This window comes from Herpailurus yagouaroundi, unplaced genomic scaffold, assembly GCF_014898765.1.
Source record: "Herpailurus yagouaroundi ecotype Mexico unplaced genomic scaffold, PumYag 188, whole genome shotgun sequence".
NCBI classification, from domain to species: domain Eukaryota; kingdom Metazoa; phylum Chordata; class Mammalia; order Carnivora; family Felidae; genus Herpailurus; species Herpailurus yagouaroundi.
In genome coordinates this window covers 14,118,285-14,181,208 of record NW_024412419.1, presented here as the reverse complement: position 1 = coordinate 14,181,208, position 62,924 = coordinate 14,118,285, and the positions used below count along the sequence as shown (strand labels likewise).

At 41.5% G+C, this 62,924-nt stretch overlaps 1 long non-coding RNA gene and 1 other non-coding gene across 2 annotated transcripts; both read left to right on the top strand.

Annotated features, from left to right (window-relative positions):
• Positions 1–24,252: 24,252 nt before the first annotated feature.
• Positions 24,253–38,155, top strand: LOC121044147 (uncharacterized). Its single transcript, XR_005797165.1, has 3 exons — positions 24,253–24,351; positions 31,717–32,986; positions 38,001–38,155. It is a non-coding gene; the product is annotated as an uncharacterized LOC121044147 (long non-coding RNA).
• A 12,373-nt stretch (positions 38,156–50,528) lies between these two features.
• LOC121044623 (U6 spliceosomal RNA) lies at positions 50,529–50,634 on the top strand. Its single transcript, XR_005797389.1, has one exon. It is a non-coding gene; the product is annotated as a U6 spliceosomal RNA (small nuclear RNA).
• The last annotated feature ends 12,290 nt before the right edge of the window (positions 50,635–62,924 follow it).

The following is a 62,924-nucleotide window of genomic DNA, read 5'->3' as shown; positions in this document are numbered from 1 at the left end:
GAGAGAAAGACAGAGTGCAAGTGGGGGAGGAACAGAAAGAGAGGGAGACACGGAATCTGAATGAAGCAGGCTCCAGGCTCCCAGCTGTCCGCACAGAGTTCCACGCGGGGGTTGAACTCGTGAGCTATGAGATCATGACCTGAGCCAAAGAGGGTCCCTTAACTAACTGAGCCACCCAGGTGCCCCGAATTGAAATTTAAATAGTGTCTAAATTTGTCTGCATGGAGGGGCGCCTGGGTGGCTCAGTTGATTAAGCTTCCGGCTCTTGATTTCGGCTCAGGTCATGATATCACTGTTTGTGAGATCTAGCCTTGTGTCAGACTCTGCTCTGACAGCACAGGGCCTGCTTGGAATTCTCTCTCTCCCTTTCTCTCTTCCCCTCCCCCACTTGCACTCTCTCTCTCTCTCTCTCTCTCTCTCTCTCTCTCTCTCTCTCTCCCTCTCTCTCTCTCTCTCTTTCTCCCTCTCAAAATAAATAAATAAATATGAAAAAAAAGTTGTCCTCCTGGACAGAGTAGGGGAGGACATTCCAGGAAGAGAAAACACTGTGAATGTTTGGGTTGGAGGAAAGATAGGCCTATACATAGGGATTGGAAATAGCCTTGCATATTTAGGGAAATGTTGAGTTATTAAGTTACCAAGACTGTGGGTCTTGCTATCTACCGCCTTGCTATCTAGTTACCCATCCCAGGTGTACTTTTTTCCTTTGGGTTAAGACAATCTCCAGAAATCCATAGAGTTGAGAATTGTTGGGTTTCTTAATGTTGCTAACCATAGCAACAAAGGGAAGTGAAAAAACTCAGATGGTCACATCAGATCAAGACCCCTTCCTAAACCTATGGTGGAGAAAATCCAGTGACCGAGGAGTTCTAGCATGTTCACAGAGACCTAATTTTCTTTACTTCTTCAGAAGTTCATGATGTATGTCCTTCCTATCCTAAGGTTTACCTGGCACGGAGAGTCAAGAAAAACTAAATGCCAGGAGCCCAGGACAAGCAAGGAAGTGACACCCTCAGAAAACGGTATTTACTTGTTAACTTTTCAATGAGCAATTATTTCATTTCAGACTTTCAGTGGAGTAATATTTTTTAGACTGCTGTCCTTCAGGATTGAAAATGATAACAGTGCTGACTTACATGTTATGACAGATTCAAAGACAGAAGAAAAAGAACAGATGAATTCACAAAAGGCACCCTGAGAAGTATATGAGATCCAATAACTAGCCCAGGGAATCCTTCATTCTTACATCAATGACTTGCCCCAACTCTACTTATTCCACACTGTACTTTAAATCGGGTATGGCTTTTCAATCTTCAGGTTTCAAAACTTGAATTTCAAATTAAAATGTCTGATATAAAATATTGACCAAAAGACAAATGAGCATATAAGTATCTGAGAAGAGTAGTTAGTCAAAGGAAGAAACCTTGTTTTTCCCACTCCTTACAAGGTTTGATGAACATACACAAAGAAATTATACGATAGAAAGAGTTCTGGGAAAATATGGGGTAGTGCCCATGGTGTGGAGATCAAAAGCAAAAGAAAGGTAGAAAAAAATAAATTTTTGCAGCCCATTGACAAGTACGTGAAACAGGCAGAGTGACCTTCCTCCAGGAACTTGGCTGCCTCAATGTTACTACTTTGCTAGAGACTAAAGGCAGCCTTAGCTTGACATTAGCCCCGTGTCCAGGATCCTGTAAGTCTTCTTTAACATAAGAAAATCCCTTTGAAAATTCCTTTATCTCTACCTGCCCCCCACCCTCCCCCACAAGATACATGTTAGCAATCCTCTAAACATATAGCCCAGTGATATACATCTAAAGAGTCTCATGACTAAGGGTTTACTAGATAATAAAAAGTGGCATTACCCTAACAACAGCTAACCCCTCAAGGTCCTAAAAACCTTGCTTCCAAATTCCTTAGAGACTTACACACTCTCTAACCCCCTCCCAAGTTAAAAGTATATAATCAGTCACTCCTCACAACCTCAGTGCAGCTCTTTCTGCCCACAGGTCCCATCCCCGTGCTTTAATAAGACTACCTTTTCTGCATTGAAAACATCTCAAGAATTGTTTTTTGACAATCCACTCCCAGCCCACATCATATCAGCAAGAGTATCGTTTCTCTTCTCTCTGAGAACACAGTCCTCTGCTTCCCGTTTTCCAGTATCTATAAACAATTGTTTTATAGATTTTGTCCATGATTTTATAGATTTTATAGATTTTGGGCCATGAAGTGAAAATAGCAAGAGAAATCCTACAATCACCCGAAAGTTCTGTCCAGAAGCATATTTTGGACCATAATGCAGAGAGGAGACTCAAAGCTGAACAAGATCTTTCTAAATTGAGACAGAGATTAGATTAGAGTCCAGGGAAGATGAGACAGCTGGAAAAAGCAAGAAAAAGTTCTAGAGACTAGTGTGCTATGGAAAAAAAACTCCAGAAGTATGCATGCAGTGTCCTTGAGTCTTTGCTGAACACTGAGCTGTGCTTACATAAGACCGGGCTGCACACAGCCAAGGAAAGTGTGACTGGGGAGCCATAAGGTAAACAATTTCTAAAGGATATACAAAGTGAGAAGACAGTGACTCTTCAAACAGCCAGAGAGGACAGTCCCCAGAAGACCACCTGGGCATTCAGAAGAGACCTCAGGGGTCACACCTTAGTAGAAGAATTAGGAGTCTATTCAGGGTGAAAATGCCATTCAAAAATGCAGGCAAAATAAAGACTTTCACACAAACCAAAAGTGAGATAATTTGTCTCCAGGAAATCTGCACTCCAAAAAAAATATTAACAGAAACTTCAATTAGAGAGAAAATGATACCTTATAGAATGGGTCTGTTAAAAGGAATTAAAAGTGCCAGAAATGGTAAATATGTATGTAAATATAAATGAAAATTTTTAATTTCGTAAGAGATAATTAATTTTAAAATAATAAAAATTCATTATGAAATTTCTAACAAATGTAGAAGTAAAATGCATGAAAATGAAAAGCACAAGGGATGGGAGAGAAAAAAATGAATGCATGACATTTTAAAGTTCTTACATTTAGGGCCACCTGGCTGGCTCAGTAGGTTGAGCGTCCAACTTCAGCTCAGGTCATGATCTCACGGTTCATGGGTTAGAGCCCTATGTCAGGCTCTGAGCTGTCAGCACAGAGCCTGCTTCAGATTCTGTATCTCCCTCTCTCTCTGCCCCTCCCCTGCTCATGCTCTGTCTCTCTAAATAAATAAATAAATAAATAAATAAAAGTTCCTACATTTTGAGTGAAGTGATACAATATTACTTCGGGGGGACTGTTAGAAATTAAACATGTATATTTATATTTATATGATAATATTTGTTACTTTGAGGTAGGCAAAGAGATCTTAGATAAAATATAAAAAGCAAATTTAAAATATCTGTTCTTCAAAAGATTTCTTTTTAAAAATGGAAAGGTATGGGGCGCCTGGGTGGCTCAGTCGGTTGAGCGTCCGACTTCGGCTCAGGTCACGATCTCACAGTCCGTGAGTTCGAGCCCCGCGTCAGGCTCTGGGCTGATGGCTCAGAGCCTGGAGCTTGCTTCCGATTCTGTGTCTCCCTCTCTCTCTGACCCTCCCCCGTTCATGCTCTGTCTCTGTCTCAAAAATAAATAAACGTTAAAAAAAAATTAAAAAAAAAATAAAAATAAAAATAAATATGGAAAGGTAGTCCATTAACTGGTTGAAAACTATCTATCTATGCGTACATATAGTCCTGGCACACATTTATTTATTTATGTATTTATTTATGTATTTATTTATGTATGTATGTATTTATTTATTTATTTATTTATTTATTTATTTATGTTTATTTATAATTGAGAGACAGAGACAGAGCATGAGCAGGGTAGGCACAGAGAGAGGAGGAGATACAGAATCCAAAGCAGGCTCCAGGCTCCAAGCTGTCAGCACAGAACCCGACGCAGGGCTCAAACCCACAAACTGTGAGATCATGACCTCAGCTGAAGTCAGACGCTTAACCAACTGAGCCACCCAGGCGCCCCCCTATCACACATTTAAAACTCATTCATATAATCATATCTATAACAACATCTACAACATCTATAAATTTTGAACTTATGTTCAAAATTTATAAAAGCAATTATGATTTAATTTTAAGACAAACACCCAAATGACAAAATAGACAAAATATTTGCATTGATACTTCACAAAAGGTATGCAGATGAATATATACCAAAAATATGATTAACGTTAGTCATCAAAGGAATATAAACTACAATGAAATGCCTCAACACCCCATTTGAATGCTGACATTAAGAAGACTAACTATACCAGTATTAGTAAAGATGTGGAGAAATCAGAACTTTTATATACTGCTGGTGGTACTATAAAATGCAACAACCACATTGGAAAACAATTTGACAGTTTCTAATAAATTTAAACATAACATTTATCTGACACCCAGTAAGTCCATCCCCAGGTGTTTACCCAAAACAGATGAAAACCTGTATCTACTCAAGGTCTTTTATGTAAATGCCCATCAAAAGATGATGGATGAAGAAAAGACTGGACATCCATACAATGGAGTAATACTCAGCAATAAAAAGAATAACCGATGTCTCTCTACATGCAACAGCATGGACTCTCAAAAACATGCTGAGTGAAATAGCACTGCTAGGAATTTATCCAAGGGACACAGGAGTACTGATGCATAGGGGCACTTGTACCCCAATGTTCATAGCAGCACTCTCAACAATAGCCAAATTATGGAAAGAGCCTAAATGTCCATCAACTGATGAATGGATAAAGAAATTGTGGTTTATATACACTATGGAATACTACGTGGCAATGAGAAAAAATGAAATATGGTCTTTTGTAGCAACGTGGATGGAACTGGAGAGTGTGATGCTAAGTGAAATAAGCCATACAGAGAAAGACAGATACCATATGGTTTCACTCTTATGTGGATCCTGAGAAACTTAACAGGAACCCATGGGGGAGGGGAAGGAAAAAAAAAAAAAAAGAGGTTAGAGTGGGAGAGAGCCAAAGCATAAGAGACTGTTGAGAACTGAGAGCAAACTGAGGGTTGATGGGGGGTGGGAGGGAGGAGAGGGTGGGTGATGGGTATTGAGGAGGGCACCTTTTGGGATGAGCACTGGGTGGTGTATGGAAACCAATTTGACAATAAATTTCATATATAAATAAAAAAAAAGAAAAAAAACATGCTGAGTGAAAGCAAGCAGACATAAAAAAGTGTATACTTTGTTATTCCATTTATATAAAACTCTAATAAGACAAACCTAATATAAAATTGGCAGAATGCCAATTGGTGTTTGCCTTGAGTCAGGTTTTGGGGGGCATCAAAATTGTCTAGAACTTTCTAACATGATAGAAATGTTCTATTTCTTCATTGGGGCAGTAGTTACATGGGTCTCTACATTCCTCAAAACTCATAGGAATGTACACATAAAATGGGTGCATTGTATATATTGAGATATACAGTTGACCCTTGAACAACACAGATTTGAACAGTGTGTCCACTTACACACAGATTTTTTTTATAAATACAGCACAGTACCGTAAATATTTTTTCTCTTCCTTGTGATTTCCTTAATAACATTTTCTTCTTTTCTCTAGCTTCTTTTCTCTAACTTTATTGTGAGAATACAGTATATAACATCTATAACATGTGTTAATCAATTGTTTATTTTATCAGGAAGGCTTCTTTTCAACAGCAAGCTAGTAGTAGTTAAGTTTTGGGGAGAGCCAAAACTTATATGTTGGATTTTTGACTGTGTGCATTGTTCAAAGATCAGCTGTAATTTACAACTTAATAAAGTAGATTTTTTTTTTATAGCACTGGCTTCCTTTCCTATCTTCTGCTTCAATGTTAAGGAATTATGTTCTGAATTTAGAATTTGACTTTACTGCCCCTTCCAGATCACAGGTTAACTTCTCTTTTTATAAAAATATCTGAATGTTAAAAAATTATTCCAGCCATTTATCATTTAAATAGGAAGAGATTTATCCTACCAGAAATATTGTAATAAGAATGCTGTGCACGTCAAACAAAGTGGCACAATGGGTAAACCATTAGAGTCTCTGCAAAATTGTCACAGGGCACACATCGATGTCAAAAAGGTGAGGTGAGGGGAACTCTGAAGCTGGGGGTCTGCTGTTGAATGACCCACCAACCTTACATTTCTGATCCCAGCTACTCCAACCAGTGTATTCATTAAGAACATTTTTTTTTTTCCTCAGAAACTAGAAGGCTAACAGGAAAACCATGCCCTGGGTATTTGTGTATTGATCAGTCCAAGTTGATCAATGGCATCGTTGGCTGCTCTGATGGCATTTCAGTTGCTATCCACTAAGAAAGGAAGGTAGAGCTCAATGTTGACTGAACTTCAGGTATCAGAGAAAATCTAGAGTTGGCTTTTGGGGTTGCAACCTTCATGGTCATTCCAATAATAGGCACTAGGGAGATACCAAGGAACTAATAGTATATATATTGCCATAAGAAAGTGAAGAGAAAAGGAGAAAGGAACAATTTTTTTTTTTTTTTTTTTTTTTTTTTTACATCCGTGGCTGAGACATCTCACTATCTGTGTTGACTGAGAAAGCATCATTTGTCTAGTTCCAATAGCTTACTCTCACCAGGACAGACCATAAGGTGTTATCCACAGAATGAAACAGACTTGGAGACTTCCACAAACATGTGTCAAAGATGCCGGAAGGCATTAGAGGAAACAACATATAATTTCCTTTCAGATTCCTCCAAAGAAGACTTGCCAAGGAAGGATAAAAGAGCTAGCTTCAAATTCTTGAGAGACTGTAAAAAATGTATATTGGTGAGGTGGAACTTAGGACCAATGGATAGCAGTTGTACTGAGACATATCTTGTCTCAATGTGAAGTTTCTAACCCAGAAGCTGCCAGGCAACGAGGTAGATATCCAGTCATCATATCTGCTCACGATCGAGTGGAATGACCTCCTTTCAGGAGCGGTCTTTTAGGGTTACAAGTCATTCCCAAACATGATTCGATAATTCTTGCCTTCAATCCTGAAGATTACATAATTTCCTTAAAATCCTTTGAGCAGGATGGGGATAATAAACATAAAATATTGCTCATGCTTAAATGAGTACAATTCCCATTTTCTCTTCCGTCTCCCATATAAATTTATTTGACATCTTTTACTACATGGACTTAACAACATTTCATTTAGCAAATAAGAACCTTCCTTCCCCATTATTCTCTGACTAATGATATGCATAAGCCAGAACCTAACAAACTTAGTTTCCTTTTGAAATGCGCCTGGGCTCAGTTTCAAGACAGCCCTTGAAATGCAGCCATGACACATCTTGATTCAGCGAATGCCTGTGTCTTGGAGGAAGGTGAGAACAATGGATTCTGTTCCTCAAGAGATGGGCGGTGATTTTTTTTTTTTTCTAACAACTGAAAGACCGAAATTCTTTTCATTCTGATCTAGGAAGTTCTTTGAATTCTTCAATTCCTCACAAATGGCTCTAATCTCATTACTTCTAGGAACATTTGGGAGAAAGGCAATTACAGGAGACACCATTTTTTTGTGAGGAATAATGAGACATTGTCAGTAAAGTGGGTTGTGCTCTCAGGAAGAATAGCACCAGAGGGGGGGAAAAAAACACAAGATCAACAGTCTTCTTGTCTTCAGAATGGTCCCTCTCCCAAATAAAAGGAACACAATTTCACATGACCGAGTTTAAACCATGTTTTTAAATGTTGCTCCAAATTCCAAATATAAAGACACGTGTTTATGGATCTGAGCTTAGAGGCTGGAAACTGATGGACAAATTTGGTCAATGCCAGCACTTGTCTTGCTCTCTGAATTCTGACAATCATAGAGATCTGACCCTAGACGTGTCTTACTGTGTCTTACTGTGAGGACCTGTCTCCTTACTCCTGTTAGGTGCTATTTAAGGATGGTCACTGCCCTTGGCCCCAGCCAGGGTTCTTCAGCTCACAGTTCACACCATCCTACTTTCCCTTACATTCGAAGAAAAGGGAAAAATAATGGCTCTTGTCTCATTCGTTTGGTGCAAACAAAGAAACAAAGAAACAAAAATAAGATAAAATAAGATGAAGAAGCCTATATTGCCCTAGGAAATGTGTTCTCTTCCCTGATAACTGTTGCCCCAAAGCAGTATCCTAATAACCCTAGACTCTCCTTAATTCCAGAAAACACATTTGTACCTTCAAATTTTAGTTTAGGCAATCTAATATGTAAGAGTTGGATTCAAACTTAAGAATATTCATATTTGATAGCTTAACACTGTACCTTTATATCCATTTATTTAATTTTCAAAACAATTCTATACGTGGGTTTTGTAATATGGCCGATGAGGAGAGAAGACTTGATAAGAACTCACAGCTATTAAAAAGCATCAGAGAAACAGTCCTGAGTGCCTTCCTAGTTCATGGGGGCGCCCCCCCCCATAGCCCTGTGTAACAACGCAGGTAAGAAGACTCTCTCCTATGTGTTCATTTTGCTCAATCGAATCAGTACATGCTTTCCTATGGGAAGGTTTCCAGCATTTCTCTACACTTGGAGATTTTTACAAGGGTAAAAAACTCAACAAGTAATGAATTATAAGACTCATTTCACACCAAAAATGATTCCTGACATCATCTAGAGTTCCTGTTGCATTTTTCAGTGTGTCCTGAGGGGTCACGGGCATATAAGTCAGCGGCTATTTGTTTTGTATGGAAGTTTGGTAGCAGCCAAGAAAATTGAGTCCAAGTGAAAACCCTTCTATTTATTATTCATAAGTTCAAATGGCATCTTTTATGGTTGGCAGGACATGAAATTCATTCTGGTCTCTTTTTTAAAATTCTGCATTTTATTTTCATCTCCCAAAAGATGTCAATAAGTTTGAAGGTAGCAGATGGACAACAGCTTAGCTAATGACCACCTGATCTGAGAATGAAAACCTTCCTCTCATCCTGAGGAATTATTCCACTTGAAATGGAAGTGGATTTAACTATTACAGACCCTCAGAACTAGGCTAGAGATCCCACACTTCCCCAGTCTTCCAGCATAGAAGGGATCACAGCCTGCAAGCTGCAGCTATCTTAAGGTCATTTGGGAGGAAGGGTGAGTCTTGCACGGGTGACAGTTTCATATTGGTGTACCTGACAGATGACGTGCCCATTAATGTCATTAACACTAAGAAGCAGACTCCTTCAGACATGGCACTCTTACCGGATTCCCATGTACCACCGACTTCCTTCATCCTTTTCTAAAGACTTTCAAAATGTTCGTATTTCTGAAAACCGTGAAAACAAGGAATGCTTAGAAATAGAACTTTCCTGAGTACACTGGTATTGTGATGGCCTGTCAAGATCCTTGACCCTGGACCCTTGGAAGTTGAAACTAGTCGGCTTTCACTTCAGCCTGACCTGGATTCTGGGATCGATGCTGGAGGCAAGCAGGGAGGGGTGGGTAGCATACAATGCAGTGGTGTTTGCTAGGGAGCTCAATGGAAACAGCTCATTTGCCCAGCTTTTTAGGCCAAGTTCTTCATTCTTCTTCAAATCAATACATGGCTTGACCTTCCTGTGCCTCCAGGATTAACATCCTATCCTGAATTCCAGTTCTTTCCAAAGCCCTTTACTGCCTTTTCTACCAGTTCTTTCTCTCCAGGCATAATGTTTTCTGTCCCTGAACAATACATTTTTATGACTACATCTCCTGTATCAGTTACCATCCAGGACAACTTCTACAAAATTCCTAATTAGTGGGTTTTTTTTTTTTTTACTTTGTTCAGCATTCTGCCTATCTTTTTCTCACCACGCTCATCACCTAATTTTCAACAAAACTTCAAATACATGTCCCTACATGCCTGAATCTACAAAAATGAAAATAACCTCTGAGAAATGGCTCTTCTCTTCCAGAGTTCCTCAAATGTCAGCAAAGATTCAAATGAAAATTCTGGGCTGAATTTTTGGTGAGATATTTAAAGGGTGTGCTCTGGAATGTAATCTAGACTCTCCATTGGGACAGGGTGGTCCTTCATCCTGACACGGGGCATGGTTAGGAAATGAGTGGGTGTGGTCCTGCCTTTTCCAGGTAAGTCACTTTTGCCATAAAACAGTCCCTCTGTCCAGTACTTGTGTAGAATAGGAATGCAACATACCTTTTTCATCCTTGACCCCTGCAATCAACTGTAGCAATTAATTTCACAAATTATATCAGGGTCTCTGACCCCTTGCCAAGAAGTAGCTACTTGTACCCTTTTTATTCTTAGAGTTTAGTGCTCCAGAAATACTAAACAAAATGCACACACACACACAAAAGTTCTCTTAAGTGTAACAGGGATATAGATCACCTTAATGGAAATGTATCTTTAACCTTGAATATTTAATCTCTGAACTGTGCAATCAACCTGAAACTCTCCACTGTGAAATGCATTGGCCTCGGAGCTTATTCGATTTCAGTTTAGGACATAAACTGGGAGCACACACCCTTCAGAGAGTTCCTCTTCCCCTTTTGGACATGGCCAGTCACCCTGGATCCCTTTCCTTTCTGAGAGGGTGGGTTTTTGTCTGATTTTATGTTATTTTATTGACTGAGAAAATATCCAAGCAGGAGGAGTTCTCGGATCTCTTTAAACAAGAACCCTCATTTCACAGATGAGGACACCAAGATAAGGAAAAGGTAATAGATCAAAAGCCACTCAGCTAGGACAGGGACCACTCAACTCCTAACTCAGTAAGGGATTACATAATTCATTAAGTTACAAAGTTTCTACACTGTGCCAAGCACTGGGTTCTGTGAATATAAAAAACACAGTCCCTGCACTCCAGAAGCCCATATACCCAGCACCTCCCTGTGGCTCAGGCACAGATAGCCACCATTTTAGACATGGTCTTCACTCAGACTATACTTTATAAGAAGCTTCTGGAGGCTTTTATTTGTGTCAGCCTCTGAGGACAATTTAACTGGACTCAAAGGGGAATGCCTTTTTACCAAGCTAATGGGTTGAGACCCTGAGGAAGAGAATGAGATAATCCACCTGAACGCCAGCATCTACTTTGTCTCCTAGCGACTCTGCAGTCAGTGGGGAGGATTTGCAATGGAGCATCTGCCAAACTCAGATAGGGAGACCCTTGCTGCTGGAAGCCGAGCTATCCCAGCCTGAGTGGCAGGGCCCGGGCTGTGGACGGATTGGTGACTGCAGGGCGGCCGGCCGACAGTGAAGCTTCTTGTACTCCCGCTTTTAGGTAATTTGGCCTTGTTAAAGTACCTGGGGTATTGTCTGTTGGGGAATTGCCCTCGGCAGGCCCCCTGGGAAAAGAACCATTAGGAAAAAAAAAAATAAGGTTCCGCTAGAAATTGTGCGGCCTTACGTTTAGCCCTTGCCATCCCCCATGGAGACTCCTCTACTTACAGGAAGGATAGCCTCATCCCTTTGCCAGCAAAGAGGGCCTGTAAGGAGAGACATATGGATTTGAAAGCCCCACTCCGGCAACTAAGGAGTGTATCTCTGGGCACAGGTGACTTCAACCCCTAGGCCCACCTGGCCCCCCGGAGGCATTCCAGATGATGACTGAACCTAGTCGGTTCATTGGTTCCTAGGTGCATTGTCTCTCTGAGAATGTATGAGGCATGGGTTTCTAAGGCTTTTTCGGCCCCTTTCTGGCACCTTGGACCGAGGCAAACACATTGTTCTTCTGGCCTCATGTGGTTAGGAGGTCATGTCCCTGTAACTGTTCCACTTGAGGTGTTGAGAAATGGAGGGCCTTTCACGAGAACAGCAAGGCAAATGCTTTGTAGATTATAGATAAACGCAGATGCATAATGGAATAATGTAAGAAATTAATCTATAATCAAAGGGTATGCGGGAAAGTTAGGGGGAAATCGCCATGTTATTTCTTAAAGGTTGATTACACATAGGAACATTTTCAAAGTTAGGTAATGTTAGAAAAACATAGGTGACGTATGCTACAAGGAAATCACTAGCAAATATAATGCCACGTTTGCTGCAATAAATTGGCCAGTTCAACACACTGCTGTTGTCTGTGCCCATTTTTATTTTAGTTTTAGTTTTTTATTGTAGTTTTTTATTTTTTAGTTCTTTATTTTAGTTTTGTTTTACTTTCACCGACGCCGCCGTTCTTCCTTTGGGAACCCCTGGTTGCTGGAGCTCGTCTCCGGCACCTTGTCTTTGCTCCCCTGGCACCATGTGCTTGGCTGGGTGTGTGTACATGTCTCCTAGTTAGACTTGAACTTCCTGAGGACAGTGATTATGAAGTCCACCCACAGTGCTTAACATGGTGCCAGGCACATAGTAGCTTTATACCAAGTGATTTTCAATTTCACTAATAATATTCACATATTTATTTATTTTTTTTTTAATTTTTTTTTTCAACGTTTATTTATTTTTGCGACAGAGAGAGACAGAGGATGAACGGGGGACGGGCAGAGAGAGAGGGAGACACAGAATCGGAAACAGGCTCCAGGCTCTGAGCCGTCAGCCCAGAGCCCGACGCGGGGCTCGAACTCACGAACCGCGAGATCGTGACCTGGCTGAAGTCGGACGCTTAACCGACTGCGCCACCCAGGCGCCCCAATATTCACATATTTAAATGAGCTTGGGAGGGGGCTGCTATGGAGACAAGTACTAACGAAAGGAATTTGGGAGACTGGTTTGTCCAGCGCCCCTGCAGCCCTCCTTGAAAGCGTTTTCTGACCTCTCACCTTTCAATCCCTAAAGTCACTGTACGCAGAGCAGTCAGTCACACTTGGGCAGGGAGGGCAAGGCATTCCTCACCTGGGCTCCTGCTGGTCCTTCTTTGTGCAGCTTCCTCACCCCCCTGGGCCTGTGGAATCTGAAGTTGGATATGGTCACGGTGACCGATGCAGATGGAATGATATAGAAACAGAAGAGTTAACACCCTCTGTCAGCTTTCACTTTAAGTTCACGGGAAAAGAAAACAGAGAAGTTTTCAAGCATAAAAGAATTTTCTATTCCAACTCCTTAAAAAAGAAAAATGCCTCACAAATAGAATCTTCCTTTGGACATCAAATTGCTCAGCTGACAGCATTTTTAACCAAGAAATCAAAAGAAGAAAGATGAGTGGAATGTACAAAAAGCACCCAGACAAGGGGAATGAAGTACATTTACCGTGTAGGTGAAGCATCAGAGGAGACTCATATGTCTGCCTTGGAAATTCCCAGTCTTGTCATTGGATTCATCTGAGTCCATGGATATGATGACCTGAGTGGCATAAGGCTTCCTTGGGACATGTGCTGTGACCAGGAGGATTCCAGCTGTGCAGACTGATCCATCTCCGCTGGAACCCACGAAGTTCAGGGATAGATGACAGAAGACAGAAGGAGATAGTGACCAAAAAGGGGCCTTGGACAGCAGTCCCCACCACCCTGATGCCTGTGATACTATGGACAGTCATACAAGCCTTGGGTTCTAGGTGATAACCAAGTCAAATCGCCATTTAGAGTCTTAGCCTGTGTCATACTTGGCTTTCTACGTCTCTGCTCGTAGTGAGAAAATTCTGAGCAGAGCCTTTATTTACTACAAAACTTTGGCATTTTAGGCTGCAGGCCTCTCCTGCCAGGAAGGATAAGAAAAAGAAGCAAAGGGGGAAGGAAGGAAGATTCTGTGACTTCTTGAGCCGGCATTATTGCCCAACCTGGGAGCTCAAAATAAGGAGAATGTGTTTTGTCTCTGCTTACTTTTTGTCTCCAAGTCTCTTTGTAAGGTGTCCAAAAGCTCTTATCTGAAAGTCCTGCCATTCTACTAGGGTGAATGCAGCTCTTGGCACATAGTAGATTCTTAATATACAGTGATTGATAGGACGTGACTTGATTGGGTTTACTAATCATAATGCAAATTGGGACAGAGTTTTTCTTCAGGTCCTACTGAGCAAGATCACCTCCTCTGGGTTCCCTGATTATGTAGATATCATCATGCCAAGTTTCTCAACAGAGTTAGAAAAATCAACACACAGTGCCCGGTATGGATTAAATGTCATATGCAGCAATTCTAGGAAGAAGATGATGCATCCTATAAAACTAGAGTGACCCTTGCCAGCAACCCATGGCTGGCTTGAGCATGCTCACAAAAAAGAGCAAAGCAAAACACTGGAGACCAGAAGTGAGTAAATGCATGCCTGCCTTGAAGAGCTCACCGTCTGGTGTGGAAAGGGAGGAATAAACCAGACATACAAGAAACAACTCCCATAGAATCCAGTAAGAACCACAATGGAGGAGAGCTTAGGTATGGTGGGATGTCAGAGGGCTGGCCAAATAATTCTGTGTGTGGTGGTGAGATGGGGTGGTAGGAAGGAAAGAGGTAGTGTTTGTGTTCGAACCTGAAATATGTTGTTGAAGTATGAGAGGAAATAGAAGTATCAGTCAGACTCCCAACAGGAAGCAGATGGCACTCTCAAAATGAAATAACTTCAGGAGATTTTATTGTGTGGGGACTATTTCCCAAAGTATGGGTAAGAGAAACCAGAGTAATCCAGGTGAGAGCACAGTAACCCAGAGCCGGTGGAAGCTGCACTATTACCGACCCTTAGCTGGAAAGAATGCATAATTACCAAACCTCAGAAAGTGACAGTAATCATTGTTGGACATCTGGAGAAGAATAGTGACCACTTGTCGGGGAACACAGCCAGCCTGTGGCAACCTTGTAGGATGGGAGCTGAAATGCATAGCCTGACCTCACTCTCCTCCTTTTAATCTCCTGCAGGTGGTGTGGGCTTTGGCCAAAAGCATCTGGAAGCCAAAGGGCAAGGGGACCTACTGATGTAGTCCAGGCTCAATGGAGGAAGGTAGAGAGTGGGTCTGGAGGGGGTCAACTAAAGATGTCTGCTAGGATCAAAAGTGAAGTCACAGTATGAGCAATGATGTGACTAGGAATGGGAAGGTCTACTGGGGAAGAATGAGAAGCTGAGCCTATAACCCACAGAGATGTCAGTGGGAGATGAGACATCTCTCCCTTCCACTCCTGAGGCATGAAAGTTCTCTACTCCAGTCCTGAAAAGGCAATATTTCATCAGCAGCCCCAGGCTCTAAGACCCTTGTCATTGCTGCTCAGTTCCCACTGTGAGTCCCACCACCGCTGAGGCACTCCCTCCCCTCACACCCCCATCCCGTCATGCTCTCCTGTCACTGCCTCTTCTCACACTCTGAGGCCTGCACTGGAAATCAGTGAAGAGAACCAGGTGGGCTGGAAGGGTTAGTGTCCATTTCAGAAACCTGCTCCCCACACAGCCTGAGTTGAGAGCTTCATCAGGAATGACCCAGACCTGGAAACGTCATTAGTAATAGTGATTATGTCACCAGAATTTGCTGTGTTCCATCTTTTTGCTGTAGACTCCACTCCATGCTGGAGCCACTAGGTCTGAACTCTAACTCAATCATGGCTCAAAATCCTGACATCAAAATGTGGGATTTATTCTGTGCTTGAGTTCCCTCTCTGATAACTTGCCTCTGGACCAGTCTCTTGCTAGCTCTGGAGATTGTCTTGCTTGGGACTCTACCTAACGACACCTCAAATAAGACCCAGGAGAGATGCCTTCAGCAGAAAGAATGCACATAAAATCAAAGAATACTGTAGGTTTTATAACAGGTCTGGTCCAGGTTTAGGCTCAAAACTATTATTTTTCAGCTTAAGTAGTAGTTCCTTGAAGAAATGTTTTCCAACTCACCAGCCAAAATTCATTATCCTTTTTATACTCTATAATAGGGCAGGGTTCCTCTTGCTCAAAGCTCTTAGAGTGAGTGCTATGTGCAGTCATAGAGACTATATACGGCACAGCTTCACAGAAGACCATGCATACGGACTAGGATATAAATGGTTTGCCCTGGAGTTGTACAGTGCAATCCTGCACAGCCATAGAAGTGGGTCCCTCTCGATACAAGAGTGCTGATGCATAGGGACACTTGTACCCCGATGTTGATAGCAGCACTTTCAACGATAGCCAAATTATGGAAAGAGCCTAAATGTCCATCAACTGATGAGTGGATAAAGAAGACGTGGTTTATATATACAATGGAATACTACTTGGCAATGAGAAAGAATGAAAGCTGGCCATTTGCAGCAACGTGGATGGAACCGGAGGCTATTATGCTGAGTGAAATAAGTCAGGCAGAGAAAGACAGATAGCATGTGTTTTCACTCTTATGTGGATCCTGAGAAACTTTACAGAAGACCCTGGGGGAGGGGACAGGGGAAAAAAAAATTAGAGAGAGGGAGGGAGGCAAACCATAAGAGACTCTTAAATACTGAGAACAAACTGAGGGTTGAGGGGGGTGGGGAAGAGGGGAAAGTGGGTGATGGACATTGAGGAAGGCACCTGTTGGGATGAGCACTGGGTGTTGTACAGAAACCAATTTGACAATAAATTGTACTTAATATAAAAATAAATAAATAAATAAATAAATCCCCCCCCCCCCCCAAAAAAGGAAATGGTTTATGGGAGAAAGACAGAAGACAAAGGAATCAGAACTGTTACCTGTGTGTATCCTCACATGATTTTTATAATTAGTTGCACTGGCAAGTGCCCTCCCGCATCCTGCTCCTGTGCAGTAGTAAGGTCTTTCTCCTATGTGTGTCCTAACACGCACTTTTCTGATATTTGACGTTGTAAAAGACCGACCGCAGCCTTCAAAGGGACATTTAAAGGGCCTTTCTCCTGAAAATACAAAACAGAATAAATTAAATGATGCAAAAAAAAGTGGGTCCCTCTCACTCTTTAATATCTATTCATTAATATGATTATCCAACTAGTGTCTGTCTCCCTCACTAGTCTGTAAACTCTATGAGGATAGTGGTTCCCAGTATGCAGGAGACCGTGTCTGGCATATAATAGTCACTCAAGTATTAATGAATATTTAACAAATCTTCTGAAACTACAATTTTATTTTTTTTAATTAATTTTTTTTTAATGTTGATTTATTCTTGAGAGAGTGAGAGAGAGACGGAGCACGAGCGGGGGAGGGACAGAGAGAGAGAGGGAGACACAGAATCTGAAGCAGGCTCCAGGCTCCAAGTTGTCAGCACAAAGCCCGACACAGGGCTCGAACCCACAGGCTGTGAGATCATGACCTGAGCCGAAGTCAGACGCTTAACTGACTGAGCCACCCAGGCGCCCCTGAAACTACAATTTTAAAGAGTAGAAGCTGAGATCCAGCGAGTTTAAGTGGAATGCTTTATTAACTCTTAGGAAAGAGTTAATAAGTGATGGAGTCAGAATTTAAGTCAAAAACATGTGTTTTTCACGGTTCAATGTGGTCTTTAAAACACAGTAAAATGGTATGTTTTGAAAGCTGGCTGGAAGACAAATAGAGATCAGTAAAGATAAGGTCAAAGGACACTGATGCCCTCACTACCTTTACCTGGTGCCAGCTTAACAGGAGCCTCCTGGATAGTTTGTAGGAAATCTGCCAGAGCCTCCTGTGCAGCCTCGCTGCCCGGTCCAGAGAGGTGGAGCAGGCAAGTACTGAAAGGGTAACTCTTGAGTCCCTAGAGGCCAGTGATTTATAATCCGATGGCAGCCTCTTGCCTGCTTCCCTCATCATTTTCCCACCATGACCTGCCAAGGGCACCACCAGTCTCTGCACCTCTGTCCCCACAGGCAAACAGGTAGCTGCCGTTCTGAGAGCCTCTGTGAGCACCCTGGGGTGCCCTGCCTCTGCCTTTCCACCTTCGTCTGCAGCAAGGAGGGAGTGGAAGTGTTCCTTCTTCCTTCTGATGTCAGAACTCCCAGGAAGCCCCGTTAGCGTTCACGGCCTGCCGATGCACTTTTTGCAAACCCGTTTTTCCCCATGTCACTCAATAAGGAGAGGAAAATCTGTGGCCACCATAAAGTTGATATACACAGTGTCAAAGTGTTTTCATTTGTTTTGGGGTTTTTAATGATGAAGAAAAAAGAAACAATTGTACACTGAGAATTTACGGTAACGTTTTTTTCAACCTCTACGGTAAACAGTTTGCTTTTCTAAGTAGCCAGCTACTTTTTACTTTTTCTAAGTAGCCAGTAAACATTTTGCTCACTAACGTGCTCTTAGTCTGGTGGGGTTTTATATATTATATATATTATATATACATGTTATATATATTATATATATATATAAATAAATAAATAATACATAAAAAATATATAATATATATATATAATATAAAATATATTTAAGGTGGGGGATAGAACAAATTTTATTTTAAAGCATGTTAGCTTGACCAGCAACTTTTATGTATTCAGACTAGGGTTTCTCACAGTATCATTATGGACATTTGTTCAAGATAATTCTTTATTGTTGGGGTCTGTCCTGTGGAAACTGTTACTCAAATTAAATCTTAAAATTGCTCCCTGTTACCCATTAATAGAGGATTAGGTATATAAAATTCAGGTTTTTAGTAAAAAGCAGTGAATAGTATCAATTTTATTTGGTTCAACCTAACAAGATTCAAGACTGAAAACCTTGATATTGGGGTCATATAATGAGTCTTTGTTGTAAGGGCCTGTCCTGTGACTTGTAGAATGCTTAACGACATATATATATATATATATATATGAACAGAAATGTAGCCTCACGATCTCCTTCAGGAGCATGCAGGCACAGGTCAGTTGCAAGAAAGACAACAAGCACCTGAACATGAAGGTCATCTGGGAGGCCTCCCCTGCCCTGCCTGCCTTTGTTATTGCTCTTCTGTAGTAAGCTCTGAACCTTGAAGCAGTAAGTCTCCAAGCATGTAGAAATGTATGAGGACACAGTGCTGGTTTGCACCCATTGGTCCCCATGCAGATACATTCCTAAGAAGCCTATTGCAAAATTCATTTTTCCTTATAATAAGAAAGATGGTTGAATTTCTCTGATTTTTATACATTCCTTTATTGAAATATTCTAAGTATTCATTAGTACAGAATTCCTTAGACATTTGTCCCCACGTGCAAAGAGCAGGTCATTTTCAGCCTACATAGGCCCAGCAGTGTCTATACATTTAGGAACACTGCCATCACGTACTTGGTACATGCAGCTCTTGCAAGAAGGTCCTTATTTAATGTTCTGACATCTTTTATTCTGATAGAAGTTTATAGAGATGGAGTCATTCTGGCTACAATCTAATTACTGGCAGAAAGTAGCGGGAGGAAAGTCAATGAACCAGACACAAGAGACTTCCATTCCAGTGTTGGCACTGGTAGTTTACAAATCATTATCATCTTGGGGAAGCTAAAACCTGCATCAGCTTCAGCAGCAGCAGTTTTTGCTTCTGTCAACGATGACACAAGTAACACGCTCATGTCTAACTATAGATATTGTTAAGTAGTCATGAAAAAAAATAGAGGATCTAAGGGATCTATGAAATGTTGTACAAATCATCATCATTATTCTCTGCAAATCTCCAGCAGAGTTGATATCAGGTGGAAAATAGCCCATGGTGAGCTGTTATGCATTCTTCTATGTGTCTGGTTTTGATGTGTCACAACAACTCTTAAATTACCTCAAGAACCAGGTAGCACACTGATGAGCATAAATGGACAGGGGAGGAAGTGGCATGAGATGGATTTGAAGACATAATTAGGTGTCACATTATGTGAGGCATTGCAGATGTGGTAAAGGTCTGGATTTCATCTTCAAAGCAATGGGAAGCCATTGGAGGGTTCTGGGTAGAGAGAGCGACCTCTGCTCTGATGTGTATATGTTAAGAGACCACTGGGAATGTTCTGTGAAGAACACATGGTGGCAGCAGAAAGACCACTTGGAAGCCTTTTCCATGAGTGCAAGCAAGAGATAAAGACGACTTAAAGGAAGGATTTGGAATATGCTTTGGAGGTCAGTCAACAAGAATTGGCTAGTAGATCACATGTGAGGCATGATAAAGGAAAAAGAAAGAATGACTGTCAGGTGGTACCTGAGCAGCTAGATGAATACAAATGTCACTTATTTAGAAGGGGGGATACTAGAGGAAGGAATTGGTTTGGGATGGAAAGCAAGAATCGTGCCTTGGCTATGTTGATTCTGAAATGCCTAGTAGACATCCAACCGGCCCAAGCTACATAGCAGTGACACCCCTGATGATCATTAAGAGTGACTGCTCAAACAAAAACATTTGTGCTTCACCTCTGGGATCTGCATCAACTAAATAGAAATCAAATTAGCTAGTATTAATTACAGTTTATAAAATCTGCCAGAATTGTATTAATGAGGATTTTTTTTAGGTTCGGTGTCAGAAACCCAATGGCAACTGATTCTGTTCAATAGAAAAATCTGTTGGCTCTTGAAATGGAAAAAGTCCAAAAGAGGACTCACACATTACTGAGTCTGGGTTAGCTCAGATGATATCCCACAAATCTTTCCTCAGTTCAGCTTTCACTATTGTAGCTTCAACCTCAGGCAGAATCCCACATTTTGGGCTGTACAAAGATTTCCCAGGGTCAATTCTAATCTTACTTCCTACTAGTCTAGCAATCCAGAAGGAAAAGGGCATCTTTTGCCATAGCAGCACGAAGGCATTTGCCAGTTCTGAGCTCCTAACCATCCCTAGAGCCAAAGATGAATTCAGCTCCTCACAAACCACATAAACTGAGGTGGGAGTTGTCCAAAGGGAAATAGAGGTGCTTTCATTACAAGAGAAGATCGCCATTGGATAAAGTCAAGTAACATGTGATGTATTAGTTCAGGCTGCCATAACAAAATGCCATAAACTGGATAGCTTAAGCAACAGAAGTTTATTTTCTCATAGTTCTGGAAGCTGGAAGTCCAAGATCAAGGTGCCAGCAGGGTTAGGTTCTGGTAAGGTTTTTCTTCCTGGCTTGCAACTGCCTTCTTGCTGTGTCTTCTCATGATGGACAGAGAGACAGCAATCTCTCTGGTGTCTCCTTTTATAAGGGCACTAATCCCATCAGAAGGCCCCACTCTCATGACCTTACCTAATCCTAATTACCTCCCAAAAGCACCATCTTCAAACACCATCATATTGGCAGGTAGGGCTTCAATATATGAATTTGGGAGGGGGTTGGTTAGAGCACAATTCAGTTCATAGCAGGTGGACATTAAAAAGCTTACAGAAGTAACTTGAAGTTTTAACAGCAAGAAAAAGAAAACATAGTGCTACACAGAACTTTGCTAACATCACATAAAATTTGTGACTTATTTCACAACATATATGGCATAACAGGAGAGAATATTTTTCCTGCTCAAGAAAAGTGATTGCCGTTGTCACACACTAAGATTAACTCCAGGTGAATTAAATGATCACATACAAAATAATGGTAGAAAAACCACCAGACAAGAATTGTCTATTTGTCAGATCTTTATTTTTTTTAATTTTTTAAATATTTATTTGTTTTTGAAAGAAAGAGAGAGAGAGAGAGAGAGAGAGAGAGAGAGAGAGAGAGAGAGAACAAGTGGGGGAGGGGCAGAGAGAGAGAAGAGGACAGAGGATCCTAAGCAGGCTCTGTGTTGACAGCAGAGAACCTGACGTGGGGCTCAAACCCACGAACCTTGAGATCATGACCTGAGCTGAAGTTCAATGCTTAATTGACTGAGCCACTCAGGTGCCCCTCTCAGATCTTTAAATGGACAGTTTTCTACATTTTGAAGCAATAAAGAAAACAGAAAGAAAAATATTGGTCAATTTGTTTAAAGAAAGTATAACTTTGTTACAATCAAACAAAACTCCAAACAGCTGACTATGAATATATCTGCACTGAGATTTCTTCTCTAAATCCACTCATTGACCTAACGCTTACTGAGTGCTTACCAAGTCAAGTTTGCCAAACTAAACTGGGTTCCTCTCCTCTTTTCCTCCCTGGGTAAGAACATACTTTGATTATTTTGATGTCCATAAAAACCTAATCTTTGAACAACTCTGCCCACAAATTTTGTAACCTAGGTGAAATGGACCAATTCTTTACAAAACAGAACCTGCCCAAATTCCCACATGAACTAGATTATCTGAAAAGGCCTGTATCTATTAATGAAACTGAATGTACCATTCTGGTGAATGATGTTGATAACAGGAAAGGCTAATGCATGTGTGGGGGCAGGAGATATAAGGAAGTCTCTATACCTTTCTCTCAGTTTTGTTGTAAATCTAATACTGCTATTAAACAGGTAAAGACAGGGGCGCCTGGGTGGCGCAGTCGGTTAAGCGTCACGATCTCGCGGTCCGTGAGTTTGAGCCCCGCGTCAGGCTCTGGGCTGATGGCTCAGAGTCTGGAGCCTGTTTCCGATTCTGTGTCTCCCTCTCTCTCTGCCCCTCCCCCGTTCATGCTCTGTCTCTCTCTGTCCCAAAAGTAAATAAAAACGTTGGAAGAAAAAAAAAAATTTAAACAGGTAAAGACAAAAAACATCCAATCTTAACACATGCAGAGAGTGAGATGTGTTAAAGGGTCTGACCCAACCTTTGTTGCTTTTTAACTTCAGAGGAGTCCAGGCATTAAATACAGTGCTTTAGCCCCCTGCCCAAAAGTGGCTGTCTGCACCCCTCAAAATAGTCTCGGGGTCCCAGAACTGTGTAACACCAGGTCACCCAGGAATGGTGTCAGATGGCGAAAGGATTGCCCATAGACTTCAGCTACACCCTGCAGCACAACTAAGGTCACCCCCTCCCAGGAGGTGAAAGTTCTGACCCCATTTATTTTTTCACTCAAGACCAAAACAAAGACTGTGTGATGCAACTCAACTATGTACAGTATTACAGTCTGTTTCAAACATTGGTGGAGAGAGGTTTCCCCACTCTTATCTAGAAATCTATAGAACTTGAAAGGTCTCTTCTCTCACTGCAGGGCAAGTATCATGTAATCTCATCTGCTTCTTATGACAGAGAAAAATCTTTGCTTGAAGGTGTTAGGGGTCTTAATCCCATTTTGGAGCACTTCTTTAGGAAGTTTTCTTTTCTCACAATATTTTTGAGTGAAAAACCTTTGCTTGAAGGCGTTATAGGGTCTTAGCCCCATGTTAGAGATCTTCTTTAGGAAATTTTCTCTTCCCACAATATTTTTGAGTGTCTACTATATATCTCCACTCACTTCCTATTTTTCTCAAGAAATTAGTAACCCTGTACAAGTGTCAGACATGCAGCATACAGTAGAATATAGTGCGATAAATTAATAGGATATATATGAATGACAGACAGGTCTAGGGTTAATCAAGGTCTTGCTAGATGAATAGCAGATAAGTGTGACCAGTGAAATGTTAGTACTAAATTCTATGAAGATAAATCACTCTGCCTAGACTGACTCATCTAGGTCATCTAGCTCAAAATGTGTAGATCCTGATAGACAAACCAGAAAAATATGTGAATATAGAATTCATCCCTGAGGAAGAACAAATGGTACATAAACACAGGCAATGTTCAACTTCCAGAAAATTTGAATTTAAAGTGAGATTGACACCAAAAACCATAAATAGGAAACCCAATGTTCGTGAAACTGTGTTACAATCCTTTAAGAACCCCTTTAAAAAGAATTTGACTTAATAAGAAGAGACAGGTGCGAATTCATGAGCTGAGTCTAGTTACAGAGATAGTATGTTAGTTTTCTAGAGCTGCCATAGCAAAATACCACAGACTTTGTGGCTTAAACAACAGACATTGGTTTTCTCACAGTGTTAGAGGTTGGAAGGTGAAGACCAAAGTCTAGTAGACAGGTTTGGTTTCTGCTGAGACCTCCCTTCTTGGTTTACAGATGGCCACCCTCCTGCTGTCTCTTCACATGGTCATCCCTCTGTGCTGTGCATCCCTGTTATCCCTTCCTCTTCCCATAAGGACACCATTCATGTTGGATTAGAACCTAACCTAATGGCCTCATTTAAACTTAATTACCTCTTTGAAGAGCCTGGCTCCAAATACTGTTACCTTCTGAAGTACTGAGGGTTAGAGCTTCAACATATGAATGTGGGAGGACACCTAATGGATGAGATACTCTGTCCTCAAAATTCCAACTACTGAGAATTTAACCTAAGAGAATGGTTTTAAATATGTGCACTAGTATGTCCAATGGAAAATTGTTTTTAATAATTATAAAAATAATTGAAATAACTGGTAAATAAATTATAGCTGGTCAACTTTATAGCTATTTTATACTCATTAAGGTTATATAAATAAAGACTATATCAAAAATATGTTAAGTGAAAACTCTTCTATAATTTGGCCACAGGGTAATCCTAGGAGGTAATAATATTACCAAGGGTAATAATAGGAGATTCTTTTAGCTGCCACTAGAGGGAGTACTAACCTAGAGTTGGGTGTAAAGAGGCATCTGGAGCCCGCTGACCGGTGGCTTAGGGCTCAAAAACCAGAGAAAAACCAGAGAAAAAGAGAACAAGAGGTGGCGATGGTATCTACAGACATGACGGAGGTAAGTCCACAAGCGAATCAGAGTACTCAGGGAATAACTTAATAATTACCAAGGATATCTGTCTCCTGGGAAGTAAATGCTTCTTGCTACCCCTTTTCTCCACCTCCACTGAGGCAGAATATAGTTGCAGATCTAAACTCTGCTTTCCGATCTACGACAACAAAGTTGATTATTTTGGGCCCTGACTTGTAATTTCAGTTGGTTAAGAAGTTTCTGAAGAAGAAAGAGATGCTATCGATTAGTCCTTCTCAAAAACTACCAACACTGAGCATTTGTCCCGAGGCCTGACAGAAATTAATGCCAATTAACCGTTTATTGACTGAATCAAGGTGCATGAATTACAAGTGGGGAAATAGCCATCACAAGGGTATGAAAGTTTTTATAGAAGCCCAATCTTACCAGGAAATAATGTTTTAGTGCCACTCTCTGTGTTAACAAAAATTGCAAGTAACTGATATAAAGCCATTTTTTATTCAGATTTCATAAAATTTATTCATTTCAAATGATTGTCCAGAAAATCTACTGGCTTAACTGTTTATCTGATGTCTCCATTATTTCAGATTAGAAATCTGCTGGGGACAGGATCCAGTTGATGGGGAAAAAAATGTACAGCTGGGAGAGTTTCTGAGAAATTCAGCTTGGCAGAGGGAGAATGCTGGTAATAAATAAATAAGAGAGCTGCAGTGGAGGACCATTTAGAGGAGGAAGGAGAAAGTTCTAACCATCTCACTGTGTATTCCTGAAAGTGAACAAAACACACTTGTATTTAGTGAGGATACTGGTATGGCATTGAGTCAAGAATGGGTCAAATCATATTCTCTATGAGTTAATAATAAGAATGAGAAGACATTAGGGGCGCCTGGGTGGCTCAGTCAGTTAAGCATCCAACTCCTGGTTTGGGCTCAGGTCATGATCTCACAGGTTCATGAATTCGAGCCCCATATCAGGCCCTGTACTGATAGCACAGAACCTGCTTGGGATTCTCTGTCTACCTCTCTCTCTCTCTCTCTCTGCCCCTCCCCTGCTCCGCTGTTTCTGTCAAAAATAAATAAATAAACTTAAAAAAAAAGAAGAATGAGAAGATGTTAAAAAAATTAGAAAATATTTTTATCATAGTTCAGATTAAAAAAGGTTTTAGTGTTTAGCATGCTAAGTGTCAGCTTTCTGGAATACTCCGTTGCAAGCATACCTTTATCTGTTTATTGCTCCCCTAAGAGAAGGAGTCATCAGAACAAATGCAACTCCAACATTTATGAGCTGAGAGTTGGATATTTTGTTTAACTTTAATAGTCTTATGTATCACCAAGTGGAATTCACTTTTCAATGTTAGCTTCCTCCAACACAATTCATTTTAAGAGAACAGAAAGGACGTTGTCTTTACAATGATTGCTATTGTTTTCATTAAAGTTTTAATTTAAGTTGGCACAATTGGCATATGGAATTCAATTCTCTTTCCAGAAGCCTAGGGGTTCCTGAACTAATGAGAAAAATCAGAGGTATCTAATATGGACAGAATCAGATAGCTGTTAGGAAGAAGATTTTATATAAAATGGAAGGTGGGAAACATAATATCAGTACATAAAATGTAGTGCTATGTATATTTACTGCCCACCTGTTCTTCAAACACTGCTCTAGCCATCTTAAGAGAAGTAACTCCAAATATCAATGGATGTTGTTAAAAAGCAAATGTGATTCTCCACGGACTAATAAGTTTGAGAAACACTGTGTTAAAGCAAGTGAGGGTGTCTTTATTACCAGGCTTTGCAGCACAGTCAATGAGTTAATAGGGACTGGAAAGCCCTTGGCGGGGGATATGGTATATAGGCCACGTTTCCCGAACTCATTAGGTCATGGAACATTTTTCCACCGAGGAGCATATTTTGGGACCAGTGTTTGGCAGACGACACATTGGAAAACCAGAAAGCCAGGCTGTCAAGGATACTAAGGCAGTGAAGTCACAGGCTTCCTGGTCTGAGGCTCAGGGTCAGCAATGAGGTTGAGACAAAGACCCAGTAATCACACTGAGAAGCAGAAACTGTGCGTGTTCTTTCTGAGCTTTCAGCAATGTTTATTGAACAGAAATTTATTTTTATTTATTTTTATTTTCTTAATGTTTATTTATTTTTGAGAGAGAGAGAGAGACAGACAGACAGAGCATGAGTAGGGGAAGGGCAAAGAGAGAGACAGAATCCTAAGCCGGCTCCAGGCTCTGAGCTGTCAGCACAGATCCCTTCAGAGGGCTCGAACCCAACAACCACAAGATCATGACCTGAGCCAAAGTCGGAGGAAGCTTAACAGAGCCACCCAGGCACCCTGAACATTAATTTAAATGAACTAACTTGATATTTTCTCAACTATGGATTATACGTTTTATTTTTAAAGATCTCATTCTCTCTCTGTGCCAAGCATTTTACAAATATGATATTTAATCTCATAGAAACTCCACCAGGAGGGAATTATTTTTCTTATTATTCCTGAAACCGATGTCTAGAGAGAGAATCTCCTGATAGTCTCGGTATCCCCTCCATGGAAAACTTGGGATCTGATCCCACATCTTCCTGACTCTAGAGCTCTATCCATCCCCACCTGCCAAACAGTGGTATTTTTTTTTTTCTAAAATACACTTACACAATTAAAACACTTAAGTATAGGAAAATACAGAAATACCAGGCCATAGGATGGAGCCATTCAGGTATGACAAAGAGAAGATTTCTTTGCACTGAGGTTTAATATTTAACTGTAAAACAAAATAAAAAAATTCTAAGGTCTGTTTTCCTAGAAAATGCCAAAATAAGGAAAAAATAAAATCCATAATATTGATACACTTGCAATCAGCCCATAGAAAGAAAGAGAAGAGTAGAATACAGATACTGATGAGAGTCTAGATACATATCCATTAACCTTTCCAAACTTTGGTCAATGTCTTCTAGCATTTTTTTTACTTCTTTGGTATATTTGTTCTTCTTAAATACCAGCATCATATTTGAGTTCAGAATACATCTATATTTATTTTTCAGCTTATTCTCAAATAAAATAATTTATGAGATAAACTCACGTGTAGATTTCAAGTGTGTATTATGCCCATTTGCCATTACAAGGTCGAATTTCAATCACTTTATTCATCAGGAGATTGAAAATCTAAATTTTAAGTGCTCACAAGCATTCAAAATCTATGCTTCAGTTTCTCTGTAGCTGCCAACCCCTGGTTTGGTTGAATAGATGAGGTGAAAGATGGAAGGGCAAATTAAGGATTTGGGCAAGGAGAGATTCAGTTTTTGTTGAATGGAAATTATTCTGTTTAAAATTTTTTTAAATATTTATTTATTTTTGAGAGAGAGAGAAAGAGAGAACAAGCAGGGGAGGGGCAGAGAGAGAGGAGACACAGAATCTGAAGCAGGCTCCAGGCTCTGAGCTGTCAGCACAGAGCTGGACATGGGGCTTGAACTCATGAACCACAAGGTCACGACCTGAGCCAAAGTCAGGGGCTTAAACAACTGAGCCACCCAGGCACCCTTGGATGGAAATTATAAATGTCCTTTAAAAGCTAGATTTTCAATATGTTTATATATGCTACAGGGGTATTATTTAAGATCTGCACCTGGAATCTAAAAACCTCTGACAATAATAATGATAAAATGAGACCACAATTTTGAGCTCAGTGCTTAACACACACACACACACACACACACACACACACACACACACACATTCATCTTAAATATGTCATATTTTGAATTTTCTACCATGGCCTGGAATGTTTTATGGTTTTCAAGTAGGCTAAGTGCTAATACCTAAAGCCAAAGAAAATCCTAAGATCTTGCAAGATTTATTCTAAAACCAATCAATCTGCAATCAATGCCTTTGCAGTTCAACCCTTGTAATACAAGCAAGGCAGGTTGTTGTTGGAAGACAGAAGAGATGAAAGGAAATGAATTTAGTCCGAAAATTTGCTAAGATAATAAACGACCATATTTTCCAGAAACTTAGCTGACAATTAGCATTCTATCCTTGATCCAGGAGAGAAAAGTGCATTGCAGCTGTTTTATACACATCTGTATCTGTGTTCAGTAAAATGTTAGGTGCTTTAAATCTGCTTATGCAATGTTGGCAAGCAGAGACTTTTTCCTTTATTCTAACTGTGAATACTAATAGAGAATTGGTGCAAACTCTAGCTTAGGCGGTATAGATCCTCACATTTTCCACTGCTGTCTAAATCTCCTTTACATTCAGCTCCACTTGGAGAATGTTTCCAATCCCAGTTTCAACCAATGGGTGGCATTATGTGGCTTGCAGTTGTGCAGAGGGAAAAAGCCATTTAGAAAAAGGCAAACACTTTTTTCCTACTCAGTTGATTTTGCTGATAAGTAAATACTCAAAACATTGCATAGACCAAGATTCACCTTCTACTCTACTTCTCCCCAGAAGCTGTCTCTTCCTTCTTCTTCTGTCCTTCCCCTGAATTCTTGGGCCTCTTTTTTTTCCTGAGACTCATTTATTACCTCATGTTTTCTTCTCAAAATATTGCATGAGTTTTATCTGTGCCTTCCTGTCTTGCTGGATTCTCAAAGTGTCACAGCCTTGTTCTTAATACAAATGCTCACACCTCTCAGCACAGTCCTGGATGCATGGGGGCCTTTGATGGCCACTCTTTGGTTTGATTGCTTATTCCCGGTTCCCTACCAGCACAGATTAGTCCCCACCCCCTGCCACCATCCTCCACACACATGCCAGAGGCAAGCTAACCTCCAAAAGCTATTTCTCCTTTGTTTTTTGTGTAGGACCCAAATCAGACTTTGGGATCATGAGTGATATGTCACTTGTATGTGTTGCTTAGCCCACAGGGTATGTTTCAAATGCTTATAGTGCGCGCACACGCACACACTGTCACACACATCACTTGGCATCTGCTATTCTCAGTGTCTAAGAACGTATCCACCCTGCCTTGGTAACTAGAACCTGGTTTTCACATCAGAGGAAAATCTCTGAAAAACACTAAACCAGGATTGTATTTTTTTTCTCCTAAAAACCATTTCCATATTTGAAAATGAAGAGAAATTCCTTAAAATAACCAATATAAAGGGCCAAAATCCCCTTTCTTGGCAGTATTCTGATGATCAAATGTTGGTCCATCAGTGACTACCCAGGAAAGGAGAAGAAAGGAGAAAAAGAAGGTAAATCATGGAGAGTCTGAAAGCCCACAAGTTGGAAATCATCTCTCCTGGTGCATTCGGTACTCTGCCATAATATTTACACAGTGCTTGTTACATGCTGGGCATTGTTTCAAGTGGGTCACAAGCATTAACTCATTTAGACCTCACATATGCTTATGAGGATAATGATAGTACAACTGAGGAACTGTAGGCCAGAAAATGGAAGCCATTTGCCCAATGTCACAGAGCTCATACCTGGCAGAGGTGAGGGTGAACCCAGGCTGACAGACTCCAGAGCCTGGCCCTCAACCACTGAGCTATAAGTGAGGGAGAGAAATCCATCTGGAGGGGAGAAAGCTGGTCAGTAACATCCACCAGATTCTAATCCTATCACAACTGTGCCATGAGTAGAGACAACAGATGGTAAAATTGTATATTTTAAAAGCTTTTATTGACCAAGACAAAGACCCTTCCTAGGATGTCCATGGAAATTAAACAGGCCTTGCTTCATTTGTGGAACCAGAAATCCTGACCTACAGGCACTAATGCTCCTGGCCAGTCCAGGTCACAGGGCTTTCCACTGATTGGCCATCAAATGAGCCAAGGAAATGGAAATCAGAAGATCTGCCCCTTTTTACAGACTTCCTGTTGTCCACCCACCCTCAGGGGCTTGTGTAGCCTTAGTAGGGATGTGCCCATCCAACCCTAGGCTCCTACCCACTTTCCTTCATTCCATGCATGTGCCCAATTGCTGATCAGCCACTCCCCCTCCCGGGTACAATTGACAGTGCTGGGTTTCTTCTCTTGACACATGGCATCAGAATCCACCTAACAAAACACTCAGTCACCATTGAAACTTCTCTTAACTGTCTTTCTGCCCACACCCAAAGTATCACTAAACAGTGCCAATTTAACTTCCTAACTAGCTCTTCAATTCTTACCCTTCTCTCCATCTCCATGACCACTGTTCTGGCCCAGGTTCTGGTATCTGTGTGAGTCACAACTCTCCAGAAAAACAGAACCCATAGATGTGTACATATATAGAGAGACATTTATTTTAAGGAATTGGCTCATGCTATCGTGGATACAGCCGAGTTCAATATCTGCAGGTGGACCAGCAAGTTGAAGAACCAGAGAGGCAGCAATGTCCTGGTTGAAGTTCAAAGGCCACCTGCTGGCAGAATTTCTTCTTGCTCAGGAGAGGACAGTCATCTGTTATTTAGGCCTGATTGGAAGAGGGCCACCCACACGACGGAGGGCAATCTACTTAGTCAAAATCTACCGATTTAAATGTTAATCTCATCCAAAAATGCCCTCACAGAAACATCCAGAATAAAGTTTGGACACATATCTGGATGACATGGTCCAGCCAAATTGACATGAAATTAACTATCATACCATCTTTTACCCAAATTACAGCCCCTTTATCAGCTCCTGCCTCGGTCCAACCCCTCTGAGCCATCCTCCATAAGGCATCAGGTGACTTTTCTAAAATGCAAATCTCACTATATAACAGTGGGCCAGAAATACCTTAAGTGGCCCTTCAAGACCTAGAGTGGGGAAAACATCTAAATTCATTAACATAGCCTATCGGGCCTTTAAATAAGTAAGCAACATGATGACATTTTTACAGTTTGCAAAAACATCTTCACATCTATTTGCTCATTTAACCCTCCCAAGAAAATCACACTTAGCAAGCCCTAGAGGCTACGGTGCTAACTGCCTACGATGTTCTCATGCTCCAAATGCACTGAGCTGCTTGCCGTTTGCCATGTTTGCCCTGCTCTCTAATCTTCTCATTTGCATATGCTATGGTATTTTATCTAGAATGACTTTTTCCATATTCTCCATCTTGCAAAAACAAAACAAAAAACAATTGTTTCCCCCCCCCTTCTTCATTTTCCTTTTGTCTTTTGTTTCTATCAGCACCTAGCAAAGCCCAGCCCCTATTCGTTCCCTGCAAGGCACTCTCCAGCCGTGTATTCAGGGGCCAGAAAACTACATGCTGAGAACCAAGTCCAGCCCATTGACTGTTTTTGTAAATCAAATTTAATTGGAACACAGATTCAGTCTTTCATTTTCTATTGTCTATGGCTGCTTTCAAACTGCACCAACAGAGTTGAATAGTCACAACAGAAGTATGACCCTGAAAGCCCTAAATATTTAATATCTGGCCCTTCATAGTATAAGTTTCATGATCTCTGCTCTGCTTCAGGTATCAGGTCAACCACACGTCCACAGGAACTCCAGGACTCGTGCCTGTGGGGTCCTAGAAGAATACCATGTTCCAGCCCTTGTTCCGGGAGAGCAGCCCGACAAGAAGACTGTTCTGCTGGTTGATGCTATATTTCTTTTATGACGATTTGCTGCCGGAATGGTACTGGCACAGTGATTTGGGGTGACTCTCATTCACATCAGACAGAGGATAAGTTCAGGGCTCTGGCTACCAATGTTATACCCCTTGTCTTGAGTCACGTGTATAGCCTGTGCACTGCCTCTTGTGGATCTGTGTTTCTACTATGGTACTTTCTGTAGTCTAAAGCACCCAAGAGAAGTGGGGTGGTAGCAAAAAACTCTTACCGTATTTTCCAACCACTACATTCCCTAACTCTGGTACTGAGTGGAGTACGACCCCTTCCACAGGCTCCACATCATGTGCCAAGCAATGGAGGTACCCATTTCCTCTGAGGGCTTTCCAGACTATTGGTCCACAATGTCAACTGGTACTTCAGTCAATATCCTTTCTTGCCTCCGATCAACGCGGTAACATCGTGCTCTCCCAGACTGGTCCTGGTTGGTTTCCCTAGTACAGCAGGGTGAAGGAAGGTCATTCTTTGAGTGAACAGAACTGCTCTTCTTGCTGTGCCCACAGTCCCCTACCTATCTTTACTGATTACCATGTGTGGAGGGCAAAGGTATGGTTAACAATGAAAGAGATCACGTTCAAGAAATGCAGTGATTATGGACTAAAGAATTCAAGAGAAGACATGGTTGGAAGATGTGCCATCCGACATTTATGTTACAAAATCCTAAACAGCACATTTCACATGACCAAAACGCAGATTATCAATTACATTTTTCTGTATGCTCCGGGGAAGACTTTCACTGATGGTCATCATCAACAAAGCACGGTAACAACCTTTGAAAGAGTCTCTGGGAGTCAGTGTTTGGGAACAGCATAATGGATGGGTGATGCAGTGTCATGAGTAATGTTGGAACCAGACTTAAACGAATGGTGTTAGGGAACTGCAGAGATAAGAAGTTCTATGTTGCTTCAATCCCAGCAGATTCTGAAGAGCAATGGCATTGTGAATAGCAAGTACATTGCTATCTTTTTCTCATCAGTAGAAGATACAAAGTTAGCCTAGAATGGTGTGCTAGACAAGGAAGAACATAAAGAGTTGATTCTGGACCAGAACAGAACTAGGTGGTGCCTGGAAACTATGAAAAATCTTCACATGTCCTGGTTGGATAATAACAAATATGTAAGTACCTTTTCTATACTCCTCATTCTAAATCTTCATCAATAAATCACAGTGTCTAACATGAACCCATGCTTAGTACACTTTTAATCAAATTGCTTATATAGACAAGGGTCTTGCAAAAAATACTTGCATGTTCTCATTCTGCAATGATCTCTCTGACTGCAGAGATATCATACTCTGATTAATCATGGGAAGGTCAAATGCCCCAAAACTGAGCCAGGCGGTGGCGTCAGCTGCATGCAAAACATGGGAATGAGAGCCAGGGAGGGATCGGTTCCCAAAGGAAAATCAAAATCAAACTGCTCTTCCCAGAACTGGGGAAACAGACACAGCACGGGCTAAAACAAACAGATGTTCATCTACCTCTTGCATGGTAAGTTAGTGTCATCACTATCCTCTATGAGATGCCTAAAGAATGGAAAAGCTGGGTCATTTGTCCGAAGTTCCATGCAAGTCAGGGACATAGCCAAGAGATGAGCCCACATTAAATCTGACAAGCTAACTCTTCATCTAACTTGGATCGTTTGCATTGGGTAAGAACTGATCAAATCCAGGACCTTATATCTGGCAAAGACTTTACGTCAGAAGACTTGGAATAATTCTGACTCCTTATTTCTATTAGCTGGGTGATGTTGAACAGCTTAGTTAAGCCCTCTGAATCTTGTTTCTTCAGGTCCAAAATTTGGGATAGTAATAACTTCCTTGCAGCATTGACATTAGCATTAAATGACAGTGTACAGAGATGACTAAGCTTTAGTAATTACATAGTATAGTATAATTACTACTCTAGTAATTATAGCAGATATAAAGGACCTTGCATTTTATTTACTTTTTAAATTTTTATGTGCCATGCACTATTCTAAATGTATCATAAATATAAACTCAATTAAAAATTAGTGGATTCTCTTTTATTAAATAAGTAAACGAAGGCCCAGAGAATTTCAGTGACTTGCCCAAGGTCACAAGCTAGCGAATGGGGTGCCAGGATTCAAACCCAGGCAGTCAGGCTCCAGAGTCTATTCTCACATCACTACTCTCTACTGTCTCTCAGGAAAAGGCAGCTATTATTATTATTAAGTAGCAGCACTTTATTGCCATTACTATTATAGATGATAAGACTGAAATCTAGAGACACCAAAATAGAAATAAAGCTAAAAATAAATCCTGGGTCTAATGTTTCCCAGTCCACTGCTCTTTCCAATATGCTGCCCCATTTCCTACTCAGAGGAGAATTACATTAAGGAGAAGTAGTAGGATTATGTATCTGCTGACAAAGGAGATCTTTCATACAATTCATCAGGTATCATTATCAGGGAGAAAAATAATTTTTTTTCCATGAAAGATTCTAATGGTGGGTAAATCAGTAAGAGAAGGCGAGTGGAGCTTTTCTTGGTTTCTAGATGGACGCAGGAAACAGATACAGATCCAACCTGCCCCAGGTTTGGGAGTCACTGTGCCAATTTGTAAACACAATAACAGTTTTAGGATTCTATTCAGAAAGCACATTAGTGGCCCCAGCAGGTGCTAGAGGCTGCAGAGGGCTGGAGAATGCACAGCGGAGAAGACACAATCTTGGAAGTTAACGTTGGCCTTCAGATCTCTCAGGAATTGCAGTTTTAACAGTTCGACAGCCTCCTCTGTTGAGCTGTTAAACAGAGCTAAAACAGAGTCACAGACTGCAGGCGAAACCCCGAGGGCCAGGCCACAGTTTCCACGTTCTTGTAGAATTTCCTTTCCACTTTACTTTAAAGAAACCTCACCTCCCCTGAAGCTCATTTAGACCAAAGCATAAATCAAGCATCTGTAAAGGGCCAGATTGTAAATATTTAGAGCTTTATGAGATATGCAGCCTCAGTCCCAACTGCTCAACTCATATTGTAGCAAAAGCTATGAAAGAAAATACATCAAGAAATGGGAGCAGCTGTGTTCCAATAAACTTTATTTATAAAAACAAAAAGTGGACTGGATTTGGCCTGGGGGCTGTATGCAGTCTACTGACGACTGGCATTAATCCTTCTTCCACGTAGGCTCCACCCACTCGCTTCTACACCTGCCTCTTTATCACCAGGGTTTCCCCACTGAGCATCAGTCTGAGTTGCCACTAAGTGCTAAGCACCGAGCTTCCTCCCTTTCCCAGCCCCTGCTGTCTTCTGAGGGAACTTCATTCAAGCAGATGAACTGTCCAACAGCTTGGCCTCCCTGCCTTGACCTGTTTAGATTTAAGTATCTTCCTTCACTTCCAGGTCACTTTAGAGAACCACATCCACACCTGTCAGTGGCCAGGTGCTTCACCTCTGATTTTTAACTGTCCGTCTCTGATCCCAAACCCTCGGCCTTCCTAACAACCTTGCACCTCCTTTCATCTCCGCTATGTCATCAGTCCCTAGGCCATGCTGACAGAGTAGCCCCTGGCCGCATGTGACTACTGAGCCCTTAAATCTCCAGCTGGTACAAATTAACATGGGCTGTAAGTGTGTGTGTGTGGGGGGTGGGGGGGGCTCAACTCAGTCAGCTGAGCTCCCAACTCTGGATTTTCACTCAGGTCATTTTTTCACTGTTGTGGGTTTGAATCCCACATCGGGCTCCATGCTGATTGTGTGAAGCCTGCTTGAGATTATCTCTCTCTCTCTCTGTGCCTCCCCCACTCACTCTCTCTCAAAATAAATACATAAACTTAAAGAAACATGGGCTTTAGGTGTAAATTCATGCTAGATTTCTAAAACTTGGTATAAAAAAAGAATGTAGGATACCTGAATAATAATTTTTACATAATTACATGTTGAAATTTTAATATTTTTGAGACATTGGTTAAATATATTTTTAAATAAAAAGTCACAAGTGAAAATACATACAGGGAATCATATAAAATGTCAGTAGCAGTTGCCCTGTTGTTAGAATTATGAGTGATGTTTTCATTCACAGCCTTTTTCCAAACTTTTGACAATGAGCAAGCATCATGTTGATAATAAACTAGAGTGAATTAAAGAGAAATAGCTGAAATCAGATACAACCCTACATCTTGCCTGATCCTGCAGAATATGCTAAAATTAACCACATGTGGAATTCATCTCCAAGAAAGTACAACTTCTGAACTATTTAGAACTGATGATCGGTAGAAATAATGTGATCCCCCAGGATTTCATGTTATTTTGTAACTTAATATTATTATGCTGAGCATAATAACAGCACAGATGTATAAAAATACAGATTTCGGGCGCCTGGGTGGCTCAGTCGGTTAAGCATCCACCTTCTGCTCTGGTCATGATCTCACAGTTTGTTGGTTTGAGCCCAGCGTGGGGCTCTGTGCTGACAGCTCAGAGCCTGGAGCCTGCTTCACATTCTGTCTTCCACTCTCTCTGCCCTTACCCCACTAGTGTTCTGTCTCTCAAAAATGAATAAGAACATTAAAAAATTTTTTTAGAAAATTACGGATTTCAAGATGAAGAAAAACTTGTTTTATTTCTAATACATAAGAAAGGAGTTAAGGAAAGGAGTAGAAAGAGAAGCTCCAACACTTGCCGTGGCTATACGTCTCAGCTGAAACCCGGTCAGCCCTGCACCTCTGCTCTTGGATAGCCACCAACATTCTGTCCTCTTAGCCACTGCCGGAGCTGGGGCATGGGTGGGCAGTCAGGGCGGTGCCAGCAGAGAGTGCTGCTTATGTGCAACCCCAACAGGGAGTGACAAGGCCCCACAGTTCTCTGCTCACCAGAAGGCCTGAAGTCAGTTCCTGCAAGGGAATCCTGAGACAGCATGATTAGGATTCAAGTGCTCTGGGTCCATATCTTTTTTAAATCACTGAGGATTAGAAGTTCAGGAGGTGTGGTCCCCAGATGAGAAGCATCAGCATTACAGGGATCTTGCAGGAAATGCAGATCCTTGGGCCCCACCCCAGACCTGCAAAAAAATTCCTCCTGTTGGTGGGGGGGGGGGGGTGCGTGGGAGCCATCAATCTATGTTTGAACAAGCCACTTGGGGACTCAGACGCACATGCAAGTCTAAGAACCTCTCACCTAACTGGGCAGCTTTGGACAATTATCTAATCCCTCTGAACTTCAGTTTTCCTCCCTGGCCAACTGAAGATAATAAAACCTAACCTCAAAGCCTTGTGAGGATTAATGAAAGGCTGAGTATCGAGCACAAAGGAGCACTCCATGAATTGTACCATCATTTTCCCCCTCGGATTCTTAAAAACTCAACATCCTCTGTGCACACTTTCCATTTTTCTTCTCCCTTAATACATTTAATTCTTTGCTTAATGGAAACAATAAAGGGACATCTCTGCTAGATTGAATAAAATAATATATTAGATGCAGATTAGCAGGTCATTATGGTAACATTGTTTCTTGTTACAAAAAAAAAAAAAGTCATATGGGCAAGTGGAAAAAATCCTAGAGTCAGACCTGGGGCACGTGCTCCAGCTCTAACTCTGTGCACGTCCCCTTCTGTACGAAGCCATGTGGAATGACAGAGGAGGCAAAAAACATTGTAATTAAGGTAACTCAGGGTTCGTATCCTACCTCTGCTATCACACAGATCTGCAGGGTATATTTCGAGCCCCCAGAACACTCATGCACATACAGGGCTGTGCAGAATTCCCAGGGTGCCACCTCCCTCCTTCCCTTTGCCCTATTAGCCTCATCTTTGTAACCAGGCAAGGAGATCAATGGGATCTTCCACCATGAAAATCAAGGAACAGGGAGAAATTGTCCCCTAGACTCCTATATCATTGGGTCATGCTTTTAATCTTAAACCCCTCTCCTCTCATGTCTGCTTGGGATGTCAACCAACTCTGCAAATGGCAGGTTCTCCTAAACTCCCTCTGCCATCCAAACCCAGACAAAGAGGATGTCGCTGCTTCTAGCAATCAGAAGGCAATGGCGCCCGTGCTCAGATTAACTAACCGGTGAAACACACGGCCAGAGAGCCCTGAATGACAGCTTGCTGTTCTATGGATACTCTGTAACTGGTCCACGTGCCACACACTGAACATTAATGACTCTCCTTATGACAGGAGACAGGCATGCTCCATGAGACCACAGACATGCAAGGCCACCATATTCCAGGACTCCATCTTCACCGCTGTTAAGAGTGCTCTTCTGATGCGTTCATTTCCTTGGTTGCTGTAACAGATGACCACCAACTTGGCAGTTCGAAACAGTCCGATGTTCAGGCCTGTGAGGCCAAAATCAAAGTGTCTGCAGGGCTGTGCTGTCTCTGGAGACTCCCAGGGAAAGTATGTCTCTACTTTTTCCAGCTTCTGGAGTCACCTGCAGCTCCTACTTCCTTCTTCAAAGCCAGCACTGTGACACCTGGCTTCAGTCCTCACATTGCCTTTTGCTTCTGTGGACAAATTCTCTCGGCTCCCCTTGAGGACACAATGGTAACATCAAGTGACTACCCAGACAGTCCAGGACCACCTTCCCGACTCAACATCTTTAACTTAGTCACATCCACGGAGTTCCTTTTGCTGTAAAAGTAACATTCATAATTACAGGGATTAGGATTTGGTTATTTATTTGGGGAGGGGCATTAGTCAGTCTACCACATTCAGTGTCAAGTGTCTTTGTTATTAAGATGATAAATCTCCCTTCCATTAGGTGGGGAGTAGTAGATATTGTTACTTTTGATTCCATCACCAGATATTGTTACTCTAATTCCATTAGCCCATAGAAAGAAAAATGGACCCTCCAGGCTTCATGCACATCTGGGCAGGGCTGAGAAAGGCAGGTGCTATCAAGACCCTCGGCGCCGCCAGGCAAGTCAGACACTTCCCATCTGTGATCTCAGGCTTTGAAGAATGAGGAAGCCTTGCTGAGAAAACTAAATGAGACAACATATAATAAGAGCCTATCACGGAGCTTGTGGGGTAATAAACACCCTGTCCCTCGTTATCCACTCTGGCGTGATTCCCGTCTGTATAAAAAAGGAGTTGCTCAAGGATTTTGCTCAGATCCTGCAAAATCCAGCTTTCTATCACAGTCGCTCCTGAGCACACTGAGATGCCTCCTCCATATTCCCTCACTCCAGGCAGGACTGCGTCCTGTGCTCAGGGCCCCTTTGCCAGCCTGGCTTCTGCTGTATCCCAGATGCTCCCAGCATGGTCCTGCCATGGCGCCTTTCTTTCCCAGAACAGAGGAAGACATCCAAGTTCACTTGCTCCTGTTCTCTTTTCCTTTCCTCTCCTCCCTGCTTAAACCTACTTCCAGAAATATTTGCGGGAGGGACATAAAAGATCCTCACTCCCATCTTTACGAGATAAACAAATGCTAAGCGAGAAACCAACCCCCTGACCGAATAGGTTGGCTGGCTGGAGACGTGTTAGTTTTTGCTTTGTTATTCTTTTGTTTCCCTTTTCTCTTCACACTACCAGGGCTCTTCATAATTTCAGAAGCTGATAAGCACACACTTCAACAGAGACTATTATGAGAAACAAATAGTTTCTACTGGTAAGTTGTATAAACTCTGTATCTGCTCCTCGCTTTCCACCTTCCAGACTGGCACTCTCATCTGTCCTCACAACACCTTGAAAGAAACTCAACTACCTGCCTAGTGTTTTGTGGGTGCCAGAAACAGAATGAGGGCTTTACATGTATTTCCGACAATCCTCGATCCTGTCACTAAAGGGACAGGGGCCCTGTGTTCCAAATGAGGACACTAGGCTCAAAACTGTTAAAAGACTTGTTCAAGTTCCTATGGCCCAGTAAATGCAAAGACTGGGCTTCTCTGGCTGACAGCACACCAGACTGAGACTCAGAAGACCGGGTTGCCGTCACCAATATCACTCGGTCCAGGTGTGGTAGTTAGAAAGCCACACTCTCTTCCTCTTCCAGGACCTGAGTTTCCAGCTCTGACTTTCGTCAGGATGATCTCCATTTTCCAAAATCAGAGCTCCGTGGTTATGAGTCTGTCATGGTACAAACATGCAAACAGAATGGGACAGCAAAAACAAAACAGAACAGAACAGAGCCACTTCACGAAGGCCTAGAAAGCCTTTGCTCTACACATCCCGCCCACCTAGGGGATCAAGGAGAAAAATGATTGGGAAGTGTCTTCCTCCCACGTCCAGAAGCTCTAGAAGTATTTTGGGCAGTGGGAAAATGAAAAGAAGGAAGGTAGAAGGTTGGAATATTGAGAAGGGAGGGAACAAGATGGCCAGGAAATGGAGAGAGAAGAGCTCACCAGGTCGGGGAGAGCCTGCAGGCCTGGCCAGTGCTGCATTTGTCTCGGAGCCAAAACCAGAGAGAGATGTGCGCTCAGGTGTCCTCATGCCAACAGACAGACACACGCACGCACGTGCACTGGCACAGGGACACATTAATGCTACACACACACATTTCACTTTTACAAATAAGTGGGTCGCTTCTGAGAGATGCTTACAAATGCTAGTACACAGCACTTCTAAACAGCCTGAGGGATCGGAGTGCTCTCTTCTGTCCCTGCCTGCAGCTGTGGTGAGTCGGACTGTGGCAGGAGACGGCCCCAGAGATGCTTGAGCCACCCCAGCTGCCCAGGCCACATATGCTTCGCACCCTCCTCACTCACACAAGCAGTCTACCTGCCTTTGCTGGCTCACAGGAAGTGGGATAGGGCAACGTACTCACCACCCTAGGAATGAGAATAGCTGAGTTGACCAGACTAGGGCTAAATTCATTTTCAAATACTGTATTAGTTAGCTACAGTGGTGTAAACAATGACCCCACACTGAGTGGCTTGAACAACAGAAATGTGTTCTGTCATAGTTCTGGGGCTAGAAGTTCCAGATCAAGGTGGCAGCTGGGCGGTGCTCCCTGGGAAGCATGTGGGGAGGATCTGATCCAGGCCCCGCCCCCAGCTTCTGGTGGCTCCTTGGCTCTTGGTAATGTGCAGTGTTGCTGCACATTAGAATTATGGGGGCATCTTTTAAAAAATTCTGCCCCTGCCCCAGAACAATTAATCAGCCTTTCTAGGGATGGAGCGTGGGCATTTGAAACCCCCCCTGGACAAAGCTGACATGCAGCCATTTTGAGAAGTGCCAATCTGCAATATTCCCTAGAGCTGGTTGAGGGGACATGGTGGGTGTCCAAGGCATCCCCCTGTCAAAACACACAAGCTGACTCTTTCTCCTTGCGGGAATCTGTATCACAGAATTGTTCACAAATGCTCACAGTAGGCAAGAAGCTGGCTGTAATTCTGAGGACAACCGCTACAGTTTCAATTTCCATAATAATCAAGAACAAGCATCATTTCTCCAGGAAGTTGTCCCTGACTCTCACGGGCTGAGTTGACTCTTCTTCCTCTTCACTTGGGTTTCCTCCTAACATAGCACTTATTGTGTTCCTGTGATTGTCTGTCCTCCCTGTGAGGCCGTGTGCTTCCTAAGGATGAGGTCTGTGTCTTGATCATCATGCTAATACACATGCTGGTAACAGGGTTTGTGAACATTTTTGCATGAATGGATGAATAAATGAAGAAGTGAGTGGATGAATCAATGTAATGATTCATAACAGAAAATTCAAACCAAGATGTTAGTAATGGCTTATTACTAGAGTAATTTGGAAGAAAGACATATTTACCATTTTGCCAAGAATATGCTTTATTTGATTTTATTATCTTGATCGCAAGAGTCCTCATTTGAGACCAAATTTAAGAATATACTGAGTACTGCTCACTTCTAATAAGGTTACACTTTCTAGCAAATGTACTTTCAAACACAAATGAGGGGAGCCTGGGTGGCTCAGGTGGTTGATCATTTGACTCTTGATTTCGGCTCAGGTCATGATCGCAGGATCGTAGGATTAAGCCCCACATCAGGCTCCATGCTGAGTGTGGAGGGAGCCTGCTTGAGATACTCTTTCTCTCGCCCTCTGCCCCCCCAACTTGCTCTTGTGCTCTCTCTCTGTCTCTCAAAAACAAACAAACAAACAAACAAACAAACAAACCCATGCCCAAGGCTTCAGACTCTTTTTCCACAGAACCAGTAGCTTTCCCTTCTGGAGTAAGAATGAGAGCTCAGACATTTATGGCAAATCATGAAGGACACGGGATATACCCAAAACAGAATTTGTTGTCAGGGAATACTGTTAACTAAATTATTCCAATTTAACTTTTATATGTATGGAAACAAGGCTTTGCACAAAGACAGGATGATAAGCAAGATAATGTTCTAGAATCCAAACACATGCTTCTAAAAAATAAGAGGAGGTCCTTAGACAAATCTATATCTGCTTTTTCTTCCTATAAGCAGGCACCACTAACACAGGGCAGGTATTATGCTCATTTTTCAGGAAACTGAAATGCAAAGATGCTTAAAAATGCAGAGATATATCCCTGCACTAATTTATTCAGACAATGCATTTTCACCAAATACTTGCTATGCTTTGGGGAGGAAAGAGATGTTAAAATAAAGCCCTTACCTCAGAGGAAATTTCATTCTAATATGGAGAAAGAAGAATGCTATATAGTTGTAATATCATACAGGATGTTGCTCCTGCAGCAAAATGCTCTAAGTATAATGTGAGAGTAAATTAAAATGGAGAAATTGGTCATTGGGAAAGTGATATTGACCGGATGTTCAAAAAACATTAGGCTTTGCTAGGTAGAGATGTGAAGGAAGAAAATGAAGGTATGAGTAGGGTTTAGGTGAGAATGACCATAATCAGGGTAAGAAGCTTGGTATTAACTTTAAGGGCAGCTGTGAGGGGCCTCTGGGTGATTTAGTCAGTTAAGCATCTGACTCTTGATTTCAGCTTAGGTCATGATTTCACAGTTCATGGGATTGAGCCCTGCGTGGGGCTCTGTGCTGACAGCACAGAGACTGCTTGGGAACCTCTCTCCCTCCCTCCCTCCTCCTCTGCCCCTCTCCCGCTCTCTCTCTCTCTCTCTTTCTCTCAAACTAAATAAGTAAACATTAAAAAAATACATAAAAGCAACAGGGAGCCATAGAATTTTTTGAGAAAATTTTTGTAATTGAAGCAACACTGTAAGAGAATTAATCTCTGAACAAAGTTTAGGGTAAATGAGCAGAGAACACTGGAAGCATGGAAACCAGAATCAGAGACACATTCAACTATACAGTTGATGGGGAGATGGAAAGAAAACAGTATCAGAGGCATGTGATGAAGGACTGATGGAAAGTTCCAGGCCAAATTGGCACCTGAGCACAAGCATTTGTCTCTCCACCTTCTAGCTATCCCTGCCCCCACAAAAAAAAACCATGAATAATCCTGTGAGAACAAACAGATATGAAGAGACAACAAATCTGCCAATAAAATGGTGAAAACCAAATTTCTAGAAGAATCTCCATTCTCCATTTGCAGTTATCACCACTTGAAATCTCTAGTCATTAGAAGAAATCTAACAACATGAAGAAAATAAGATTGAGATAAATGGGGAAAATTACTGATTCCATAAAATAAAGATAATTTAAGATATTAAGAAGGAAAAACTGCTTTTAATAGTATTTGTGGAAAAATTCAGGAAGGTATTACAAGATGGTATAAAATTTAAACAGACAACAAAAGAGAACTCTCGGAAATTAAACTTAAAGTCAAGGTAATCTCCCAGAAAATAAAGAAAAAAAAAAAAAAAAACTTAAAAATTGAGAAAAATTAAGAGAGATAAATCTCTGTTTAGGAGGTTATAATCAGGCAGGGTTTAATCAGGCAAGCGGAGTTACCATGAGCAACAGGATAAGAGATTTGTTGTGGGTAGTAAATCTCACACAGTTTTATGAGGAGCTGGGGAAGACAGGGTCCAGGAGGTGAAGGGGGTCACCCACAAATCATCTTGAGAACCTAACCAGGCTCAGCTTCCCAATGGGACTGCAAAGAGAAAGTTCCCGGGCTACAGAGGTGGGGCGGCGTTGTCTATGGCCAACTTCCGTTTGTTCTGTGGGTCTGCTGCTAAGGATCTGGTGGAGGGCTTGGGGCTTCTATTTGTCTACATGGTCAACAGTCAGAAGTAAGAACTGGAGCAGAGAACAGGTACAATATGGAACCTCCTGACCCTCTGCAACCTGTCACCACATCTCCGCATGACAACCTTCAGAGAGCAAAGTCTGCTGTTTCACACTGGTCCTCCAGGTCTCACAGAAACGCCTGTTACAGCAAATCTAACCCAGAACCTCCAGGCAGAGGAATTCAGAAGTCGCAGCCCAACCAGACCAACATAATACAAACCACCCATATCTGACCTGTGAAAGTGAAAGGGAAAGAACACAGAAAACAGACTCGAGAAAATTATCACTACTGTAAAAGGGGAAAATGAGAGACACACATCTTCAGATTAAAAGAGTACCACAAAGGCCAAGCAGGCTGTACTTTTAAAAGATCCACACCTAAAGCACCCTTGTTAAATTTCAAAACACTAATGACCAGCACAAGCTCATAAACGCTTCAGGAAAAAAAATAAATCACATGCAAATGAGAACAACTCTCACTGAACATCTTAGCAGAAACACTGGAGGCCAGTCTTCTGGAGGCCAGAAGACAGGAGGGCAACGCTTTCTCTGTCCTCAGGGAAAATTATTTGGAACCTAGGATTCCACATCCCAATCCAGTGCAAGGGCCAAGGAAGGGTACTTAGATATCCAAATATCAAACTACCAGTAAGTGCATTTTCAGTGTATCCTTTCTGAGGAAATTATTTGAGGATACTTTCTAACATAATATAATGAAAGTCCAAGAAAGGAGGTAGATGTGAGATCCTTGAAATATGTCTCTAACCCATGTCCCAAGGAAAAAAAGTTCCAGGATGACAGTTTCACGATGGAGATAGAAATTGATCATGTCCAATTAAAACAAGAAGTCAGTGGCTCCCACAAAGCTATTCTTTTCAGAAAAAGACACATTCTAAACAACAGGTAGAATGAATAAAAACATAGGCAACTTCAATGGAATGTAGAAGAAAGAATGTCTGGGGCTCCTGGGTGGCTCAGTTGGTTGAGCATCCAAGTTCGGCCCAGGTCACGATCTCACGGTTTGTGAATTCAAGCCCCATGTCGGGCTCTGTGCTGACAGCTAAGAGCCTGGAGCCTGCTTCAGATTCTGTCTCCTTCTCTCTCTGCCCCTCCCCATTTGTGCTCTGTCTCTCTGTCTCTCAAAAGTAAATAAATGTAAAAAAAAATTTAAAAAAAGAATGTCTTTTCTCTTAATAAAAGGATGATAAGAAACTATTTGAAAAGGAAAACTGGAAAAGTCATTGTTTAAACATGATACAAACTGAAATTAATAGATTGCATTGAAAGTGGACCCATTGGACCTGATTGTTAGAAGCATTCTCTTTGAAATAACAAATAGGCCACAGAGAAGAAAATATAGCCCAGACCGTTATTAGATTTTGCATCGAATACTATTAAGGTAAGAAAATTAGTATGTTATTTATTTGTTTTTTTTTTTCAACGTTTATTTATTTTTGGGACAGAGAGAGACAGAGCATGAATGGGGGAGGGGCAGAGAGAGAGGGAGACACAGAATCGGAAACAGGCTCCAGGCTCTGAGCCATCAGCCCAGAGCCTGACGCGGGGCTCGAACTCCCGGACCGTGAGATCGTGACCTGGCTGAAGTCGGACGCTTAACCGACTGCGCCACCCAGGCGCCCCTATTTATTTGTTTTTATTTGTTTTTTTATGTTATTTATTTGTTTTGTTTATGTTATTTATTTGTTTTTAAGTATGTTATATAAATGTTCAAAGATAATCAAGGAAATAAACAAAATTATAGCTTAATAACTATCAAAAGTTGGGAATAGAAAGAAGACAAAATACACCTGCACTGAATATCCACATCTTTCTAGCAAGGGGTAAATAGACACTTTTTTTATTAAATTTTTTTACATTTATTCATTTTTGAGAGACAGAGACAGAGTGCGAATGGGGGAGGGGCAGAGAGAGAGAGAGAGAGAGAGAGAGAGAGAGAGAGAGAGAGAATCCGAAGCAGGCTCCAGGCTCCAAGCTCCGAGCTGTCTGCACAAAGCCTGATGTGGGGCTCCAACCCGGGAACTGCGAGATCATGACCTGAGTCAAAGTCAAACCAACACTTAACTGACTAAGCCACCCAGGTGCTCCAGTAAATAGATACTTCTTAAATGAACTTTAATTTTTTTTTCAACGTTTATTTATTTTTGGGACAGAGAGAGACAGAGCATGAACGGGCGAGGGGCAGAGAGAGAGGGAGACACACACAGAATCGGAAACAGGCTCCAGGCTCTGGGCCATCAGCCCAGAGCCCGACGCGGGGCTCGAACTCATGGACTGTGAGATCGTGACCTGGTTGAAGTCGGACGCTTAACCGACTGCGCCACCCAGGCGCCCCCTTAAATGAACTTTAAAAAAAATATAGGGCCAACCATATAGAAATAGCTCAAGAAATATTTATTAGGTGAATGAATTAGCCAATAAATAGTGGTAGAATTGTATTATGTAGAATCAGAGACATGAAGGATGAAAATAGAAATAGTTAATAATTAATATTTCCCAGTTCAAGGAAGTAGAGCTGAATATGGAGAGGGGTATCGTTGCTTTTCATCCTCAACAGTTCTACACTATTACATTTTCAACATGTGCATATTACTTTAGTTTAAAAAAATTAAGTGATGATTATACTGTGGTTGTACAAGAGAATTACTTGTTTTTTTAAGAAACACATGCTGGAGGGGTACCTGGCTGGCTCAGTTGGTTAAGCTTCCAACTCTTGATTTGGGCTCGGCATCATCTCAGGGCTTCACGGGTTCAAACCCTGCATCAGGCTCTGTGTACAGAGCCTGCTCGGGATTCTCTCTCTCTCTGACCCTCCCCCACTTATGCTGCCTCTGTCTCTCTCAAAATAAATAAATAGACATAAAAAAATAGAAATAGAAATAGAAATAGAAATAGAAATAGAAAATAAGTAGAAATTAAAAAAACCACGAAACACACATTAGAGTATTTCAACATTAAAAAATATCATGTCTTCAACTTACTCTTGAATGTTTCAGGAAAACATAGGGGTATGTGAATGTGTGTGTGTGTGTATGTGTGTGTAGACAGAGAAAAGAAAAGCAAATATAATAAAATGTTAACATTTGGGGAAGCTGGGTGAAGACAGGAATTCATTGTATTATTTTTGTAACTTTTTTATAAGCCTGAAATTATGTGAATATAAATAATAACAATCAATTTTAAAAATATTTTAAGACAAGTTAATAGGGTATAGAGATATTTTAACTTTTGTTGAAAATATACTTTAGGAAAATATCTAGCAAATTTATACACCCTTCAGTCTTTAAATATAATTTAAAATATTAAAACTTATAGTATAACCTTCACTTACGCATAGAGGAAGGGTTTTGACTAACTCTGTGTATTTGCAAATTGTGGTATAGATAGATATGATAAAATGTATGTAATTTTATATACAAGTTTATACATCATATGTGTGAAAAATACAAAACATCTCTTTTCTTATGCTTTTTCTTTTAAGTTTATTTATTTTCAGGGAGAGAGCACAAGTTGGGGAGGGTCAGAGAGACAGGGAGAGAATTCCAAGCTGACAGCACAAAGCCCCAGGCAGGGCTCTATCTCATGAACCATGAGATCATGACCTGAGCCAAGATCAAGAGTTGGATGCTCAACTGACTGAGCCACCCAGAATGCAAAATATTCCTTTTTATTTATTTTTAAAAAATTTTTAATGTTTATTTTGACAGAGAGAGAGAGAGAGAGAGAGCATGAGTGGGGGAGAGGCAGAGAGGGAGACACAGAATCTGAAGCAGGCTCCAGGCTCCAAGCTGTCAGCACAGAGCCCGATGTGGGGCTCGAAATCACGGACCGCGAGATCATGACCTGAGCCGAAGTCAGACTCAACCGACTGAGCCACCCAGGCACCCCAGAATGCAAAATATTTCTAAGTTATATCCATATTAACTAAAATCTCAGCAATAAGTCAAAATATTTGAAATGTAATATTACTGGGGCGCCTGGGTGGCGCAGTCGGTTAAGCGTCCGACTTCAGCCAGGTCACGATCTCGAGGTCCGTGAGTTCGAGCCCCGCGTCAGGCTCTGGGCTGATGGCTCGGAGCCTGGAGCCTGTTTCCGATTCTGTGTCTCCCTCTCTCTCTGCCCCTCCCCTGTTCATGCTCTGTCTCTCTCTGTCCCAAAAATAAATAAAAAACGTTGAAAAAAAATTAAAAAAAAAAAAAAAAAGAAATGTAATATTACTTCTCCAAACAATTTGAAAGTGGTCATGTGACTTGTATGGATCAAAGACTATATTTATTTTCCTGGGAGGAAAAAAAGAATTAAATGAAATAGAAGGTACAAGACTGTAATCTGAAACAAATTATAAAACAAAATGTAGACACAGATAACTACTGAAGGAAGAGACAAGTAGAATGTAAAACGCGTATATAGTTTCATCACAGTGTTAGCAATACAAACCAGTAGGTTGGGAGAAGTGCTGGTTTGGAAAGGAGAGTGATAATTCAGTTGGGAACCAGCTTCATCAAGATATCAGGGGGCATCCATGCAGAGATGTGCAATAGTCAAGAAAGAGTTAGCACCGGAGAGACACTTTAGAATCATTCACAAGCATTGCGCAATAGTTATAGTTGTCAAAGTGAGGAAGACTGAAGAGGAAGAGGCCAGAGAGAAGAAAGCTGCCTGAGAACAAGAGCTCCAGAAACTTCTCACCTTGGGGGATGGGAAGAGAAAGAAAGAAGCTATGAGAGGCAAAAAGAAGCCTAAAATGTCATCACTTCCTTAGGGTCTTGGGAGGAAGGGAGGGAGGTTTTGTCAACCAATGCAGGACACGCATAGAAACACAGAGTCTGAGGATAAAGTAAAGACTATTGGTTTTGATGAATAGAAGAACATGGTCAGCTTTTCAGTCAACTGATAACAGAGTGGAGAGCGAGGCGGCCAGATTACAAACGTCAAGTGAGGAATGAGGGTGAGGGCATGAAGGCAGTGAGGACTTTTAAGAATTTTAATGATTCTGTTGGTGGGAATGTGGGCTGGTGCGGCCTCTGTGGGAAAGAGTATGGAGGTTCCTCAAAAAACTAAAAATAGAGTTACCATATGATCCAGCAATCCCACTGCTAGGTATTTACCTAAATAAAATAAAAACACTAATTTGAAAAGATGTATGTATCCTTACATTTATTGCAGCATTGTTTACAATAGCCAGACTATGGAAGCAGCCCAGTGTCCATCGATAGATGAATGGATAAAAAAGAAGTGATATATGTATATATATATATATATATATATATATATATATATATATATATCACTCAGCCATGAAAAAGAAAGAAATCTTCCCATTTGCACCTGCATGAATGGATCCAGAGGGTATTGTGCTGAGTGAAATGAATCAGTCAGAGAAAGACAAATACCGTATGATTTCGGTCCTATGTGGAATTTAAGAAACAGAACAAGTGAAAAAAGAAAAATAGGAGAAAAGCAAATAGACTTAAATTCAGAGAATAAACTGATAGTTACCAGAGGGGAGGTAGGTGGGATAATGCATGAAATAGATGATGGGGATAAGAGTACACTTATCATGATGAGCACTGAATAATGTATAGAATTGTTGAATCACTGTATTTTATACCTGAAATTAACACTGTATGTTAACTATACTTCAATTTTAAAAATAGTAAAAAAAGAATGATAATAAGATAAAATGTCAAAAAAAAAAAAAAGACTAGTGATTAAAGACAGGAGCAGCACCCACACAGTCTTATAAGAGCCTCTAAGCATGTTGAGTGCAGAACTGGGATTAGAACCTAGGTTTCTGGAACCTTCTTCTCAAGTCAATTCTGCTTCTAATTCCCCTTGGGCGTGGGTCTAATTACAACAGTGGTGAAGACAGAGCCCTAGTACTTGCTGGGATATTTCTGCTAGTCTTAAATTGTTGCCGAATCTGTAAACAGCTGCATAGCCTTTCCAAAGTGAGTCAGGGGCACGACTCTAAGCAAATCGAATGTTGATAAGACATCAAGAAATAATGAAATTCCCAGAAACTATTTTAAGTAATTCTCAATGTATTTATCCAACTGGAAACAATGACTCACTTGATATGGATAAATATTTTTACCAAATCTGTTTCTTTTGACCTTTTAATTTGAAGCCTAACTCATTTTGTTTGTTTTCCCGCTAAAAGCATTTAGACTTCTGAGAATATTTAGATTTGTTATTCAAGTTTTTTTTATTGTATGAAGCAATAAACTAAAGCATATTCAGTGAAAGAGCTAAGAAAATTTTATTGCTAGCATTGTGTTAAAGGTTATACATTTTTAAAAATTATTTCCAAATAACTAGAGCTTTCTGATTAGGTTTTGTAATAAGATATGTAAGACCATTTGACAAATGACTTTTGAGTCTCTGGGGCATAAAAGTTGCCAAAAACAATGAAGTTTAGACCCATGCCCAATCTATGCAGAACATAATCTCCTGGTATTTCCAAAATATTTGAACACTGTTATCACTGAAGTCCTTAGCAGAGCAACATTTTTAAGCTATACCAAACAGACGTAAGCTAAATCAATTTCTTTTAAAAAGCTGTGTGATTTAAATCCTGCCCTTGTGCTGGCTTCCGCAGCACATAGACTAAAATTGGACCGATATAGAGAAGATTGGCATCACCCCTGGCAAGGACGACACGCAAATTCGAGAAGTGTTCCATAGTTTTCTATCACCAGTGCCCAGGTGGCCTCCCTGTACAGGAAGCGGAGTCAGATTCAGAACCATCAGGGAGAGGACTTAGACTCCGACCCGGAAATAATTCTCTAGGTAAGTCTACTAGACTCCCACCCTCCCCCGGGCTAGGTTCAGAGGGTGGCGGGGGTGAGACCCCGGAAGGCATCACCTCTGCTGTCCAGAAAATCTGGTGTTGCAGTCATGTGGGTTTTGAGTGTCAAGTGTATGTGAGCACAAGGGGGTGGTTTAAGCCGGGGTCTGGGGTTTTATCAGCCATTTTTTTTCCCAATAAATAATTATTGAACTCCAGTAAATAAATAAGTAAGTAAGTAAAAATCTGGCCCTTGAGGAAGTTACTTGCTCAGTTTAGAAAAAGAAACAAACCAAAACAAGACAAAATAGAACAGAACAAAAACAGGAGGGAGAGAGAGATTACAAAGAAAGTAACTGCTAATCTCCAAGAGAAAAATCTTGTCACACACTTCAAGTTTTACTTTCTTTCCTCAAGCAAACTGGTCAGTGTTCTCTTGCCTTGGTTTTCCCCCTGCATGTCTTACCCAGCAGGAAGCATAAACCAAAAATCTATGCCTTTTGAATCCCCACCTTTTACATCTGAGCTGCAATCCTAAGGAACCAGCAGCAGACCACAGCTATATTCTTCCTAGCCTGGAGATATTTCATTTTTATTCAAATAGGTTAAGCTCCATAAAGCATATGAACTATATTTTCAAATTTCAAAGAACATGGCAAGTGTGTTCTTTTCTCGGCATCATCCAATCAATATTCGACAACTTGCTCCTAAGTGATTTTGCTACCTAAATATACTCTTTTTGTGTGCAGCGTTTATCCATTTGGGTGGAGTTTTTTAAATCTTTCTGTCACTGTATCACCTTCAACTCATTCTTTAAAGCACAGAATTATTACTTTTTTGTTGCTGACAAGATAGAAAATAATTCTTTGAGACACATTATATTAAAGAACCATGTATTTGTTCCAATGCCCAGGAGTGAGATGCTTTTGAGAAATAGCATACTTAGTGACAGTATATTCCAGAAGTAATGTACAGCCAGCAATTGGAGAACAGTTATATGGCTGCCCACATTCTTTATTCATGTTTGTGCCCATCATTTGAAACTCTCCTCACATGATTCCTGCCTCACTTGTGCCTCTACCACCATCTTTGACCCAATGGACGCTCTCAATTTGTTACCCAGTATATATTTTTGCAACTATATTTACTCTATATGAAAATAATTCTGAGAGTCTATTTAACTCATCTTGATCATCTTAGGGCCAAGAACAGTTTGGGGGATCTGTTTTTTTTTTTAATTTTTTTAATGTTTATTTATTTTTGAGATCATGACTGGGGGAGGGGCAGTGAGAGGGGGAGACACAGAGCCTGAAGCAGGCTCCAGGCTCTGAGCTGTCAGCACAGAGCCTGACGTGGGCTCAAACCCATGAACTGTGAGATCATGATCTGAGCCAAAGTCAGATGCCTAACCGACTGAGCCACTCAGGCACCCCATGGGCTCTTGTGAGCACTTAGCAAATCCTTGTGGAAAAAGAAAGAACAGTAGGACCAAGAAATATCATTATTTTCTAATTCTAGCTTTAACTTGTATATCCCTCTAATAGTTAAAAGAATACAAGTAAGAGTATAGCTGCCTCAGGGATAAGAATCTCAATATTCTCCAAGAGCTCCAAGGCTAAGTGCAGTAGGGGCTGCTCAAATCCACAATGCCTGCTTCATGTCCAACACAACTGTGTGAATCTATTCTGACTGCTATAACAAATTATACCATAGACTGGGTGCCTTACACAATAGAAACTTATTTCTCACAGCTCTGGAGACTGAAAGTCCAAGTTAAGGGTGCCATCATGGTTGGGTTCTGGTGAGAGCCCGCTTCCTCTGATTTGCAGATGGCCAACTTCTCCTTGTATCCTCACATGGTGGAGAGCAGAGATATTCCCTGGAGTCTCTTTTATAAAGGTGCTAATCCCATCCACAGGGGCCCCACACTCATGAGTTCATTACCTCCCAAAGGCCCCACCTTCTAATATATCACACTTTGTGGGGAGTAAGATTTCAGCATATGAATCTTGGTGGGATTCAGTCCATAACAACAACTCTGTGGTGGCACTTCTTGTGGAGCATTTAAGACAGACAGAGTCATCCATTGGCAGGGTGAATGTACCTGATCAGCCTAAGGAGCTCTGAAAGATCTGGGCTATGGAGTAAGGAAAAGTTGACCTCTCTTCGGAATTTTCCAACACAAGAGACACATCTCAAAACATTATACTCTCCCCACTTTCCCCACTGATATCTCAATTACAGAGTCTGACCACATCAAAGAAGGCACTTGCCTTTTTAAAATTTTTAACATGATCCTTTCTTACACAGCTTATTTTGGAATTTTTACATTTGAAATCGAGTTATCCTTACTTAACTAAGCAGCACATCTTCCCTCTAAAACCTCTTTCCTCAAGTTCTCTTGAACTAGAAATAGTCTCATTTTCTGATGTTTAACTGGTGGAGCCTCATTTCTCTACTATTTGTTATTCACTTTCTTCTTCTAATAGAATCCTCACATTAACCCCAGACTTCACTTAGCATATATTGAGCACCCACCACGTACAGAATCCATAATATACCCTATACGAAGAGGCTCTCTAGGGCAGTGATAACTTTGCAAGTTGAGCTTGGTTATGATAGCTATTCCCTGCAGACATGGGCACCCCCCAAGATAAGAGTTGTGCTGAGTAGTGTGTCCGCTACCATGAGAGGAAAGGAAGAAGGCAGGGAAGGGAGCCTGTGTAGGCTTCCAAGCCAGTTACCAGCTGGCCGTGTAGGGGCCAGGGAGTGAAAGGTTAAATGGGTGCACCAGGGCAATCCTGGTTCAATACCTCAGCCCGTGATCATTACTTGTGGTTGCTACTCTAAGAAATGATGCATGGGAGGGTTGTGGTATTTCAGGATTGAGAGCAATATGGATAAATGTAGACACTTCCATTGAGGGTTAAAAAAATGAATTGCCTAAGTGCAAGAAGGGGTGACTTAGATTGACAGAGGCTTTTTAAAGGTATTTTTATTTTTAAATTGTGAAATATTTCAAATATCGACTGACCACAAGCACAACCTGAGCCAGCAGGATTCTGAAGCTGAAAAAAAACTAAAATTGTTGAGTCATTAGGCAGCAAGAGAAGAAAAGTGATGCCCAGCTCAAGGGAAGCCATGGTTCCCTGGATCTATTTGCTCCAGATAATTCCCCTTCCCCTCTCCCAGGGGAACAAGACATAGGTGCACATTTTTGAGGTGTGTTTCAAGCACAATGATTTGAATAGTGAGAGATCAGCTTCTGAGACCTGAGACTGATGCTTGAAAGAGTCTAGGCTGCTTATTCTGAAGAAGGGATCTGTGACAGCTGCCTCCCAATGATTGAAGGGTGGCCATGGGCCCAAATGGACTTGACTTATTCTTGTGACTCCAGAGGGCCATGAGGATCACTTGAATAAAGTCACAGAGAGGAAGCAGGTTTCAGCTCAGTATAGAGAACTGATTTTTTTGAGAGAGAGACAGAGAGACAGAGACAGAGAGAGAGAGAGACAGAGAGAGAGACAGAGAGAGAGAGAGAGAGAGAGAGAGAGAGAGAGAGGCAGAGGGAGAGGGAGAGAATATTAAGCAGACTTTATGCCCAGCACCCAGCTCCCAGAGCAGAGCCTATGCAGGGCTCCCAGAGCCTATGCAGGGCTCGATCTCACGACTGTGAGATCATGACCTGGGCTGAAATCAAGAGTCAGCTGCTTAACTGACTGAACCAGGTACCCACAGTACAGAGAATTTTCTAACATGAGTATTGTCCAGCAATGAGTCTGGGGGTGTTACAGGAGATTAAGGTCTCATCCCTGGAGGGCTCGGTCAGATGTCAGATGCCACCTCCCAGGAATCACCAGATTTCAAACTTCCTCCCAAGGTTCTCTCAGTCCCAGGGTGTGGGAGATGGACAAAAAACAAAAACAAAAACAAAAACAAAAACAAAAACAAAAACAAAAACAAACCACTACCATGCAATGCAATGAAAGATCAGAGAAGGGTACTTCTAAATCTGCTCAGGAAAATTAGAGAACGCTTCAGAGAGGAGGTGACACTTGATATGCTACTTGAGGTATGTAGAAAATAGAACAGAGGAGACACCATGTACAATGATTTAGAAAGCTTATACAAGGCCTGAGGAATGCACTGGGTCTGGAATATCAAGTGTTTTAATGGGAAGTAGTGGAGAATGAGGCCACAATTGAGAACCATGCTTAGGAATTTGGAATTGACCACATAAGCAAATACCTGATTACATCCCTATTTTAAGAATATCACTTTAGCAGCTGCATTAGAGGTAGACATTGTCTTGATATGTTGAAGAGCTCCTTTATCACAGGCAACTAATGCAATCCAATATCAGTTTCTTTATTGGATTATGGAGTCTCTTTCCCCACTTATTAACTATATGACTTTCAGATTGCTTGGAAACACTTTACAAAGAGAAAAGCAGGGACCCTGAACATTTCTGGTTCTGTGTTTTCTGTTTATTTCAGAGGACGGCAAGCTGTTGAGAGTAGAGACAATGTCATTACAAACATGCAAACGGTTCTGGGCCACATGAGGCCTTGACATGCATCTAGCATGTTGGGATATGGAGAAGATGCACTGTTTTTTGAAAACCAAAGATGGGGAACCACAGCACAGTACATCAGTTACATTTTAATACTGGAACATTTTGCAAAAGTGATCACTTTGTGTTCCAATCACTACTTCCAATCTATTCTTCATTAATTGGTCTGCCTAGTTAGATGAAAACTCCGAACTCCTTTACCTTTGTTTTGGTAAAGTGCACCTGAATCTTGCAAACTCCCAGCCCATGCAGTATAGTAGGAGTTGAGCACACTCTCAACTCTACAGTAGATCCTTAATGACCGGAGCCAATCAGCATCCTGCATTCCTCTGGCCATAGCGATTGGTTTCAGGATGGTTCATACACTGAGTTGGAACCACAAGACACCACTAAAACTTTGCTGGGGGTTCTGGAGAAAAGACCCTCAACCTTTCCCCCAGACTTGAAGCCAGGTAGGGGCACAAAAGGCCTGGAAGTCCTGCAGCCAACTTTTGTTCCCAGAGGGAGACCTCCCTGAGGATGGGTGACGTGGCAGGAGTCATAGGCAGACAACAGAGAAAATGCACCTCTGAGGACATAGCTTGAACCAGATCTGTCACTGGAGTTTCATCTACATTAGTCATAAGTTCTCTCCTTTGCTTAAGCTACTTTGAATGAGATTTTTTGTCACTTGCAACCCAGAACTCCTACCTGGTGGAAATAATTTGGGGGGACATTGATAAGATAAATTCATCATTCATTCCATCTGCCTATTAGGAAAGCTGTTCCAGGGCATCTGGGTGGCTCAGTCAGTTAAGCGTTGACTCTTGATTTCGGCTCAGGTCATGATCTCACAGTTCATGAGTTCGAGTCCTGCCTCAGGCTCTATGCTGACAGTGTGGAGCCTGCTTGAGATTATCTCTCTTTCTCTCTCTCTCTCTCTCCCTCTCTCTCTGCCTCTCCCCCATTCTCCCACACACATTCTCTCTCTCTCTCTCTCTCTTTCTCAAAATAAATAAACTTTATAAAAAATAGAAAGCTATTTCTGTGGTAAAATTATTTTTTCCCAGAAAAACTCACCTGTATGACATTTTCCTAGTTCTACTTTGTGACAGTGCACAGTACATTTTCTAACCTGCATGCTCCCACTACATCATGAGATTTTGCTGGCATTTATGCTATCTCAAATAGTTGACATTTGTGGGTGTGTCTTTTTGTGTTAATGGGCCTTGGGTGTCTACTGAAGATGACTTCTCGCTTATCTTTGGATCCTCCAGAGCCTTTAACACAAGACCTGGCATGTAGCAGACGCTCAATAAATGTTTGATAAAGTAATTTGCATTTGTTTTACCATTTCACATTCAATGCCCTCCCAGGTTGTATAAAATCAAATTTCAACTTGTTCTGGCAGTGCTGTTCTTTTAAGAAGTCAATAGAAATAAATATGAACTAGTGAAAACATTGCCTTCTGAGTCGCTCGTGGATTCTGCAGGACTGACAATCCCAAGTGTAATAGAACAAGTCACGTATTTTGAAAGGGAAAACTAATATTTGTTAAAATGGTATTTTAGAGATCTAGACAATGTTGAAGAAAAGCCTTCAGTTTTATTTTCATAGAAATAGGAAATGATATTTTGTCAAGGGTGAAATGTAATCCTGAACACAGAGAAACACAAAAGCTATGTTTGAATTTTCTCAAAAATAATTGTAATCCATTGTATCTGATTCAAAAGATCCAGGAAAAGGACAATTATTGAATGGATTAACATAATTTACTTCCTTTTCATTCACCACCATTTTGGCTGTTCTTGGGGAAATTCATGCCAATTGACTGTCCCAGTGTCCCACTGTCATCATGGAAATCTAGACCCTTGTCTACATATTCTTGGTGCCCAGAAAATGTTGATTGAACTAAAAGGAAAGGAGACAAATGAACATTCCTGTGTGTTTAGTATGTGTCAAGCACATTTTAAGGATGTTTTCACTTTTTATCCCATTTAACTTTATGACAGTTCTTTTATCCATTCATTCATCCATTTATTCATCATTCAGTATGTATCACTAATAGCCTACCTTGTGATGGACCAGTGAATAGCAGAATTTGATTGTACTCCAGGACTCCTGGTTCCAAAGCCTGTGTCATTTCCTCCCCACCAATTAGGTAACTTCCCTAGAACAGGGAAAAGGATAGCCATGATTTTAAGCATGAATAAAATCCTTACATTGTAAGACTGAAAGCCACATTGGTGAACATCATTGATGTATGTGGACCGGGGCAAGGCTAGCAGCCCTGAAGCCTGAATTCTAGAATCCTTACTAGCTTGTCCTGACTTCCCAGATCTCTATATGAGTAAGTTAGATTAATGAGGACTTCTATGTTTGGTCTTTAGCATCTTAGGTCTTTTATAAACCAATTTTAAAAAATAGAAAATAATTTGCATTTACTCTTTTGATCGCTTCAACAAGTATAAATATTTCCAAATGATAGCAACTACCATCTTTTGGGTGTCAATGACACACCAGAAATAGTGAAAATTTTGTTGTATACATCATCTCACTTAATCCTCACAGATCTCTAATGAGGTCAATAATACCTGTCAGCATTTTGTATGGCTGAGAAAATTGAGGCCTTACCATGTTAAGTATACATTAAGGGTCATACAACCAGTAAAAAGTCAACCCAGGGGAGTTTGTCCAATGTCTTCGTGACCCATATAATCTGTGCAAGTTATTAATTTGCATAGCACTCCCCCAAACTGTCAACCTCTTTTTCAAGTGCCACTTTAGCTTAGCCTGTGTGAAGTGGCCCAAATTCTCAATGAGTGAGGTCCAAATTACTGGCATTTTCTTATACAGATTTTTTTTCTTAAAATCGTTTGGGTCAACTTCCATAAGGGTGGTGTGGGCAGCTAAAAAGCAGTGAAAGAATCAAATACGATTAGCCAGAGATCCACTCTTCTTTACCCATGTATATAAGTCAGCTTGGGCTGTCCTATTAGGAGACCAAAAACTGAGTGGCTTAGACAATAGAGATTTATTTTATCATAGTTCTGGAGGCTGACAGTTCAAGATCAAAGTGCCAGAAATGTTTAGTGAAGCTTCTCTTCCTGACTTGTAGGTTGCCTTCTCTCTGTGTCCTCACATGGCCTCTTCTCTGTGCAGGCTTGGAGACAGAGAGAGAGAGAGGGAGAGCGAGCAAGCACACTGGTGTCTCTTCATCTTCTCATAAGGACACCAGCCTCATTGAATTAAGATTCCACCCTTATGACTTCACTCAACCTTTATTGCCTTCTGATAAGCCCCATCTCCAAACAAAATCACGTTGAGGATTAGGGATTCAATTCAGTCAATACCACAAGCCCAGCATCCTTTTCAACAAAGAGGTCAGTTTCTGGTGGGACTTGGAAATATCAAAAAACAAAACAGAACAAAACAAAACAAAAAAGGAGCTCTGCCTCCCTCATCCAGAGTGAAATTAGTTCTAAGATTGTCTCCCACAGATGTCAAGTCTATGAGGCCAGAGATGCTCATGGCCCACAGCACAGTGCTTATTTAGTAAGCCTCAATGAATGCTTGATGTTAGATGGCTCCAAGTAGAAGGAGATTTTGCTGCCAAATTAGAGAACGTGGATGTTAATATTTTGAACATAAGAAGCCACGGAGGAGTTCTGAACTTGGAAAGAACATGCGTAAAAGTTTTCCCCCCTTTCCCCCAGAATATGATTGAGGGAATTCAGTACCACCTCCACGATTAACACTCTGATGCCTCCAGAGCAGAAGACCTCAGAGCTCAATCAAAGTCACCTGAAAAAGCTCATGTTTTCCAGTAACATTCTTCAGAGCCACTCTGACCCACACTTTAGGCAGAGGGAGATGTAAGTTGGAGAATCCTGAACTTTGTGGGCTCTGCCCTGTTTTAGAAGAAAAAGCCACAGAAGGAGCAAAAGTTCTGACATTCAGGCTGCATGGACTTTTGAGTGTTAGCTGAGCCCAGGGCCATTTCTCAGGAAGATTCAGCAGCAGTGAAGTTAAAATCCATGCAGTCTAGAGTTTATTTCCCGAGATTGTCACAACACATAACTAACTAGTTGGGGGGGGGGGGGGGATAAACATGTATTTATAGGTTGCCCATGTAAGCGTAAAGATGTGTGCATGAGTGTTTTTCTGTCCCATATATCTTGAGGGGCCACTCAGAAGCTGAAGAACATGATGTTTCCATTCACAGGAGTCAGGTTAAGGGGAAGAAAGAAAAGAAAAAGAAAGAAGAGAAGAGAAGAGAAGAGAAGAGAAGAGAAGAGAAGAGAAGAGAAGAGAAGAGAAGAGAAAGGAAGGAAGAAGGGAGGGAGGGAGGGAAGGAAGGAAGGAAGGAAGGAAGGAAGGAAAGCAGGTTGAATTTACTCCAAAACATGATTTTATTTCCAAGGCCATCTGTGCACAGACATACCCCAGAGGCAATAAAAAGCTGCATTATTCTTCATTATTGTCCTGGGAGAGTACTCTGCCTTAATAAGGGAGCCCTGATTTCATAAATGGGAAGGAACAACAGTTCCCTAGGATGGCAAATTAACTTGCTTTTGATAAATAAATGAATTTTCTCCCTGAGTAAGCTTTGCCGAAGTAATTCAATGTCTTATTTTTTACACAGTACTAATATTCTAATGCCACAAAGTTCTGTACCTGGTTAGTTCTTCGGCTTTCCTACCTGAAGTTAAACTTCTATTTTACTAATTTTTAAAAATCTTTTTTGTTTAGCTTGTGAAGAGCTGGTTTAAACATTATTTTTTTTTTTTTTTTTATCCTGGGAACAATTTTTCAAGATGAGGCAAAGTCATTGAGTGAAGGGGGAAAGTTGCTCGCATGGCTTTGGAGACATCTCAGAATCTTCTGCTCTCCTCTGGAATGGGATGATGCCTCACAAACTCCTGGAATGTTCACTAAAGCTCTCAAATTCCCAAACCCTTTGCCAGCACAAACCACGCGTTAACATTTCCTTTCATGTGGGGACCGGATGCCCAATATTCACTTTCAACTGTGCCAAGGTATTTTTTCCAGGTGGAGAGATGTTTCAGTGCTTGGGTTTACATCTCTGACATTATGGCACAGCGTCTATTTTCTTTCTACCTGGATGGTGTGACCAGGACGAGGGAGGGCCCCAAGGAACACCTTCTTCTATAGGTCATCCACTCCTGACAGAAGCCACACATACCATGGAACTCCCAGTGTGCCTCCAGACAGCTTCAGGGCTGCACAGTGCCTCCTGAGTGACCAGAGGACAAAGTCTGAAGCGGGGGGTGGGGGTCATCCTAGCAATCATGGATAGTCAGGGTCAGCTGAGCAGGTTAGCAAGAGCTGAGGAATCAGGGCCAGGAGACCTACATCCACACTTAACTCAGTGCCCCAGTTCTGGAAAGCCAGCTAAACCCACTAAGCCTTGGTTTTCTTACCAATAGAATGGACACACTCCTCCATCCAAAGGAGGTTGCCAGGCTCCAGGGAAATAGGCACACGCTTAGCAAATTATAAAGCACAGCTGGGAAGCTTCAGTAAGACTGCCCAGCACAGAGCCTGACGTGTCTGAAGTCAAAAGTCCTTTGAAGGCAAGAGCTTTCTCATCCAGCCAGAGCCCCCAGACTCACCTATGACAGCAACCAGCATATGGAAGGCAGCAGACGAACCCTTGGTGAATAAAGGTATGAAGGAATTATCACACAAAGCAGATTCTCAATCGGTATTAGTTTCCTCCTTCATCTCCAAACGGCTAAAAATTGTGCCCTGTGTTTAGTGCTTTAAAAGTTTGCTGTTGGGGCGCCTGGGTGGCTCAGTCGGCTAAGCGTCTGACTTCGGCTCCGGTCATGATCTCACAGTTTGTGAGTTTGAGCCCCGCGTCGGGCTCTGTGCTGACAGCTCAGAGCCTGGAGCCTACTTCGAATTCTATGTCTCCTCTCTCTGCTCCTCCCCTGCTCACGCTCGGTCTCTCTCTCCTTCAAAAATAAATAAAAACATTTTTTAAAAAAATTTTAAAAAAAAGTTTGCTGTTTGGTTAACAGTTGCTAGTGCATCCTGTCTTTCCTTCCCCAGGGCCTTCCGTTTCCCCTGTGAATAGTTCTATAAAACCACAAGGGCCCATTCTGAGACCGGAGTTTAGGTTTCAGAGAAACATTAGGGGAAAGGGTTTTGTTGGACCTGGCAAGCCATAAAACAGTGTCTGAGTCCACCTAGGAAAATAACCAGCCTGAGGCGCCTGGTGGCTCAGTTGGTTAAGTGTCCGACTCTTGATTTTGGCTCAGGTCATGATCTCCAGGGTTTATGGGTTCGAGCCGGGCATCAGGCTCCTTGCACTGACAGTGCAGAGCTTGCTCGGAATTCATTCTCTCTCTCTTTCTCTCTCTCTTTGTCTCTTTCTGTCTCTCCCCCTCCCTCTCTCTCTGTCCCTCCTGTGCACACACTCTCTCTCAGAATGAATAAATAAACTTTAAAAATAAAAAAAAGAAAACCAACCAGCCTGCCTGCAAGAAAAAAGTAGGAAGAAAATCGTGAAAGGAAGGTGCCAGTTGTAGAGCAGTGTTGTGGGAAGCAATCGCTCCTGTACCAGCGGTTTACTGGGGAGTTCAAGCCTGGGGGCAGAAGAGACAGAAAAGGCATGGGGCCAAGAAAGAGGGAGAGAAAGCAGTCCATGGGCTCTACGAGCCAGTCGCTCAAACTCCAGAACCTACTGCAGCTCTGAGTAGTGCCTTCAGGAGGAAGAACTGAGAAAAATGTATTCCTGGCTCCATGGAAGTTCACGCATGCAATGCTGACTTTTCCAACTTCCGAGATGCTCAGGCTTGGGAACCAGGTGGATCCCGTAGCACTTTGTGTGACAGAAAAGCCCTGGGTGGGAGGCCCGCAGTGCAGGTTACAAGGCTTGCCTGCAAGTGATCTGAGGGGCCAGGGGCAGCTTCCAAGGGAGAAATTATATATATGCATATATGTATATATATGTCTCGTACAGTGATTGGCACAACATTCGTGCTCAGTAAGTGGTACTGAAATCAGAATCAGAGTGGAGTTGACATTTAGTAGGCAAGAGTGATCTTTAAATATAAAATATAAACTTAGATCACGCCCTTGCTTTGCTCAGACCTTCTAGTGGTTTCCCATTGCAATCAGAATTACACACAAATACTCCTTCTGGCAAGGCTCAGTGTGATCTAGCCCGTCTGTGTCTTACACCCATCCTCCAGCCCCAGCTTTCACTTTTTTAAATCCACCCGGCTCTTTTCCACCCCAGGGTCTTTGCACTTGCCATTCTTTCTGCCAGGACTTCACTTCCTCCTCTGATTTCTTTCTGTGTCTCCTTCTTATTGAACAGATGTCAGCTCCTTAAAGAGGTCTTCAGTGACACTCCAGTTGAAAGTATTCTCTGGCATTGCCTCATATTTTTTGAATTAATTTTTTTTTTGAGAGGGAGAGGGAGAGAGAGAGAGAGAGAGAGAGAGAGAGAGAGAGAGAATCCCAAGCAGACCCCACGTCCAGTGAAAAGCCAATGAAGGGCTCAATCCCATGAACCGTGGGGTCATGACCTGAGCTGAAATCAAGAGTCTGACGCTTAACTGATTGAGCCACTGGTGCCCGTGCCTCATATTTTGGCTGTTTGCAT